Raw genomic sequence first — 72,089 nt, forward strand, 5'->3', positions numbered from 1 at the left:
GAGTATGACACCACATTCATAACCAATTGCTATAAATTCGGCATAATCCTTCTTATTCCTAATCAAGGTCAAACCTTTTGGGAAATCTATAGTTGGTTGGCAGTAGTAGAGCTTCTCACACGTTTCTCCACTTAACCTTGCCATGAACGCATAACACTCATCCTTATCCATGCATGCGAAGTTGATTTCGACCAACCTCTCAGTAACCCCATCGATGTAGCGTATGGGGTATTTCACGAAGATTCCTTGGAAGTGAACATCCATAGCGATGTATATAGCAACCATGTTTGAGTTAGGAGGAGAGAAATTTTGAAATAAGGGTTTGCTAGAGGAGATGGAATGATGAACAATCTTCGTTGATAATCGTCTTCTTAAAGGCATGAGAAGCACACTACCTAACTGATGTGGCATTAGTAATTGAGGTGGCAATAAACGAAGGACATAGGTAGCTGGCATATTTTTCTTATTGAAGGAGGTGGCAAAAAAGTGACCGGGTTACCCCTACAAAGTTTAAAAAGTGACTTATTCGACCCGAAAAACGTAAGTTCCTTCCCTCATAAAGCCAAGAAAATAATTTAGGGCCTCAACGGGTCAACCCTAGAAAGTTCATAGGACATTTGTTGTACATTTTGAAATGAATTGATAGTGAATTTTAAATTCTAGACTACAACTTAACTTCATGATACAGAAGATAAACCACTGATCGTTGATAAGTTTACATAGTTCATGATTCACGTTGATTTCACCTCAGCGTGATTGAAACATTCCATTCTCTCCTTTAAACTTCTTCTCCATAAAACTTAATGATTCACTATGATATACCATACATTGATAAAAGTTTGAAACTCTATGCCGATGGTTAGTCTATGTACCATAGGCTATCACACACACCAATCCTTTCTTACCCTTAAATTCTTCTTAAATGCCTTATGATTTAGCGTAACATACCATATGCTGTTAAGAGCTTGAAATATATGTGTCGATGGTTAGGCTATTTACCATAGCTTATCACACGCGCCAATCCATTCTCTCCATACATTCTTCTTTAGAATTTTATGATTCAGCGTATGAAATTAGACACCGATGAGAATTTGAAAACTCTATGCTGATAGGTATATCACATTCCGTGATGTATTACACGCACCTACCCATTCTCTCCCAACAAATATTCTATTAAAGAAGTTGATGATTCACTATATCTACCATACACCGATAAAACTTCAACATTCTTTCCCGGTGGGCACATTTAACATCAAAAAGTATTAAATGCATCATAACATTGGCGAAGGTACCCGGATTAATGCAATCCTACGTTCCATATCCTCATTGGATTGCATTAATCTTGGTACGTACTGGAGAGGGTTACAATATCAACCATGGAATCTCCATACAACTTCCAGCTCTCTCATCAAAGATTATTAATGCCAACCCGATTGAAGAAGTTATGCATCTTACTCAGTGTATGGAGGATTGGATTGAAAATCCTTATGTAGTTGAATCCTCTAACTCTGATGAAGATGATGAAGACGAAGAGAATGGTGATGGAAAACATGAAGATGAAGTTGATGATGTTTGGTGATGAAGAAGATGAATATGATGTTGATATTAACTCATCAAATGCTTATATGGGAGAGGCCTCTGCTCAGGGAATAACGATTAATTCTCCCCCAAGATTAGACAAGGACATTCGTTTTTCTTCGCCCTATCCTTCATCAACTCCTTCTGAAGAAGCTATAACACAACATGGATTATCCCCACCTCAAATGGAAACCATTGATCCACTGATTCAAGCTGAAAATTCTCTAAGACCAGCATCTCCTCCTCCTCCTCAAGCTACAACTGTCCTTCCAATGCCAAATCCAATACAACCTACTGTTATCTTTCAGAAGGAGTTTAGTTCCATCTTCCAAACGATTGTGCTCTCCTAGCTCTCCTTATTGGTTCAAATGACTCAGTCACTTGGAGAAAGACTAACCAAAGTTGGGAGTGATGTGACTGACATCAAACACATAATGGCTTTGGTTGATGATGATGATGTGATGATTGAAGACACTCCCCCTAGGTCTCCAGATAATGATCAACCACCTCCACCACCACCACCACCATCTGGTAATAATCTACCTCAAACACCATCTGATAATAATCTTGTACCACCACCAACAAATCCACTTCCTTTCACTCCCTCTCCACCTAATAACCCCCCCCCCCCCCAAACTAATGATGCAAAAAGGGGGAGAATCAAGAACTGGTGATAACTGCAATTCCATTTCAGCATGAACGGTCTGAATCAGAAATGGAGGATAATCAAGGAAAAATGGTTATCTTTCAGTCTGAACCAATGAATGATGATCAACCTAATCTAGAAGTTGATGATGATCAGTATAAGACTGATCATGATGATTATGAAGGGTTTCTTAAGATGGACTTCATGGTACAGATTGTTATTCCTCTAAGTGTCATTTATCCTGATGCACATTCTAAGGGGGAGATTCATCAAGGAACTCACAGTGACATTGAGTCTGATGATGATCAAATCAATCCAAGAAAAATAAAGGCTTCTTTCTCAGGGGGAGAAAATGACTCTGAAGCTGGAAGTTCCTCGACTGCTAATAGTTCTTTATCCCCTCCTCATTCCAAGAAAAGCAATTTAGCAATTGATTTGGAAGACTCGGCTGAGAACTAGCAAATGACCATTGAGGAGGTTAGAGAAATCATGTTGGACCATAATGCTTCGGTTAGAAAAAGAAGAGATGGACGTTGATCTATCAAACTTTCTCAGATCCTTGCCTCAGCTGATGTTCAAAAGACAAATATTCAACGTTTCAATATCTATGTTGCTAAATGAAACAGTATCTCTAAGCTGAATGATCGAATCAACAGAAAGAAATTTGGAGATGTTCTGGCTCAAAGATATCAAACTGATCCTATCATCAAGGTTAGGTGCTCCAAACCTAATGATGAGTCGCTCAAAATTCATCTGGTTAGGAAGAAGGCAGAGTATGAATACACTAAAGTTGTTTTTGCTCGTGAGCTAGTTAAATACAACTACAATGAGTGGATCCAGACTCAGGAGATAATTTCAAAACATAAAGGTGTTCACGCTTAGGAGGTAAAATTGGCAATTCAACATTTGGTCAAAAAAGTTAAGAAGCTGAACTTAGTGTCTTCAGTTGGTCCATCTTAACCATCTACCTCAGAAAGAACAAGCAAGCCCAGAATGTCTAAGTATACTAAGTTCCTTCTTCCATATGACACCGTCTACATAAACAACAAGCTGCTAGTGTGTGTTGAGTCGGTTCAACACATGTTCATTTGGGAACCAGAACAAGCTATCTTTTGCCTTGATAGTCAAAATCAAATGTGCTTTCAATGCACTAAAACTCTTCCTGCTGCTCCCACTGAGCATTTGTTCACTCTTCGTTTGGAGGGCATGTGTCATAAAGAACTAGAATGAGGTTATCGTGTGTTGATATATCTTGAACTCAGTAAGCGTTTTGCTAATCTTCATCGTGACGACTTTAAGAGGTTGAAACCTGAGATCTTGACTAAAGATGAAAAATTCTCCAATGATGATTTTGATGACTCCCTTGAATATTAGTTTTGACATTGGATAGGGGGTGTTAGGTCAAAAATATGGTTTAACTTTACTTTTCTAGGAAAATGTATTTTTATGTCTAGGACCTTAAACAACTTGGTGTTTACGACTGTATATGTGTTTACGGCCATGAACCTGTTCACGGACCATGTCTCATATATATAAGGTGAGGAGTGCATGTTAGATGAGAGGACGATCGAGAGGAGCTTAAGTGTGTGAAATCCAAGGTGTGATAGAGAGAGAAGAACTAGTGTGTGTGTACTATGTGTATGGAGCATCATTCTGTTCATTGAATACATTATAGATTCACTTGTTCTTCTTCTTATTCTCTTCTATTTTGATCTGACATCATCCGATTGATTAGGATTCCGCACCATCAAACAGATCTGATTGATACACAAGCAGATTTGGGACTTACAATTGGTATCAGAGCTTGGATTGTATCAATTATTTTGGCCAGACCTGGAGCGTTTTTGATCTTATTTTTGAAGGATTTTTGCGTTTTTGGATAGATCTTTGAAAAATAGGGGTTTGTTCTTCGTGTTTTTGATAAAAACGAGTTTTTGAGCAAAAAGGGTGAAAAACGTCGTTTTTTTCGTATCTGTTGAAGGATTCTCGGCCACTGTTGAAGGGTTCTCTGCCTCGGAAGAAGCGTTCTCGGCCCCGAGTCCGAAGAAGCTTTCACGGCCCGAAGTTCGTTTACAACCGAGAACAGTTTGCGGCCTTCGGAGTTCACGGCCGGTCCTCGCACGTTCACGGTTCTTGATTCGTTCTCGGCCAGCAGGAGCCTTCGCAGGAGTGTGCTTCTATTAAAAAAAGGGGGATTTCGAGGTGGAGGAGGATCGAACCCGGGTCTCCTCCCTACTCAACCAACGCCTCTTCCAATTGATCTAGCAAGGAACTCGTTAATTAGCTTCCGCTTTTTAAATCTTAAGGCTTCGCTGCTTCTTCTCAATTTCGTAATATTAACACTTTCAGGCCAAAAATTAATTTTTTTAAAAAATTCTATTTTCAACCCAAAACTTTAGTTTTTATTTTTTTGACTTTCTAAATTGACTTTTGACTTAAATTTTTGAGTTTGACTTTAAAGTTGTACCTTTGACTTTAAACTTTGACTTTCTCATTTGACTTTCAAAATTTCAAATTTAGCTTTTCGGTTTGACTTTTAAGTTTAACTTTTAAGTTTGATTTTTAAATTTGACTTTTAAGGTTGAATTTTGAGTTTTCAAGTTAAGGGGAATTTTTGGTAAACAATGAGTTCTTCAAAAATCAATGTCAATGAAATTTCCTTGGAGAATTTACGTGTGCATTACGAATTACTACGTAGAGAGAACGAGGAACTAAAATACGAAGGGTACCAACTTAGGAAAGGCCAGAAACCTTTAAAAGAATAACTAGAGGCCAAAACTAAGGACTTCAGGAAGCTACAAGCAGAATACAGTGATAAGTGCGTTGATTTTAAATGTCTTGAAAAGGAACTTGCTGCTGGAACTGCTAAACTTGACACATTGAAGATTCATTTTCCAAATGCTGATTCCAACTTTAAGAAATTCGATGGTTCAAGTGAAAGAGTTGCAGCAATAATCGAACATCAAGTGAAATGGAAGGACCAGAAACAAGTGGGAATAGGCTATGAAAGTGTCCCTCCCCCATTCAATCACAATTATACTACTACTACATTGACTCAGGAGGTGATAGACTGAGAGCCATTTATGGTTTATGGTAAACCAGCTCCACAGGTGCCAGAAAGCAGTGCTAGGAAAATAGATACTAACGTTTCTACTTCCGATGCATATTCGTCTTTAAGTCAAGGAAAGCAAGAGGCTGGAGAAAAAGTGTCTGAACATAATGATGATTGTGTTTCAAATTCTAAATCTGATGTGTTGATTTCTGATGATTCTGTTAAGAGTGATGATGTATCTGACACAAGCACATCCACTCCATCTACACCTGTCACACAATCACACTCCTGCACTTGCACATGTGGGAACAACCAGAAATGAGGCAAGGGCATGCCACCAGGGGCAGGAAGAAACAACTACCCAGTGAAGAAAAAGAGTTGCCTTCACTGTGGAACACCTGGACACATTGCCAGAAATTGTCCAAATCGCACATATGTTCCCTAGTACACACAAGGCTGGCAAAACACACCAAGAGGGAGATACTTCAAAAGAAACCCTTCGAGGCCACATTCAAACAATGATAACTGGAATGCCAAGAAGGATAAGAATTCAAATCCCAAGGAAAAGAATCCAACTCCCAAGAACAAGAAGGGAATGCCATCCAAGAAGTCCAATCCAAGAGATGCCCCAACGAAACCGAGACCGGCTAGGTCAAAGTCATCTCAATGGCCGACTTCAAGTTCAAAATCAAATGCCAAGGCACCCATCGGATCGAACAAAAAATGGGTCAAACCCAACTACAAATGGCTACCAAAGGTTCAATCTCCCAAATCTTCTAATGATTCTAACATTTCTACATCTTGTGTTTGTGATAAGCAGGATATGTCATGGGAGAGAGTAGCTTGCACTGATCACAAAGGTCGAACCAGTTTCAAAATGGACTGGGTTCCAAAGACCAACTGATCCCGCTCTGTGTCGGAGCAGCTATGGAGGCATATCATCAGACTTTGGTTTGTTAGTAGTGGCTGTTCCAGGTACATGATAAGGGACATCTCTCAAATGTGCAACACTCAGAACTTTGTTTGAGAGTATGTGTCCTTTGCGGGAAAGGAAGAAAGGAAGGGATCACTCATGGGGTTTTGTGCTTAATGACGAGAAAATTTTCGGATCTGTTCTGAGATTATGCGTGTTGTTCTCAGACCTTCTGGATGCAAATTCAATCGGTGACTTACGGTTTGAGTTTTCTTCTCGATACTCCTGAGTTTTTGTTACATTGATTCATTTTGAAGACAATTATTTTCTTTCTTATATTTTTTCTTTAGTAGGTATTGTTCGGGAAGTGATATCAAGATAAATTGATAATGGGCAGTCTAAACCAGTGGAAGGTACTGAATCTGAACTGTCTAGACTCTGTGTTCAATGTGTTGGTAGGCATGAAGGATTTGACAGTGTGGATTTATATAGGATTGTTTGGACTGACCATACGACACTCGGGTAGTTTGAGCAGTGAGATAAACATGGAAACCCATGGGATACACTAAATAAATACGCATCTAGAACTGTGGCTTAACTTTTCCTTGATGTACGAACTTATGTCCTTAATTCTGGTTCTGATAGGGTAACTGGGGGTTCTAATAAAGTAGGTCTGTAGCAAATTATTTTCTTGCTTTCTATCTGTCAGTCATATGTTGCTTCCTTTGCGTGATTGGAAGAGATCCGACCTGGATTGCAACATATACAACTCTAATTCTACGCACCTCCTTATCTATGAAATTCTTTCTATCTGTTAGCCATATGTTGTCCCCTCTGCGTGATCGGAAGATCCGACCTGGGGCACAGCATATGAAACATTCTACCTCTCAATCCCTCTATCTCTGTTAGTCATATGTTGTCCCCTCTACGTGATTGAAAGAGATTCGACTTGGGACACAACATATGCACCTATCTCTAAATCTGAATTCCTCCTTAATAATTGTTTACTCACCTAAAGTAAGGAGTTCTTTGGAAGTTCTTGATAACCAGGGTATATCGGGAAGTGGGGAACACGTTCTAGTGCAACTAAAATTGAACCATTTAGAGGTTGTCTGTAGATCTCGCTGCTTAATATAAGTGGACAACAATACCCGTGGTCGTTGTCAACTGAATGGTATATTTGGAAAAAATCGTCAATATTCTTCGTGTTTAAGTGGACCACAATACCGACAATTGACCAGATTTATTCATGAAGGTGAAGGTACTGATAAACAAAGTTAAGATTGTCTCACAACTTTGATCCCAAATATTTTTGTTTTTGTTAAATTTGTTCATAGTTTTCCTCTATGCACAAATTTAAGGGGAGAATTAAAAAAAATTCAAAAATAAAACAAAAATTAGAAATTTAAAAATCCAAAAATAGTGTTATTTCCGTTTTATTTCTTGTTCAGAAAAATAAAAAATCCAAAAATATTGTGTGGAAACGTTGTTTTTAGTTTTGTTTTTATCTTTTAGTTTTGTTTTGTCTTGAAAAGTGAATTCAGATGTAGATGAGACTCATGGAGACTGTATCGAGATTTATGAGCCAAAGCTTCATCCGTGATCATCGAAGAATTCTCATTCGAAGGAACAAGAAATGAAGACTATTCTTTCAACATTCAATCTTTCAACCCCAGAAGCAAGGTGAAGCTGCAATTGAAGATTATATGATGGATTGCATTGAAGCCTCCTCAGTCAGTGTGCTGCTATCTATGAACCTGCTGAAGTGATCCAGAAGATTAGTTCTCTCTGACGATTCTCAAGCTGAAAGCACCATTTTTCAAGAATCTCTACAAGAAACCTCCTCACCCAATGTGTGTTCAATGTCAAATTCTGAAGAAAATCCCAACTGATCAAGATGAAGTCATTCATTGAAGATTCATCAAGTTCATCTTGAAGCTGTGAAGAAATCGAAGATAAACGCTGAAGCCAAGCTCTAAATGAAGATTAACAAGAAAGGCCAGCTACTTTTTTAGGGGAGATTGTTGGGTCAATTAGAAAAGAAAGCTATAAACCAAGGGGGAGATTATTGGGTCAAAAATATGTTTTATACTTTACTTTTCTAGGAAAATGTATTTTTGTGTCTAGGACCGTAAACAGCTAGGTCTTTACGACTGTATATGTGTTTACGGTTGTGTTTACGGCCGTGAACAGGTTTACGGCCGTGAACCTGTTCACGACCCATGTCTCATATATATAAGGTGAGGAGTGCATGTTAGATGAGAGGACGGTCGAGAGGAGCTTAAGTGTGTGAAATCCAAGGTGTGATAGAGAGAGAAGAACTAGTGTGTGTGTGTGTGTACTATGTGTATGGAGCATCATTCTATTCATTGAATACAACATAGATTCACTTGTTCTTGTTCTTGTTCTTGTTCTTCTCTTCTATTTTGATCTGACATTATCGATTGATTGGGATTTCGCACCATCAAACGGATCTGATTGATACACAACCAGATTTGGGACTTACAGGGGGAGATGGTAAGTTCACACCTTATGATCTGATGAGTCAAACACATAACACGCTGTCCACCAGCGCCAATGCCAACATCAACTTGATGATCTTAGTGATCGTTTGTATATTAGGTAGATATACTATGTATATATACAATATATATATCTAATCCGTAATCTTAGTGACTAGGATCAGGCCTTTATATAGATTAGTATACATCCCCAAAATAGTGGGATCTCTTTTTCTATAATCATATATGTAGTACTATTAGGGTTAAAACCTAATAGAGCTTTGTGCCTCGCTATGTGCGACTGTTCTCTTTGTGAGAACCTTTTCTTAGTGAAAGTATATTTGTGATCATCTTGTTCTTTTGTTCTCTGTTCGTTCTTCGTCATTCATACTTGAGTGTGTCCAATCGATACAAACCTTCACCTTTGTACATGTCGAGGAAGCATTTTCATTTGAATCCTTCTATGGATTCTACTTTCTAGTCTATCTCTGCCAAGGGATAACAACCTTTTGGGCATGCTTTGTTATGGTCGGTATAATTGATGCACATTCACCAGGAGCCATCGTGCTTATTCACTATGATGAGATTAGGTATCCATGAGGGGAAGATTGCTTATCGGAGGATGCCGGCCTTGGTAAGTTTTGATACCTCATTTTTGATTTCTTTGTTATGTTCTCCTACCTTCCCCCTCATTTTTTGTTTAAACATGAAGCTTCCTGGTGAAATGTTGAGGTTGTGTTCTACAATGTTCCTATCGACCCCCACCATGTCGGTTGGTTCCCAAACGAAAATGTGCTTGTACTTCTTTATTAGTGATATGGTCTTTGTTCTTGTTGTTTATTCCAAGGTGTTGCCAAGCATACTTTCTGCTCTAGAAAATTTTCATGTATTACTTCTTTCTCTCTAGGTTTTGCTTCCCTCGGGCATTTTCGTCCTTTAGTGATTTCTTCCGGCTTAAGGAGTTGGTTGAATTCAACTCACCTTGGTGTTTCTGCAATGATGGCGGCTATTCCTTCAACCATCGAGATTTCATTAGTTCTTGGATTGTGGACACAATTGCCCCATATTGTAGTATGGCCTTTCACCCGAATATGATATTATGTTCTAAAGGTTCCCTGACGACCATGAATTTTAAAGGATGGTTTTCTTTCTATCGTGTTGCATATCATTTATGGTGAGTGGGATGTGGAGGATACTGAGTGGCTAGACGTTGTTACCCGCGAATCCTATCAATCTTCTTGGTGTAGGCTTGAATTTCTCTCTCCAACTGTATGAGAGTTGTTGGAAACTATGTTCGAACATAATTTCTGCCGCGTTGCCATTGTCGATGTATAGCCTGTTTACTATCGTGTTGCTGATGTTGGCTTGGATTATTAGCGAGTTGTCTCCTTTCTACCCTGGCGATATGGGATCATTTTGGGACAAAAATAGCATGTCTACAACTGCCTTGTGGGTGGTTGTGTTTGCATGTCAGGGGTGTGATATCCGGATGGCTAGGATTTCTGCTGTGTGTCCCTTATCAGTTTGTTCCTATGTTTTTACCTTCAATGTTGGTGTCATTTCGATGTTGGTTCGGATACTTCTGGAGATTTCTGAGAGTTTTCCTTTTGCCATTTGTTCTTCTAGATCTTACTTTAGGACTGCACAGTCAGCGATGTGGTGTCCATGCTTTCAATGATATTCACAGTATTTGTTTTTGTTTGGGAATTGGTGTGTGCTTAACCTCTAGGCTTGTTTCTTGTCTGTTATTTGTCGTACGTCATGTCTTTTTTATCTTCTGTCATCACATATATACGTCCGGAAATATCACCCTGGTTTGTGTGCGTTGGCGTTGTTACCTTTCTGAGGTCTTTGGTACAATGGGCATGTTTCTCTCTGGATGTGTGTAGATCTTTCTACGTGGAGGTAAGATTCTTTGGTTGTTGTGCCTTCCTCATATCTCAGGTATCATTCGACCCTTTCCTTGAGTTCTTTTCTAGTTGTAGGCTTATTCCCCAAGAACTTCCATGATAATAGTCCTGGTAGTAGACCGTATCTTAATACCCCTGTGACTAGCTTGTCTTTTTGGTTGGGTATGTATAGTGTCGCTTTATTGAATCTTTTGATGTAGTCTCGAATGCTTTCTCCATCTCTTGGTTTTCATCCTAGGATTTCTTGAACGTCTCCCCGGTATTTCTGGAGCTGCATGAAGTTGGTGAGGAATAGTTCTTTGAGCTGGGTGAAGTTGTGGATGTTTTTTGTTGCAAGGATTTTGAACCATGTGCCTGCATTACCATCAAGCATAGTGGGGAAATGTGTGCTATAGAAACGTTCTTCGAGCTTAAGATATTTCATGTGCTACTCATAAGTATCGATATGACTGTCTAGATAGGTTGTGACGTGGTATACTTTGAGGTGGGGTAATCTTGATGTACTTGGGATATCATAGTTCCGCAATTCCGAGATGAAAGGTGAGGTGTTTTTTAGTTCTGAGAGGTGGTGATATGCATGCTTATGGGAAAATATATGTGGGTTTCTAGGATAAGGCCATGTTGTGGGGAAACATAGCATGTGCATTTATCGGAAAGGTGTTTTGGTATATAGGGATGTTACTGTGTATGCCGGAAAAAACTATTGGCTGTGTATGAGTGGTAGTGTATGGTGGCATTTGTTGGTTGATGCTCATCTATGCAAACATGTTTCTTGACTACTGGTACTGATGTTTCTAGTTGAGTCATTGGTACTTGTCCTCCGAACGGTGTTTCTTGAATCAGTAGGGGTTATGTTGCTTGGTTAACTATTAGTGTTGGATTGTTTGGAAAGAATGGTGAAAGATGGTAAGGGTTGGGTGTGACCATTTGACTGACCATTGAAAAAGGGTTTTGTGTTTGTGTTCCGCTGGATGGGCATAAGAGTTGGAAGGGTTGAGTGTTCACCAATATAGGTAGTTGTAACAAGGGTAGGTTATTTGGTATGAAAGGCGACGGTGGTGGTGCCACCATAGGTTTATTAGTTGGAGATGTATTGGTAGCGGAGACAAGCATTAACGATGACAGGGGCCTTATTGGACGTTGCTGACCAGAAGGACTAGGCATCGCTTCTCCTATCACCATTGTTTCCAGTGAGCACTTTGCACCTTTTTTTCGATCTTCACAACGACGGATGACACCAATGATGTGAAGTGGACTCCTGGGGGATGATTTGGTGGGTCTTCACTTAGAAATCGAGCCCTGGAAGACAAAGGAAGAGTTGTCAGCTGTTCTCAGGGAGGAGATCCCGGGAGGACGCTCCGACGGTCAAGTCAGTAGGGTATCGGGAAAGTATGGTGTAAGTTAAGGAAATGAGAACTTACCTCTCGGGGAGGTGATCGTTACCCTTATATAGTTAACCTGGACGGTGATCTTGTCTCTAAGGGGACAAGAGTGTTAGCCCTGATATGGGAAAAAGCATGTCATTGGGGGAGATGTCCTTTTCCCCATGCTTTAGGCTATGATTGGTTCAGACAGTGTGTTGATGGTGCGTGCACCACTAAAGTTGTCGGTTAATCTTGCTTTGTTGAAATAGGAGTATTCCCGTTGTGTGCGCGGTTGGAGAGATAGTTGGAAGGCTTTTCTCACAAGCATAGCCTTCTCGGCTGGGGAGCTAACTGGAAGGCTTCCCTTAAGGGCGTATCCTTCCAGGCTAGCGCGGGATTGCTCCCGCCCAGTCTCCAGTCATGGATTCCAAGGCGCCGCCGCCTGGCGTGACGCTATGTTCTGCTATCATGCAAAGTCTTCTTCTCCATTACCAGAGTATCCGTAACATACACCAAAAATCGAGAGCATCTTTGCTAAAGATATCTTGTAGCCCTCTCAGCTGAGCAAATAGTTGGTTCTCCCTGAGTGCCCTCGCCATGAATAACCAGTTCTCCCCCACTTGGGGTTCGAACTCTCATCAAATGACGTTCACAATCAATCATAGCCTATTCTGGCTCAACCAATCCATGCCCACAATAATCGCTGTCCCTCGCATAGGAATAAGAACCAAATCTATCAAATAGTTCTTGCAAAACAATTCGAGAACGCATCGCCGGTGGACTCTTAGAGCACTCACAATACGATCGTCATCAATCTCTACCTCTAATGGGTAATCCAACACTCATGGAGCGTTACCGAACTTCTTACTATACGTAAGAGATACAAAAGATCATGTAGAAATCGAAGTGAAAAGAACATGATCAGTCAAACCATTGACTAAAAAAATTCCATATTCACATTTAGATAAATCATAAGCATAAATAATGAAAGCAGGAAAATATATAAGAGAAATACATACCAACGACAACAGCTGGTGGACCTCGGGCCTCCTCAATCATCAACTGAAAATATCGGCTCTTTACTACAGGAGCCTCCACTTTGCGCTGGTGGCCATTTCTAATCCTCAAGGTAGCTAGGGCGAGTACCTTCACTATAACACCAGTAAGACTCGGACATTCAACCCTCCTACGACCGACCTAGTTGCAGTGAAAACAAATCAACGGCCTGCTGGAGCAATAACTGCTAATGTGCTCTGTCTGACTGCACTTGAAGCAACCAAGACTACCTGATCAACAAACCCCATCATGCGTCTTTCTACACTTGCCATAGCGACTTCGATCCTGCTAGCCTGTAGAACAGGAATCAAAAGTCTTGGGCTTCTTCGTTGGGCCCTCTTCTATCTTTACCTGAGATGGCTTCCATTAACTGAAGCTCCAAATGAATATCCCACTCCCTGGCTCTATTAATCATATCCTCCAAGATCCTGCAACCTGAAATGCTAATAAAATTATTGATGTCATCTCTCAACATGTCATTATATATTGTCTTCTTCATCTCCTTATCAACAACATACTGCAGAACCAACAAATCTGTCTCCCTGAACTTGGCGGTGATCTCCACGACAATCTTCTTCGTCTGACACAGGTCCTGAAACTCTCTTTCCAGCTGCTTCACCTCAATAGACGATGCAAACTCATATCTGAACCTGGTAACAAAATCTCCCCATGTCATGGCCTCCATGGCCTACGCTCTCAAAGCTTGACCAACCTCCTCCCACTAATCGCGAGCTTATCTATTTGAAGACAGGCTGCAAATCTCACATTTGACCCCTTCAGGTAGAAGCTCATCCGCTGAGCAGTCTCCATGTCAACAATCCATCGTCTACTGGCAATGGGGTCCTTCTTCCCGATAAACTTTGTGGTTTCACAAGCTTTGAGCTCCCGAAGGCAGGAGTTTGTGCCCCAAGATGACCAGCTGTAATCTCTACACGAAAGGCCCCTAGACGCTCATCTAGTAACTCCATAATCCCCTCCTTGAGAGTAACGAACATCAAATGGGTCGCATCCAAGATACCACGGATGATCTTAGATGTGATGAACTCGCATATCCTCTCATCAATTGGTTTAGCATTAGTGCCTGAACCAAAACCAGAATCGGAAACTCATGTTTTCACTACCATACTGAAATACAACAATACAAAAGATTAAAACATACCCGGAGAATTTCTCATTCTATAAGCTCCTTATAATTTCTGTGGATTTCTTTGATTCGTGTATGAATCTTGTGCTTCCAATAGTATGAGCCCAATACAACCTTCCACACCTATCCTTACTTTCCTCAAGAATCATCCCGAGTCCTCTAAGTCACTCCACTATGGGAACTCTCATAAGTCCAATGCTAAAAATCTTACATAACGTACTATAAAACTTCTTAGGCTCTCCTAAGTGATTCTACCATAATCCTACAACCAAACAAGGAGCAGGAAATAAGGATAAATCAATCATTCTAAGGCTATATATATAATCCTACTCGTATACAACTCTACAACGTACACTTAGCAATTAACATCATGAATCTAGACTTCAAGTAGCGCATAACAAACAATTCTCTAGTCTATAAGACATCACAAATGTCAGGCAATTCTATCAGACAATTTCTGAAGGGATCCTTAGCTTATCCACTAGCATACATGTAACTCCAATAATGACATACTAAAGCATAACATTCACGTATCAGTACTTTAGGAATTACTTACTTGAGCTTGGTTGATTTCATGCATCATACCCCTTTTTATTATAAAAATCTTTTTGGAAAATCATTTTTCTTTTGAAATATTTAATAAATTCCCCAGTTTGAGTTCATACACACCCGAGAGCATGCCCGAATCCCTCATACCAATGCTCTGATACCAATTTGTAACATCCCAAAATACAAGGTAAACTTTTCATTTTCAAATCAACCAATTCATTCATTCACTACTTCCAAAAGATAGTTATAGCATCGAAAGGTGTTTTCAAAATAACATTAGAGTAATAACAAAACCGTAAATGCAGAATCTCCAGCGGATGCGATGCAATCATGTCAGACCCTTCCCTTTGGAATCAGAAGTACTTGAAACATTTAAACATAAAATTATAAGAACAAAGCTTAGTGAGTTCCCCAAAATACCACATAACATACATAACAATTAAATGTTGTGGCCCTCCCATGGTCTTACAATCTCTTACTGCAATAATCATCTTGTAGTCTTCATTGCTATGGTCCTCCCATAGTCTTGTGTACGGCTGACATAGTCTTCTCATGGCCTTTAATACAGGGTCCATGGTCCTCCTATTGTCTTTCATATAAGTACCATGGTCCTCCCATGGTCATTCATGAAAAAGTTACAAAGACAGTCTACCAACCTACATAGTATAGTGAGAAGACTTACCTCACAAACATAGTTCACAGCTAACCAGCTCACATAGTCATAAAGTGGGTGCTACACACCACCTTCTAAAACTAGAAATTTGGCTAAAAGTAAACTAGGTCAAAAGTCAATGGTCAAAGTCAACTCTGGATGGCCTCCACGTCATGGCCAACCAATGGCCACGTCGTGGCCATTCTACTTGATCCAATCAAAATCTACTGCCACATTGTGGCAGACATGGTACCGCGACATGGCACAGTTCAGTCAAAACAGTCATGACCAAACCAGACTCCGTGACGTGGCAAGCAATTCGTCACGCCGTGGAAACCGTATAAAGACAAATTAATGGATTCAACTCTTAATTCCTTAAGCCCTCGACTCTAACTTTCCAGGATGCTTCTTGGGACCTTATTGGTCCAGAAAAATGCAAACTTTAGGGACATGCATGACTCATGCATGTCCTTCTCTAAACTAGGTCAAAATATGAGAAAATGATGCAAAACCACATACATGGCTCTAAAAAATCAACCAACTTTTAGATCTAGAATGATTTAAGCTCAATGGACCTTGATGAGTCATAAAGTTGCATACATTATCTCATCACATCATTCAAACTTCATTTATAGACCAAAACATGCTTAAAAGGCTAGATCGACAAGAAAGGAATCACCAAGATGCAAGCTTGAGGACTTACAAATGGTCCAAAGATTGATTCCAAGAATGGGGAGGAATTGCATGCTGGATCCTTGCACTAAAACCTTATTCTTCTTCCTTCAATATGCACGAAAAACACCAAAATGATTCAAAACTTGCAAGGAGGATAGGGTTTGCTCAATAACACTTTAGGAGGTGATGGAGGCTGAGGGTGGGAGAAACCTTAGCCATCACGTCTTTTAAATAGGGTCTTGCGTCCAAAAATTAGTGTTTTGCACATCCAGTGTTGCTACACCATGACCCTTGCATAACCACGTCATGGAATCTTAAATGAAACACACGTTTCATGCAAAAATGCCACATCGTGGTGATCTCTTCATCACGACATGGCCAAGCAATTTTTCTAAAAAAAAATAGTGATAATAATTTAAACTCAAACCTAAACCGTGCGTTACAAGTAATACATATAATATTCAATTTGCATATAAGGAAACCAATTAACATGGAATATATGAAACATGAAGTGTTATCAAACAAAATAGATTATAGTATGGATGTATGTTCTTGGTAACTCACCTCGAAATCTAGCTAAACAAACACTTCCCTTCCTTAAACATGTTCCTTAAAACTTCTACAAAATACCCATAGGGCCATAAAACGCCCAAAATAACTCTATTGTCATAAAACTCTCAAACTCTCAAAATGTTCATTATTAACCTATTTAGGAATTATGGAAGTGAAATTAGGTCAAACAAATAAGCCAACCTTTGGGAATTAAAAAAATCACATCATCACATTGGGTTTTATGCATCACGTTCTGCCATACACGTCATTTTCATTTGAAGAACATGTCATGCTCGATATAGCTTCCCGTTTTGGGCATCCTACTTTGCATAACACATCGTGTTCTTCTAGAAATGCGTTGCCTTTTGTACATTAGATTATCATTTCTAGTTTTCAATCCCATTTAGCCATTCTACATTACACATACACTTGTGTTTCCATATAGTAACCTTTTTTACAACAATTATGGGTACCCAAACTTATCTAGAAGGAATTTATACATGTTAAAGCACTTGACTTAATTCATTTAGTTCATCACCATAATTCCCTGGTTTTATTGATCATCAAACTCCATTTATGGAATTAAGTGCTCAAAATGCATATAAACTTACTAATGGATAATGCAGCCTTCCTAATCGTTATAAACGACATTTTGATCATAATAAATGTATTTCAACTATTTATAGTTCATAAAAATCTTTTTAAACTTAAAATCTAACTATGGAATCACCAATTTATTTTCTTAATTCCTATTTTACCCTTTATGACAAAACAATCCCTAGAACCACTTATAGATAGAGAGATCCATCATCTTTTGCATCCCAATCATTCCTAATCTATCAATTCATGATCTATATTATCATTCAGACAACTAGATGCTAAAAACCAAATGAAAACTCATCATTCCATAATTTCATCCATAATTTCAATTATTAAAACTTTAATTCTCCCATTCCTTGAGTTTTTGCATCCATAACAAATTTATTACTACAAAAAATCTCATTAATAACCATAAAATCTCATATAAAATAGTTTAACAACTTCATCATCACACCTTGAGATTCTATGCTTCATGGCTAGGTTTTACCCAAACATCAAATCCATCAATTGAATGATATATTTGAGCTTAGAACCATATAAACCACTCAAGGAGGGTTAGAAAACAACATCCTAACTATCAATTTAACCTAAAAACAATACTGGATTTTTATTCCTTTCATAAACTCTAAATTAAAGATGAAGTGTGAGAAATTATACCTTGCAAGCCCTAATTTCCTTCACTTCTTGCTTTAATTGATTAATACTCATTTGGATCAAACCCTAGATGATGAAAGAGCACAAAATCTCCATTAGGGAGATTTTCATGCTTCTAAAACCGTTCCTATAGAGGAATAGGTGAGATTATGCATCGTATTTGCCTAATTGTTTATACCCACCCTCAAGTTACACGTTCTTTCCAAAATAAACCCATTCAACATATTTGTTTCACTTAACTTGTAAAGATTTCACAATCAATCCCTCCCCTTCAATATTATGGATTTAATGCTCCAATTACCACTTAAGTGAGTCAACACTTAGTCAAACACACTTTCACTTTTTTGCCAGTTTTAACACTCTAACCTTGTTTGTTATAATTTCAATATTTAATAGTCCCAATTTTTAAATCTACTGATAATATAAGTTATATTTCAATATTTAATATTCCTAACTTTTAAATCTACTAATAATATAACAAACTTTTTTGTTAAATTATTTAATATTTATTTATTTATTAGCTACTTAGTTAATTTAAAATGAAAAATTCTAGCCCCAGATTTGGGATGTTATAGTTACCTCCCCCTTATAAAGATTTCGTCCCTGAAATCGTAGTGTATGAAAACAAGTGCAAATATCTTCTTTTCATTTTTGTTTATGTCTCCTATGTAAGATTTTATCTTGTTAAATGTTTGCATTTCACAAGCACCAAGTCAATCATCTTTCTCGTTATATATTTGGTTTTTTTGTCCTCGATGGCCTTCGATGCCTTAGTTAAACACTTGTTCTCATCAATCCAAATTTCCTCAATGGAAAGTAACTCAACTTTATCACCAAGCCATTTTCTTAAATAACACACATGAAAATAATTAAGTTTCCCTTCCAATTCCATTGGTAACTTTAACCAATAAACTTGATTCCCACTACCTTCCAACACAATTAATGATCTAATATACCGTGAGTTTAACTTCCTTCTTTTCCTTAAACAAATTAACCCCCTGCATGGTGACACTTTAAGAAAAACTTGATCACACACTTCAAATACCATTTCATAGTTCTTTAGATTTTCTTAACTCTTTTTTTTCGGTTTTGAGCTGCCAACATTCATTCACGTATTATTTATACTTTTCCTCTTGAAACCATCATGATGATGATCTACACTTCATTCCATACAAATCTTCATAAGGGGCCATCTTAATGAGATGTAAAATGACTATGTATATCCTATACAATGGAGATAGGAACTCCATGTCTTCTCACCAACTCTTTCACATATAGCTTAGCAAACTTGTAACACCCGCGTTTTTGGCTGAGCATTAATATTATGATGTAATAGTTAGGGTCGTATATTGTAACCTATTTTGAACTAATGAAGAGGAATTGTTTGAGTATTATGTGATTTATATGCAACATATGTGCTTATAACGATGTAACGAATAAAAAATAAAAATATGCATCAAAAATGAAATAATAGATAGACCCAATATATATGAATAAAGTTGTAGAAGTCGCAAAAAGAATTTCGGAGATATAAGGAACGCTGAAATCCGACATATAACGAAGAAGATATGACCCGTCGAAGTTTTGCGACAAAACCGACACAACGCTGTGTATCGTAAAAGTGAATTTTTGAAAAAAACTACTTTTTAGCCTTAGCAACGATATAAAGACAGTCGAAAACGGACGTCGATACCTACGTGTGCATATAAAGAACGGACGTCGGATGACAAAGTTATTAAATTTTAACGAAATTTAGGTGTGTAAGCCTGTTAAAATATAACTTTAAAAATAAAGTCAAAATTAGCTGACAGAATCTGAACAAAAGTTGTAGATCCCCTCGATACCTACGTGTGCATATAAAGAACGTCAAACACGGAGCTCGTATAGTAAAGTTATGGATTTTAGAAGATAATTAGTTTTTGGAGTGATCAGCGAGTGACACGTGGCGCGATCTGAGCCACTGCTTTTTCCCCATGCCTTGCCACCAGATGGTGACACTTGGCACCTCAACACAACATTTTGGGGCTTAGAAGAGACTGTGTTGGTCAGTTCCTAGCCTATAAATAGAGGCTCAAATCAGCCCATTTCTTCACACCTTTCTAACTCTTCTCTTCCAAATCCCCCCAAAGCCTCAAGGCTTTTCTATAGCCCTTATTAAGAGTTGGTAGCGAGTCTCGGAACGCTATAAGGCTCTAAGAAGAAGAGCTTTCAGCTTAGAAGTTCTGCCCGCGCAGAGCCCGATTCCTCGCTAAACCCCCTTGTAAGTGAGTTATGCTTACCCTTCTTTAAGTATAACGTATATTTAAGTTCATTGTCGTTATTATGAACCTATAACCAAAATTTACCCATGATTCAAAGTCGCTATACCGATTGAACTGCTTATGGGAGAGGTGTCTAGAATGGTCACGTTGGCTTTGGTTGTTGGATTTCAGAAAATCTATATGCCGAAATGGTCCTGCCTCCCAACTGTCCCGCCTGGCTGATCCTTACTTGATAAATCATGACGTAGACTCTGAGTTATTGATGAATCTAGACTAATAATTAGTCACAATAAACATTAGACTAAAATCTAGTAATAATTATACTAGGTTTCGACGAAGGAAGATAAAATTGTTAGAAGTGAAGCGTTGCCTGAATTACGAGTCGTCACTTTAACAAGTGAGTGCATAGTTACTTTCATCTTACACAAAGATATGAAGTATTTAATATAAATTACGTGCTATGTGTGCATATTATATGTGTTCTTGATATCGATGCTGGATGAACAAAATATACATGTTTTATTCGATTTAAACTATATATGTATTTTATACCTATAATTATGATGGGTAAAGATGGGTAGATGAGGAAATAAATGATGAGAGGCGTCGATGTTTAAGCAGATTCATTCATCTAGCAGAGTATAGATGACGACCATTGGCTATTCTAGACAATCCAGTGGAACGTTGACATGCTCACAACCTGTCGGTGTTTTTCAACTACGTGTTCACTAGGTGTACTCCATCCCCCTCATGGTTGCCTTTTTGACATATATTGCTGAGGAATACCCTAAGCAGTGTTATCCATCTCGATGATAATCCTTAGGCTAGGTCCCTTGAATTAGATGCTTTATGGACAGAAAGTGAGGATAACGGGAACAGGTAATCGGTTTGAATGATTTGATGAAATTGATGAACTTAATTATTGTGGGTTGAAAAACCCTATGTGCTCACCAGACTGCCAAGCCTGAACCACTCAGTTTCTTGTATTACAGGTAGTGGAAATAGAGCGCATGAGTGATGATCTGATGAGAGATCAATGGATTATAGACCATTAGAATAATAGATGTTGTAAGGCCTGTACTATTTATGTTTATGCTTATGTACTGTATTGACAATGACATCCCATCGTTTTTAATATAATGAAAACACAGTTCTTTGGAAATTATTTGATAATTTACTTATCATATTTTTGGGAACAAATTCCACAACATTTTTCTTCAAAATGATACTCTGATTTTTAAAGAAAGCATAAACAAATCGGTCTTTTCTGGTTGTGAAATTGTGGATGTCACAGCTGGTATCAGAGCATTAGTTTAAGCGAACTAGGAATTTTTAGGATTTCTAGACTTAAACTTAGAATGCGAAGTGATGATTGTGAGATTAGTGTCTGCTATATTTTAGACACAAGCATTAGCTTATTTAGGAAAGATGCCTAAATTGCTTTTATATGCTAAATGATTTATGATACTTTATATGTTATTATTTGATTGGATCTATGGTCTACTGCCGACCAGATCTGGAAACTTTATGTATTCAGATTTCTAAACGTTCGACTACGATATTAGAACTGACATGTAAATTTTCGGCTAGAGAAGGAGAATTTAAAGATCTATCGTAAATAAAAATCTAAATTCGCCTACTTTGGGGTATAGAACAACATGGCAAGAACCCGAAGTGGATTCGGAAACGCTAATGGAAATCCTAATGCTAAGCAGCGACCTGTGATTGAGCCTGCACTAGAGGTAGCAGCTGCACCCGAACCAATCACGATTGCAGGAGTCCAAGAAATGATTCGGGCTATGATGGCTGAACAAAGAGAGGATATGAGACAAATGTTGCATGATAACAGGGATGAACCTACTATACCTATTATACAACCTGATATGAACATTGAACAATCAGAAGAAGGAAACTACAATCGTATTGTGAGTCAAGTTGAACCCGAGTGGTAAGGAGGAACGACCCGGATAGGGGGATTGACAGGGATGGGCGTATGTATAAGAACTTCTTGGGTGCCAAGCTGCCTAGTATTTTTGGAAGCCCAAATATAGTGGAGATTATGGACTGGATCCCCAAAATGGAAATGGTATTTGAAAGCTGCAACTACAGTGAGAATCATAAAATCATCTTTGCAGTCAGACAACTAAAGACCAGAGTTTTAAGCTGGTGGAAGTTATTGGCAGATACAATACCACGGGAAGAATACCTGAGGATGTCTTGGGAAGCATTCATGGAGTAGTTTGAAAATGCAGTACTGCTCGGAAGTAGATCTGATAGACCTAAACAACGAGTTTCAGAACCTGAAGAAAGGGAAGATGAGTGTTGATGACTATGCCACTGCATTCACCGAGAGGATGAAGTTATTTCCCTACTTGGTGCCTACTGAACTCGCCAAGATAGAGAAGTTTTCTAACGGATTTCCATCAGACTTTGGCTCAACAATCAAAAAGGTAACCACTTTGAGGACAACCGTTAGAGCAACTAAGAATCTTAAGACCCAATTAAGGAGAAAGCTGAGGTAGGAGAGAAAATGAAGTTTGAAGGATCTTCAAGGTCCAAAAAGAAGAGAAAATTCTCGAAGCATGGTTATAAAAACGTTGGAGGAGGAGGAGGTGAAGCAAGATGGTGCGAGAAGTGCAAAAATAAGCACTTGGAAAATGTGACGGGGAGGTGATTTGTTACAAGTGAGGGAAGACTGGGCATTTTGCCAATGAGTGTACATCCAGCAAGAGGGTGTGTTATGGATTTAACGAAGAAGGGAATAGCTCAAAGGACTACCCGAAGAAGGAAGAGGCAGCAAGGCCTAATGTTCCGACGAGGCTAAAGGCAAGATCATTCTAGATGACCCTAGAAGCAGCAAAGAATGCATCAGATGTCGCTTTAGGTACCTTTCTTGTAAATGGATTGCCCGCCAATATATTGTTTGACTCTGGAGCAAATTACTCCTTTATATCGCACCAATTTGGTGGAAGACTAGCATTGCCTGTAGATAAACTTGATAATGCTCAAGTTGTAGAAGTTGCCAGTGGAAAATTCATACCTGTTAGTGATTGCATTAAAACATCGTCATCGATTTGAACGGGAATAAATTCCACGAGGAGCTGTTGCCCATTGAGTTGAATGGTTTCGACATCGTACTGGGAATGGATTGGCTTAGTACGAACGATGAAAAGATGGTGAGAGTAAACCCACCTGGAAAAGAGTCGTTTATGGTGTACAGGGACAAACGTAGAGTGAATTCTAGAATCATTTCTCTGATGAAAGCCAGAAAATGTTTGTCAAAAGGATGCACATCATACTTGGAATTTTTGATCGATGCAAAGAAGGAGAAGAAAGAGATAAAAAGATTACCAGTGGTGTGTGACTATCAGGAAGTCTTTCCCGAAGATCTTCCTGGATTTCCCCTGATAGATAAGTAGAGTTTCGAATAGACTTGTTGCCAGGATCGAGACCAATAGCGAAAGAACCATACCGATTAGCACCGACAAAGATGACGGAGCTTATGACGCAACTTCAGGAGTTGTTGGAAAATGGTTTTATTAGTCCTAGTTCATCATCCTGGGGAGCTCCGATGTTATTCATGAAGAAGAAGGATGGAAGCATGAGGATGTGAATAGACTATAGAGAGTTGAACAAGGCAACAATGAAAAACAAGTATACATTAGCAAGGATTGATGACTTGTTCAATCAGCTGCAAGGTTCAAGCTATTTCTCAAAGATTGATCTTAGGTCAAGATATCATCAGCCGAAGGTGAGAGAGCAAGATATTGAGAAGACCGTATTCAGAATGAGATACGGAAACTAAGAGTTCTTGGTTATGTCATTTGGACCAACCAACTCTCCAGCAACATTTATGGATTTGATGAACACGGTTTGTACACCATTCCTTGCTAAATCTGTGATGGTGTTCATAGATGACATTCTGATTTACTCAAAGAGCCAGCAGGAGCATGGAAATAACTTACGAGAAGTATTAGAAGTTTTGAAGAAGGAGAAGCTATATACAAAGTTCTCCAAATATGATTTTTGGATTCGAGAAGTCCAATTCTTGGGTCATGTGGTTAACCAATAGGGAATAATGGTTGACCCAGCAATGATTGAAGGTGTGATGAAATGGGAACGACTAAAAAGTCCCACTGAGATTAGAAACTTTCTAGGATTAGCCGTATATTACCGAAGGTTTATCCAAGGCTTTTCTTCGATAGCTGCTCCATTGACGGCTTTGAACCATAAGGGAGCTACATATACATGGGGTGAAAAACATGAAGAAACATTCGAGAAACTAAAGAAGAAGTTGTGTGAAGCACTGATTCTTTCTTTACCTGACGGAGTTGAAGACTTCGTAGTCTATAGCGATGCATCTGGAGTTGGGTTAGGTTGTGTTCTGACCCAGAGAGATAAATTGATAGCATATGCATCTCGACAATTGATAGAGAACGAGAAGAACTACCCCACTCATGATCTGGAGTTGGCAGCGGTAGTATTCACATTAAAGATATGGAAGCACTATCTTTATGGCACAAAGTGCAAACTCTTCACTGATCATAAAAGTCTCTAGTATCTCTTTGATCAAAAGGAATTGAATATGAGACAACGACGCTAGCTAGAGTTACTCAAGGATTACGACAGTAAGACACTTTACCACCCTATTAAAGCAAATGTCGTAGCTGATGCTCTAAGTCGAAAAGTAAACCTGGAAAGAAAAAGGCCAAGAGCGTTATGAATAAAATTTGTCTCGAAAATTGTGGAAAGCATTAAGAAAGCTCAGGAAGAAGCTTTGGAGAAAAATGACTGAAAATAAGAACGTTTAGGTAAAAGATTGGTATTTGGTACATATAGTCAAGGATTGAAGGTATTCCAAGATAGGATTTGGGTGCCTAAGATGGGAGGAATAAGAGATCTTCTGATGGAAGAAGCTCACAAGACCATGTACTCGATTCATCCCGGAAGCACTAAGATGTATAGGGATCTGAAACCTTACTACTGGTGGCCGACGATGAAGCCCGATGTTGCAAAGTATGTGGGAGATTGTGTAACATGTGCGAGAGTTAAAGCACAACATCAGAAACCGTTAGGGAGTTTAGAACCTTTACCTGTACCCATAGGTAAATGGGAAGACATCACCATGGATTTTGTGGCTAAACTACCCAAGACGAAGAACGGTCACAACATGATTTGGGAAGTCGTGAATCGGTTCACAAAGAGTGCACACTTCATAGCAGGCAATGAGAGATAGTCTATGGTTAAGCTTGCAAATGCTTACGTGAAAGAGATAGTAAGACTTCACCGTGTTCCATTAACGATTATATCGGATCGTGACAATCGTTTCACATCAAGATTTTGGAAAAGTCTACAAGAGGAAATCGGTACAAAGTTGTGTTTAAGTACAACCAACCATCCGTAGACTGATGTTCAGAGTGAAAGAACAATTCAAACATTGGAAGATATGTTAAGAGCATGTACCCTAGAATTTCAAAGTAACTGGGATGAGCATTTACCCCTGATAGAGTTTTCCTACAACAATAGTTACCATTCGAGCATTAAGATGGCACCTTATCAAGCCTTGTACGGACATAATTGTTGTACGTCCTCTTGTTGGCTGGAGGTCAGAGAAAAGCAGTTTATGGGCCTCGGAATTGTCCGCCAGACTACTAAAAGTTAAAAGTAATTAGAGAAAGGATGTTGGCAGCTCAGGATCGCCAAAATAGCTATGCTGAAAAGAAACGACCAATGAAATTAGAAGTTGGAGATTCGGTATTGCTCAAAGTCTCACCATGGAAGGGACTTATAAGATTTGGAAAGAGAGGAAAGTTGAGTCCAAGATTTATTGGACCATTAAAGGTTCTTCAGAGGATTGGGAACCAAGCTTACAAGCTGGAATTACCAGAAGAACTGGATGGTATTCATAACACTTTCCATGTGTCTTATTTGAGGAAGTTCACGGGAGAAATTCCCGATATAATTCCACTTTCGGAGTTAAGGATGGATGAAAATAAGAGGTTAATTGAACATCCTGAAGCAATTTTTGACCGTAAGACAAAGAAGTTGCGACGTAAGATGGTCGAATTAGTGCTTGTGTGATGGAAACATATGAATACGCCGAACCTCACCTCGGAAACAGAGAATGACATGATGAGTCGCTATCCGCATCTGTTTGTTGATGCATGAACCCAAGACGGAATCATCCTAAGGAGGAGAGAATTGTAACGCCCACGTTTCTGGCTAAGCATTAATATTATGATGTAATAGTTAGGGTCGACAATTGTAACCTATTTTGAAGTAATGAAGAGGAATTATTTGAGTATTATATGATTTATGTGCAACATATGTGCTTATAACGATTTAATAAAATCATAATAAAAATATGCGTCAAAAATAAAATAATAGATAGACCGAATATATATGAAGAAAGTTGAAGTAGTCGCATGAAGGATTTCGGGGATACAATGAACGCTGAAATCCGACATATAACGAAGAAGTTATGACCCGTCAAAGTTTTGCGACAAAACCTACACAACACTGTGTATCATAAAAAGTGAATTTTTGATAAAAAAAACTACTTTTTAGCCTTAGCAATCTAAACGAAAGTCGTAGTATCGTTAAACCGAGAGCGTGCACATAAAGAACATCCCAATCTGACTTCGTTAGAGGAAGTTATGATTTTTTTAAGATTTGGCATAGCAGTATGCATCCCGGGAATCTAATTTTAGATCGATCTATTTTTAGCCGACACAACCTAAACGAGAATTGAATATCTCATTAATAGGATCGCAACGATATAAAGACAGTCGAAAACGGACGTCGGATGACAAAGTTATTAAATTTTAACGAACTTTAGGTGTGTAAGCCTGTTAAAATATAAGTTTAAAAATAAATTCAAAATTCGCCGACGGAGTTTGAACGAAAGTTCTAGATCCAGTTGATACCTACATGTGGATATAAAGAACGTCAAAAACGGAGTTCGTATGTGAAAGTTATGGATTTTAGAAGATAATTAGTTTTTGGAGTGACCAACGAGTGACACGTGGCGCGATCTGAGCCATTGCTTCTTCCCCACACCTTGCCACCAGATGGTGACACTTGGTACCTCAACACGACGTGTTGGGGCTCAGAACACGCCTTGTTGGTCAGTTCCCAGCCTATAAATAGAGGTGCAAATCACCCCATTTCTTCACACCTTTCTAACTCTTCTCTCTCAAATCCCCCCAAAGCCTCAAGGCTTTTCTATAGCCCTTATTAAGAGTTGGTAGCGAGTCTTAGAGCGCTATAAGGCTCTAAGAAGAAGAGCTTTTAGCTTAGAAGTTATGCCCGCGCAGAGCCCGATTCCTCGCTAAACTCCCTTGTAAGTGAGTTATGCTTACCCTTCTTTAAGTATAACGTATATTTAAGTTCATTGTCGTTATTATGAATCTATAACCAAAATTTATCCATGATTCAAAGTCGCTATACCGATTGAACTACTTATGGGAGAGGTGTCTAGAATGGTCACGTTGGCTTTGGTTGTTGGATTTCAGAAAATATATATGCCGAAATGGTCCTGCCTCCCAACTGTCCCGCCTGGCTGATCCTTACTTGATAAATCATGACGTAGACTCTGAGTTATTGATGAATCTAGACTACAAATTAGTCACAATAAACATTAGACTAAAATCTAGTAATAATTATACTAGGTTTCGACGAAGGAAGATAAAATTGTTAGAAGCGAAGCGCTGCCTGAATTACGAGTCGTCACTTTAACAAGTGAGTGCATAGTTACTTTCATCTTGCACACAGATATGAAGTATTTAATATAACTTACGTGCTATGTGTGCATATTATCTGTTTTCTTGATATCGATGCTGGATGAACAAAATATACATGTTTTATTTGATTTAAACTATATATGTATTTTATACCTATAATTATTAGGAGTTAGTAGCGAGTCCCGGAGTGCCAGAAGGCTCCGAGAAGAAGAGATTTCGGCTCAGAAGTTCTACCCGCACAGAGCCCTGTTCCTCGCTAAACCCCCTTGTAAGTGAGTTATGTCTACCCTTCTTTAAGTATAGCGTATGTTTAAGTTCATTATCGTTATTTTGAACCCATAAACAAGATTTATCATTGATTCAAATTCGTTATAATGATTGCACTACTTACGGAAGAGGTGTCTAGAATGGTCACGTTGGGTTTGGTTGTTGGATTTCAGAAAAGCTATATGTTGAAATGGTCCTGCCTCCCAACTGTCCTGCCTGGCTTATCCTTACTTGATAGATCATGACGCAGACTCTGAGTTAATGATGAATCTAGACTAATAATTAGTCACAATAAATATTAGACTAAAATCTAGTAATAATGATACTAGGTTTCGACGAAGGAAATTAAATTTGTTAGAAGCGAAGCGTTGCCCAAATTACGAGTCGTCACTTTAACAAGTGAGTGCATAGTTACTTTCATCTTACACATAGATATGAAGTATTTAATATAAATTACGTGCCATGTGTGCATATCTGTGTTCTTGATATCTATGTTGGATGAACAAAATATACATGTTTTATTCGATTTAAATTGTATATGTATTTTATACCTATAATTATGATGGGTAAAGGTGGGTAGACGATATAGATGAGGAAATAAATGATGAGACGCCTCGATGTTTAAACTAATTCAATCATCTAGTGGAGAATAGATGTCGACAACGAGTTATTCTAGACAGTTCAATGGAATGCTGACATGCTCGCAACCTGTAGGTGTTTTTGAACTTCGTGTTCACCAGGTGTACACCATCCCCCTCATGGTTGACTTTTTGACATATATTGATGAGGAATCCCATATGTAGTGTTGTCCATCCCGATGATAATCCTTAGGGACAGAAAGTAAGGAGAACGAGAACGGGTAATCGGGTTGAATGATTTAAATGAAATTAATGAACTTAATTATCATGGGTTGAAAACCCTATGTGCTCACCAGGCTCCCAATCCTGACACACTCAGTTTCTTGTATTACAGGTAGTGGCAATAGAGCATGGGAGTGATGATTTGATGAGAGATCAATGGATTATAGGCCATTAGAATAATAGATGTTGTAAGGCCTGTACTATTTTTGTTTATGCTTATGTACTGTATTGACAATGACATCCCAACATTTTTAATATAATGAAAACACATTTCTTCAGAAATGATTTGATAATTTACTTATCATATTTTTGGGAACAAATTCCGCAACACTATTCTTCAAAAGGATACTCTGATTTTCAAATAAAACATAAACAAATCGGTCTTTTATGGCCGTGAAATTGAGGATGTCACAAAACTTCTCCATTAGCCATGTTTCTTTAACTTCAATACATAAACCACTATTTTTCGAATCGATTCACGATTACCCATATCATATTATGTCCCATTTTGGTCTTTGGTAATATAGCCACAAAATCCATTGTTATTTTCTTCCATTTCTACTCAGGTACATCTAAGGGTTCTAAACTTCCATAGGGTCTTTTATGCTCAATTTTTACCAAAGAACAACTCAAGCATACACTAATGTACTTTACTATGTCCATTTTCATGGTTGGCTACCAGTACAACTATTTCAAATCCAAGTATAATGTGGTGCATCTTGGGTATACGAAAAACTTATACTTTTGCAATTCATCTAATAACACCTTCCTATCTATAACGCCTGAATAATAACATAAACTACACCTATTTTTTCACTTTTTATATAAAAAATGACTAGGTGTACTTTTATATAAAATAATAGCATAAAAGTTGTTATCAAAATATACAGTTCCAAAAATTACATCCAAGGATCGATCTCGATATTACAAATGTTTTATAGCAAAATGCAAAACTATACATACACTAACACGTCCTTTATCCCTCAACTACATTATTACCCCTATCAATTTTACTTGGTCCTAAAAAGCAACACAACAAAATAGAGGGTAAGCTTTATTTACTTATAAGCATATCACATAATAGAAACAATAACAACATATAATAATAATAATCTACAAGAACCGAACACATTATATTCAACTTTTCAGTTTCAACATCAAGTACTTAACTATATTAGTTATATTCAACTATACTTGATTACCGTTATTTACTTATAACTTCTAGCTATCAACAACTTTATTACTTGTTTTCGGCTATTGATTAAATTTACTCTATCATTGCTTTCATATATAAACAACTTTATTAGTTATATTGAACTATAACTATTTAGATTTACTCAATCACTGCTTTTCTACTATAACTAGTTATACCATTTATATACAACTATAATGGGTTAGCTACACTCAATCACTGCTCTTCCACTATGAATAGTTAATATAGTTAAGTTATTATCAGATAACATGCTAGCATAATATTTATGCCTTATCAAGGATGTATAAGATTACCCACACTGAAATTCTTAGATACTTAAAAATCTAATACCTGTAATCTCGTCCTTGACCTTGCTTCTAAAGTTGCCAATTTAATACATCATAATAAGCATCAAAACCCAAGATATAACTCATTGAGAATAGTCCAAATCCAACATTTTCATGTTTATAGAACTAAACTTCATGATTAAAATTTAGTTATACTCCATAATTACCTAATTCCCATGTCTTAACTTATTAAGACGCCATCATAGTTTTACAATACTAATCCATTCGTCAATTCAGGTGACATAATTTCAAGTACAAGTCATTTATGCATGGCTTAATCTCATGCCTTAATCCGTTCATTCAAAATTGATTCAACTCCATGTATAAACCATTTTAAGTCTTAATTTACCAAAATACGAGTTCAATTTCACTTATATCATAACTTACCTAACCTAGGGTTTGAGATCATCTTCAATAGTTTAGTTATCTAGGCATGATTTCATCATAGTAAGCTTTAAAACATATTGTCCAACCCTTTATTCTTCCTTATTCATTAAAATTTCTAACATACATGATCATATAACAATTGGGGTTCATGATCTCCCTTTCAATTCAACCATCAACGATGAAATTAGCAAGAGATAAAAGAAACTTACCCTTAGTCCAAGAGGGTGATGATCAATCATTGTATTTATTCATTGATTTCTTTTCTCCAAGTTTTGAGGTCAGGACCTCATTTTTTTTGTTCTCCCTTATCTCTGACGTCCCAAAATTTAACTTTTACGCGGCGCCTTCTCACCACCTGCCTATTTCAACACTATACTTTTGGAAGCGACATGTTATCTCTGTATTACACATTGCATATCTATCACCTTTAATATATCAACGTATATTATAATTTTATGTAAAGACATGTCTTAATTAAGTATTACGCATTGTGTAAATCTATAATTACACATCACGTAACTATGTATGTAGCACTAACACTTAACTGTAACATCCCGGTGATGAGGTATTTGTTGGATTTGGTGTCTAATCCCATAACTGTAAATGGGATGTACTTGACCTGATTGTAGCATGGTCCTTTTGGGTTGCCTTCATCGGTGCAATTTGATAGGATGGACTTTTGAGAATAAGGTTATTTATGATTTATTAATATATTATAATTATAATATATTAATTAAGAAATCATATTATTTAATTAGTATTGATCAAGAATTAATTTGGAATTAATTTTGTGATCAAAAGAGACTAATTAAATATATGGGGATTGATTATGTAAATCAATGATTCTTATAGTGTGGGCCAATGATCCATGATTGTTTAAATGGGCTAAACCAATGAGATAATCCGTGGATAGTCCATGGAGGTTAACCCATGGAACATAAGAATGTGAAAGGTCATGGAGCATTAGGGTTTGCATGAATGTAACCCTAAGCTTAGTCCCAAAATCGGCCACCCATTCATTCTAAGAGAGTGAAGTTGATTTTGTGCTAAGTAACTTATTCTCTCAAGCCTCCTCTTGCATTTGGTGTTTGTGAACCATTAGAGGCATCAGACTTGAGGTGCTCAAGATTTCAAAGGCCAAGAACTATAAGTCCTACTAAGAGGTAAGTTATCTAACTAGTTGTATTGTTCAATTGTTCAATTGTATGCTAGTTAGGGAGAATGCTTTGGAAAATTCAAAATGCATGTATAATTAGAGAAAACATAGATCCAAAGCATTTAGGGTTGCATGTGCACCATAGGAGTGTTATAGTGCTCAAAACCCAATAGTATTTCCAAATTTAACCCTTAAGTATGAAATTTTATGGTATTTGGCCCTTGTGTATGAGAAAGCTTGCAAAATGGCCTATAGTGGCATTTTTGTAATTTTGGGTCGAGATTTAGTACGCTGGGCGTACGCTTCGTACGTAGGGCATACATGAGAGGACTTAGTATGTTGGGCGTACATCACGTATGCAGGGCATACGCGCGAGGGTTTCAAACCCTAAAATTTAGGGTTTGGACCCTATTTAAGCATCGTTATGTCTTCCAACCTCATCTCTCATCGTCCTCCAACATCTCCATTCGAGTTTATCAAACCCTAGCCACTTGTTGAGCATTCTTGACCTTATGTGTGTCTTTTGTTGGTCTTGAAGGAGCTTGAAGGAAGTAGAACCACCTTGGAAACTTGAAGAAGCTTTGGATCTGGGATCTCACCTCTCTAGCAACCTCCAAGACGTATAAAGTTTCAAAATGGGATTGTATTTCATTAGATCTTGATAATTCCTCGATTCATGATCATTTTGTCCCAAGTCTTGACCTTTTTGGAGTAGGGCATGCTCTAGTCCATTCTAGCCATCCTTTCAGATGTTTTGGGGGGTTTAGAAGCATAAAAATAGGGTTTTGGCTCTTAATCCTTCTCCATGCATGCGTTTGATTGTCTTAATGGGTTAAGAGGATGGACTTTCTGATGGGTTTTGAGCATTCTAACACTTCCTAAGTGTACATGCAACCCTAATAACCTTGGATCTATGTTTGTCTAATTATCATGCAAAGTTGAATTCCAAGGTTATATTCCTATCTAGCATACATGGGGAACAAATTTTAACTTGCATGAAAGATAGAATAACTTACCTTGTTGTTGCTTATGATCCTTGAAACCTTGTGAGCCTAGCACCCCAAGTGTGATGCCTCAAATGCTTCACACAACACCAAATGCTTTTGGAGTAAACTTTTGAGAGAATATTACACTTGCAAAATCGGCTCTAGCCCTCTTGATTCTTGTGTGCAACCGATTTTGGTGGAGCATGGGTTCTTTATATAGTGCTGACACATCTAGGGTTACACCATGTAAACCATAATGTGTCATGACTCTTCATTTCCATGACCCATGGGTTTGTAACTCCCATGGAGCATCCTATGGGTTTAACCCAACTTGATAATCCATGGAGCCTCTTAGCCCACTATACAAGTTATGCATAATTTACATAATCAACCCATATATTTAATTAGTTATCTTTTGATCATTTAATTAATTCTAAATTAATTCTTGATCAAACTAATTAAATAATACTATTAATATATTAGAACTTATAATATATTAATAATCCACAAGTGTTATTTCTCTCATTTAGTCTATCCAATTGCATGGTGCCATGCAACCCAAATGGACCATGTCGGGTCGGGTCAAGTACATACCAGAAATAGTTATGGACTTAGACACCTTATCCAACAGTCTCCCACTTGGATAAGTCTAATAACTATAACCGCAATACTTCAGGAACCGATCGGCAATCGTAGCTCTTTCAAGGTCTCTCGGAACTGAGAAGATGATGATACGCCATTTAAGATAAATGATCATATAATCCTCTGTTCGAGATATCAGCCGGACAAATACATGGAACAATGTCTTACTTATTGTCCAGCAGTTTGTTTCCCGATTTCCGATTTGTTTGACAAAGAACTTAATTAAACACATCAACTTAGTTCTGACCGGGCCCGGTACATAGGTCAAAACAAAATCATCGAGGGGCCCAGATATCAGCTTCTAATCCAAGAAGGAACAGATAAACTTCGACTCATATGTTTGTTCTACCACTCATTGAATTATACACAAGAGCACGTTTTATAACATCGAGTTACCAATGCGTTAACGTACAATCAATGCATAACCAACTCATAAGTAACAAATCATATCTCTAGGTTTGAAGACTTATATGATATTACCGTCTCACGATCACTCGAGATAAATTCCATGAAGTGATTCCAGTGAGCGCTCATGAGTGTTGTAGCCATGTCCAACAACTTAGACCTCTGCAACCAATCATGACAGTCTTGATTTATACCTACTTCCGACATATGACCGACTGTGGAGGTTCGAATAATATGATATACCAAACATAATTATTCTGGAAGTCAAAACATGCAAAAGAAATATAGTAAACGATCGACAAGAGATAGCAACACTTTACTCATAAATAAAACACCTTTTATTCATCATCTAATGTCAATTACACTTTACAAATTTCAAGATTATCTAACTACTAAATCTAATATCATCCTTCAGCCCTATGCTCCAAGCATGCTGGAGATGCTTAACCCGAGTCAGTCCCTTCGTGAGGGGATCTGCTGGATTCTCATCCGATGATACCCTCTTTGCCACGAGGAGTCCTTCTTCTATTCGATGTCTGATGAAATGGTATTTTCTGTCGATGTGTCTGGATCTCCCGTGATCCCTTGGTTCCTTGGCTAAGGCAACTGCACTTTCACTATCACAGAAAATTTCCATTGGCTCTTTAATAGCTGGTACAACTCCAAGGTCTCCAATGAAGTTCTTCAGCCATATCGCCTCCTTTGCTGCCTCGCTAGCTGCTATATACTCTGATTCGCAAGTTGAATCAGCCACTGTCTCTTGCTTGGAACTCTTCCAAGAAATTGCTCCTCCGTTTAAGGTAAAGACCCAGCCTGACTGAGAGCGGAAATTATCCCTATCAGTCTGAAAGCTAGCATCACTATACCCTACAACTCTCAAGTCTTCACTCCCACCGAGGGTAAGGACCCAGTCCTTAGTCCTCCGTAGGTACTTGAGGATATTCTTTACCGCAGTCCAGTGTGCCTTGCCAGGGTTCCCCTGATACCTGCTAACCATGCTCAAAGCAAAGGCTACATCAGGTCGAGTACACGTCATAGCATACATGATCGATCCTACAGCCGAAGCATAAGGTATTCGACTCATTTCTGCTATCTCAGCCTCAGTACTAGGGCTTTGTGTCTTACTCAATCTGGCGTTACTCTGGATGGGTAACTCTCCTTTCTTGGAGTCCTGCATGCCAAATCTCTTCAACACCTTATCCAAGTAGCTACTCTGACTAAGTCCAATTAGTCTTTTACTCCGGTCTCTCAAGATCCTTATCCCTAGAATATAGGCAGCTTCTCCTAGGTCCTTCATAGAGAAACATTTCCCAAGCCAGGACTTAACTTCCTGTAGAGTTGGGATGTCATTTGCTATGAGTAGTATGTCATCCACATACAATACCAAAAAACTAACTATACTCCCACTAGCCTTGACATATACACAAGATTCATCTTCACTCCTAGAAAAGCCAAATTCTTTGACTTTCTCATCAAAGCAAAGATTCCATCTGCGAGGTGCTTGCTTTAACCCATAAATGGATTTCTCAAGCTTACACACTCTATTAGGGTACTCTGTATTGACAAAATCCTCTGGCTGACTCATGTAAACATCCTCAGCCAACTTTCCATTAAGGAAAGCGGTTTTGACATCCATTTGCCATATTTCATAGTCATGAAATGCAGCTATGGCTAACAGAACCCTAATAGACTTAATCTTGGCCACTGGAGAAAAGGTCTCATCATAATCAACTCCCGGAGTTTGTGAGAAACCCTTTGCAACCAGTCGTGCCTTATAAGTGTGTACATTACCATCCATGTCGGTCTTCTTCTTGAAGATCCATTTGCACCCTACAGTCTTACGACCCGGTACATTCTCAACCAAGTTCCAAACTTGATTGTCATACATGGACTGTATCTCGCTGTCCATTGCCTCTTTCCACTTGGCTGACTCAGGGCCTGCCATGGCTTCCGCGTAACTGTTAGGTTCATCCAGACCTATCAGTGTCTCATCACTGATAAGTGTATCACCTTCCGCAGTAATATGGAATCCATAGTAATGCTCAGGTGCATTCCTAACCCTTGTGGAACGCCTTAGAGGTACAAACTTGTCAATTGGCTCAACAGGAGTTTCCTCCTCAAGTTGAGTGCTAGGGTTTGAAGTTCCTTCACCACTTGACTCTTGAATTTCTTCAAGGTCAACTTGCCTCCCACTGTCTCCTTGGCTTATGAACTCTCTCTCTCTCGAAAGACAGCCCTCCTAGCTACAAAGACCACACTCTCACTAGGTCTGTAGAAGAGGTAACCAAAGGATTTCTGTGGGTAGCCGATGAAAATACACCTCTCACTTCGAGGTTCGAGCTTATCATGAGTCTCGCGTCTCACGAAAGCCTCGCAACCCCAAATCTTAATGTGGTCTAGTTTGGGTACTTTACCAGTCCACATCTCATGAGGAGTTTTGGCAACTTTCTTTGTGGGAACTAGATTAAGGATATGGGCGGCAGTCTCTATGGCATACCCCCAAAATGAGATTGGTAGCGAAGCTCGACTCATCATGGAATGAACCATATCCAACAAGGTTCGATTACGCCTCTCAGCTACACCATTCAACTGCGGTGTCCTGGGGGGTGTCAATTGTGAGACAATCCCACATTCCCTAAGATAGTCGAGGAACTCTGAACTAAGATACTCACCACCTCGATCGGATCGAAGCATCTTAATGTTCCTGTCCAATTGATTCTCGACTTCCTGTTTAAACTCTTTAAACCTCTCAAAAGTCTCTGACTTATGCTTAATTAAGTAGACATATCCATATCTACTGTAATCATCAGTAAAAGTCAAATAATAACGATTAGCATCCCTTGTGGCATGTTTGAAGGGCCCACACACATCCGTGTGTATAAGATCCAACAAACCTTCACCCCTCTCACAAGAACCTGTGAAGGGTGACTTTGTCATTTTTCCAAGTAAGCATGATTCGCAACTATCATCTGACTTTAGGTCAAATGACTCCAATACTCCATTCTTTTGGAGTTGGCCTATGCGTTTCTTGCTTATATGTCCAAGACGACAATGCCATAATGATGCTTTATCCAAGTTATTATCATAAACAGAATCAATACACAATACATTATTTCCTAAGTTATCAACCACATATACAGTTTCATACACACCATCACAAGGTAATGCTTTAAAATAAAGAACATTATTAAAGAAAGCATTAATAGAACCAACTTCATTATCAAATGAGAAGGTGAAACCTTGTTTATACAATGCATGAAAGGAAATAATATTTCTTGCCATTTCTGGCGAATAACAACATTTATTCAAATCTAAACTAAACCCACTACTTAGCGATAAAGTATAAACTCCAATCTTGGTGACAGGTAAAGCTTTCCTATTCCCCATGATTAAGTTTATTCTTCCATGCTCCACATTCTCACTTCTTCTTAGTCCCTGCAAATCAGAACAGATATGAATACCACAACCGGTATCAAGGACCCAAGAGTTAGAATGGGGTGAGTTATTAGATAAGATAGTGTAAATACCTACATGGTTGGGTTTAACTTTCCCATCCTTCACATCTTGCTGGTACTTTGGGCAGTTCCGCTTCCAATGTGATTTTTCATGGCAATAGAAGCATTCAGCCTCTTTAGGGTCAGAAGAAGGAGTGACGAAACCTTTCTTGGTTCCACTTGAAGAAGAGCCATCAAGGGTCCTAGCCTTGGTACCCTTCGAAGAGCTCTTCCTCTTCTTCCCTCGACCTTTCCCGATTGCCAAAACCGGGGCGGAGTTTCGAGTAGGAGTGTTAACAACCGACTTACCCTTAAGACCTGTTTCTGCGGTCTTGAGGAGTCCCTGAAGTTTGCTGAGTGTGACCTCTTCCTTATTCATGTGATATGTCATGCGAAATTGATCATAGCACGATGGTAAGGAGTGCAAAATGATATATATTGCAAACTCCTTAGGGAAGTTCACATTAAGCTTCAGCAACCGATCCACATACCTTTGCATTTTCTGCATGTGGCTCGTGACAGATTCCCCGTCCTTCATCATGGTTGTTATGATAGAGCATATGATTTCATACCTCTCTTTTCGTGCACTTTGATGGTATCTTTCCATCAGATCTTGGTGCATTTCAAAAGGGTAGAAGTCCTCATAGGACTTTTGGAGTTCCGCTGTCATGGTGGCCAACATGATGCATGCCACTTTTGTAGCATCCCTTTCATGTGCCCGGAAGTCAGCGATCTCCTGGGGAGTTGAAGTGGTCTCATCAATCTCCTTAAGCTCCTTGTCAAGGACATATTCTTTGTCCTCGTAGCGGGTAATCATCCTGATGTTTCTGATCCATTCATTGAAGTTGGATCCATCAAAAATGACTTTCCCACACAAGTTCATAAGGGTAAAGGAGCCATTAGGATTAGAGCCAGAAGCAACATTGTTTGAAGACATCTGAAAGAAGAGAACAAGATGAGTTTAGATATTAAGAGAGTCCTTAATAAAACACCCAAATGTAATATTAAGGCTAGGATCCAATCACAATATATTATAACTTAGAAGAGGTATGTCGTAATCCAAGCTATAACATATTTGAAAGGTAGGTGAATGACGATTCACCAATTTCCACCATGAAAAACGAAATATAGATATTAGGTTTTTAATTGGTTCTTAGAAATTCCTAGATTCTTTTGAGATTCAATGAATTTTTTTTTCAAAGGCATGTTTCAATCTCGAGTGTGCCCTCCAAGTTTTGTGACTGGGATACCGAGGATCACAAAACGAGGTGTGAAGTAACCATGCAAATCACTTGGTACCCTTAAAGTTTATCACTCAATCGATGTGCCGGTAAACCACACACGCTCCACTGATACTATGATAAACCTTAAGTCACCCTTTACCTACCTTGTTAAGTCCAAGTTAGTGTGCCGGTTAACCACACACGCTCCACCAACGACTTAAACAAAGTGTAAAGTGTAATTTCATGGATTAGCACCTTATTCACATTTTTCCTAAAGTAACTAAAATTTGGAATTTAATAAAAGCATTTAGTTACTTTATAATATTCATCATACTTTTAATGAGAATTTATAAGTCCTTGTCCTACCCGATCGGCTAACGACCCTCCACCGATCAAGGAAGCGGTGGGTGAGAGTGGACACCCATTAAGTTGCCATTTTATAGGCAACAACCTTATACCCCCCTTATAGACCGGCTTCGTGAATGAGGCGTACTAGCGGTAAGACGACTTGATCTTATACATATATATATATTAGTAACTTATAATATTATAAAGTATAAGGGTTGAATTTTAACTTTTAAAATTCTAAGGGTTGGAACTAAAGTTTTAATCAAGACTTTACTTGTTCCAAAACTTGAGGGCAAGTTTTGTAAACTTCAAAAACTTTTCATTTCTTATAACTTATGAATTAATTGAATAATAAAAATGAAGACTCTTCATTTTTATAACTCTTGTGTTCTTTTAATGGCTTTAATAAAAGTGAGACTTTTGGTTTTCCATAACTTGAGAACAAGTTATGGACTCCATTAAAACACATTATGATCATGAATTAAACTACCATGAAGGTTACAAACAATTCCTATGATCATCTAATCTTCATAAGTTCAAGAACATGAATATGAACACTTTCAAGAATCAAAAATTACACTTAAAAAAAACTTGTAATTTTGATAATTGCCATTGTAAATGGATTAGCATAAACATTACACCATCTAAAACAAGTTTTAAAACATCAAAACAGTTTAGGGTAATGTTTCTAGTCCATTTCCAGCAACAAATGTGCAAACTTTCATACGAGCAGAAAACAGAAAAACAATTTTTTTCAAGCAGTTTGCACAAAAAAAAAACAACAAACAAACCTAGGCTCTGATACCACTGATGGGTTTTGAGCATTCTAACACTTCCTAAGTGTACATGCAACCCTAATAACCTTGGATCTATGTTTGTCTAATTATCATGCAAAGTTGAATTCCAAGGTTATATTCCTATCTAGCATACATGGGGAACAAATTTTAACTTGCATGAAAGATAGAATAACTTACCTTGTTGTTGCTTATGATCCTTGAAACCTTGTGAGCCTAGCACCCCAAGTGTGATGCCTCAAATGCTTCACACAACACCAAATGCTTTTGGAGTAAACTTTTGAGAGAATATTACACTTGCAAAATCGGCTCTAGCCCTCTTGATTCTTGTGTGCAACCGATTTTGGTGGAGCATGGGTTCTTTATATAGTGTTGACACATCTAGGGTTACACCATGTAAACCCTAATGTGTCATGACTCTTCATTTCCATGACCCATGGGTTTGTAACTCACATGGAGCATCCTATGGGTTTAACCCAACTTGATAATCCATGGAGCCTCTTAGCCCACTATACAAGTTATGCATAATTTACATAATCAACCCATATATTTAATTAGTTATCTTTTGATCATTTAATTAATTCTTGATCAAACTAATTAAATAATATTATTAATATATTAGAACTTATAATATATTAATAATCCACAAGTGTTATTTCTCTTATTTAGTCTATCCAATTGCATGGTGTCATGCAACCCAAATGGACCATGCCGGGTCGGGTCAAGTACATACAAGAAATAGTTATGGACTTAGACACCTTATCCAACACTTTCAAGCATTTAGCACTTATTGGCAATCCAAGACCATAAAGTAGGAAACTTTATAATCAATGATATGTGCATATCTGTACACATAATTACACATCATATCTTAATATTTTAATTACTTTTATGCCCTTTATTGAACAAAAGGTACTTAAATTGTTATAAATTGTGTTGTAGGGACAAAAGATATGCTTGGAGCAAAAAGGAAGCTGGAAGCCGGAAGCTGGATGCTAGAAGCTAGGAGTTTGGAGCAATGTTTAAAAATGAAGAAAAATACGCCCAACACGTCGTGGTGACCCTACCATGACATGGCGTTTTGAAGCTTCCCGATGGGTTTCGAAGACTTGTGGAATACAGGATAAACACGAAGACCACGACGTGGTGGCCTCACCACGTCGTGGTGCCCTAATGTCGGGAAAAGTATAAATATAACTCATTCTTTCTACGAATGCCATACTTTTTGGCTGAAGTTTCTGACAAATTTCGAAGACCAAAGTGCATAACTAAGGTTTGGGAGCGAGGATTCCATTTGGAGCTTGGAAATTGAAGGAATTAAGGCAATAAAAACTTCTCATTACGATTTTCTCTTTAGTTTAATCATGAGTATTGTGACAACCCGAAAAATCTTTGTCTCGTAAAACTCAGCCATTCAATTCAACCAAGTGTGAGCCTTGTTTTTTTTGCTATCTTTTAACGCGGCTTTGGGTCTATATGAGTGCTCTAGAAGTACTATAACCTAGGTATGAGTCTAAGGATGGGTTACAAAGTGTGTAGCATCAAGAAATCGGGCGACACACACCAAAGGAGGTGTGTGCGCCCGTACACCCGCGTGTGCGGCCAGCCAGCCGCACACACCCTCCAGCCTCACACTCGACCCTATATATTGGACCCTAAGCCAACCTTACACCCTTTTTCCCACTCTCTCAAGTCTGGAACATTCTCTCTCAAGAATCCTTCGTGTTTTCATCTCCAATCAGCTAAACAAGTAAGCATTCATCCTTAGATCATTGATACAACACCTTTTCATGCTTCCCTCTTGATTTAGATCCAAGAATTCATCATTTTGAATGATGTTCATGTGTGTACGGCCACACACGCTATGTGTGACCGCACACACATCTTTTTGCCTCCAGTTAATCATAATCCTTAATCCAAGCAAAGAAATGGCCAAAACACCACCCTAGGATCATCACCAAGCCTTGGAAAATCGATTTGGACACTTTTCTCGGGAGTGTACGGCCGCACACAGGCCTGGCTGCACACTCCTGGCCGCACACGTGTCCTGACCGCACACACAACCGCACACAGGGCCGCACACTCACAAAACTTCATGTTTTGTGGCCTTACACTCATCCTAAGGGTCCTACACTCATTTGGGGACTTCATATGTGTTAGTAACACTTGATTCTAAGTGTTCTTATGTCCCTAGAGTGTTTTCCTATGTCTGTTAGTGTGTTATATGCTAATGGTATTCCTACATGTGTAATTACATGTTAACTAGGATTCGTTGTGCTCACAACTCCATTCGACACCCGACGATCCTATATCGATCTTTCATCCGAGTCATTCACGTCAGGTGAGTTCATACCCCTTAATCAACCTTTGAAATGATTTTAAATGCTTTTATGGGGGGGAATACAAGTTGAACTATTAAGTTATTATATCAATCACATGTGATTAATAACTGCCAAGCAAATAGATTTTTGCATGTTAAATTGTTTTATTCAGCTAAAGGTTTTCAATTATTGTCTTCAAATCTCTTTTAAAATACTAAAATCTCTTTTTAAATTACTAAGCTTTTATCAAAGTCTTTTAAACTTATATTCTTGTTAGATTCATGTCTATATAGATATAGTTATATAAGTAGGGTTTGAAGGACTTAGGACTGATAACCCGCTTTATTTCCTGTTCCTTGTTTGGTTGTGGACTTAGAGCATCCGGTTATTTGTCCGAGTGTCGTTGAAGTCCTATTTATATATTATGTATATCTGGTTAGATATTAAAACTCATATTCCAGTTCAACACCTTTGGGTAGCAAAGGCACCTAGATAACCTCTCAAGTAAACTATAATAGGTATAGTTTAGAAACCAACCATAACTTTCATGAAGGAGAACTTAGTTATATCTATATTCTAAAAACTTGTACTTTTAGTAAAAAGAAAGGTTTATAGAAATCAAAACACGAGATACATCCTCATGACGCGGATTCCACCGTTGTCAAGTTGGTAACCAGAGTCTCCTGGAGGGAGAGCAGGCATTGTGTGTATAGATCTATACGGGACAGACCATCCCACATCCTGACTGCTAGCTACAGTCCCGGCCGACCAAGCCAAGGGGTGACAAATGTCACATTCATTTCGACGCCAGCAGGTCGTCGTGTTTACATCCGTCAATCAGTATGGTTACGAGTATCTTTACATTTACCTTATAATTCATGGCTTTAAGGTAATAAGTGTTATCACGGTATTTTCCACATATAAAACCCTCATAATATATTTTCCTAGTTATACACTAGGCCACATGTTAAACCTTTAAACTAACCTACTTAGGATTAAAGGCTATTTTAGACTCTCCGAGGTGTATTGTTCATTTAATACTACCTGGAGTCAGCATTTCATTCATTTAGACTCTCCGAGGTGTATTGTTTATTTAATACTACCTGGAGTCTGTATATTATTTCTTTATAAACAACAACGTCATTGCTGGAGTAAAGCATTATTTTCCCTATTACTTTTGCCTGTGATATTCTCACATATTCCTTAAAGTATAAACTATATTTTGATAATAATAGTTACCTTTGGGGGAAAATACTCCTTAAACATATAACAACTGGGTCTTGGTAAAAGACTGCTTTTAGTAGAAAAACTCATTTGCTTAAACATAAAACAGTCGGATTTTCGTAGAAAACTACTTTTATTAGAAAATATAGGATTTTCTGGGAGAAATTCTAATACTCTGTAAATTCTAATCATCATTATTTATGAGATCATTTTGATGAATAACATGTATTTATATCAATTTCATTAAAATACTTATGAACTCACCAGCATTAAAATGCTGATACTCTCTTTCAAAATAACTAGTATTCTCAGGTCGTCAGTAGACAGGTACACTCTGGGAGCTTTTGTGAAGACAGCCTTGTACCGAGCTGCATCTTATGTTATTTTCTCTATCTACTTTGATGTTGTTGTTAAATGTAACCTATGTAAAATTATTACTATTAATGCAATGGTTGTTGTACTTTGATTACTATACTGCATATGTTGTGATACTTGACATGACGTCCTCCACCCCAGAACGTTTCCGCCGTTCCGGTTTTGGGGTGTGACAGATTGGTATCAGAGCATTGTTTATAGTGAGCTCAGTATATCAAATCATAAAAGATATACAACCTATAAATACAATGGGATAAAAACACTCTGACCAAGAGTTATAGTTTAAAATATAACCATATTTTACAAAAGTATAAGTACATCCAGATATATATACCAGAATAAGTATCACAAGAAGAACAAGAATAAAAGTCTTTGGATGTTGAGCATTACCGTCAAACCTGGACAGTTATGTAATCGTAAGCTGGAATAAATATAACCTGATCAACTATATTTATTCGAGATGCGACCAATGTGTGTTTGGGAGTGATGGTGGTGTTGCAATGAATCGGAAACTTACCATATAGGAATGCTAGAGCCAAACATAAGGTTTAAAATACTATAGGAGTATTTTATGATACTAAAAGACTAAAAATAAACCCAAAAGCATGTTCAGAAGCTTTAGAATCAAACATATAATTAAAATACTATAGGGGTATTTTAGGAACCATAAATAACCTTGCGTGAAAACTAAAAAGAACCTTATTGATAGACCTATGATTACAAAGTGTATACTCCCAAGGTTATATATAGTGAGGATCTCATAGGCTAAGAATGTGTGGTTTTGCTCTACTTCCTTTTCCTTGTTTGGATGTGGATATAGGGTAGCATCACATATTCGAAGGACTATTAGATCTAAGTTGTATATGATTTGTGTACACTATGTAATTGTAGCAAGACTCGATATGGATCATCCAGTAAATGTTTTAATAATCTCTTAAGATTCTTTAGACATTCCCATTCTCGCACAAACCCCTTTAGGAAGCCTTACCCACTCCAGTAACCAGCAGAGGAGTCGATAAAGACCCAGAAGAGGTTCATTGAGAAAGATTTTCAAGTAGGAAATAAACGATCAGTGATGAGACTATTGAAATCACCATATGCATATACCTTTTAGGGACATCGGTGGGAAATTCGCCTGAACTTCTGAGATTCCAGTCATCCATTATGAAGTGATGACACTCAGAGTCAAAATCAGAAGTAAGGCGGAGCAGAAATTCAATATGTCTACGAGAGCAGAGAACCCTATATAGATATCCGAAGGAGACCAATGCTTGTTCCAGTCAGAGATAAGAGGTGGACAGAGGGAGCCAATGCATGGAACCCGAGAAGTGTTTCTACCTCTTTAACGTCACGCTAATAATCCGTAAAATAATACAATTTAGTAAGTTAGTGATTACACTACTCACACTATGTGCTAGGCAAATCGTCTTTCCCGTCGCGATTAATATAAATAGATCGGATCCTAAAACCTCGATTGAGAGTGTTTAGCCATAAGTTTTCATGAGCCTTTTCTTCAGTGGTCTTCGTTCCGAACTTCTCTCAAATCTTTTCAAAGCCGGAGAGTGAACCTCTCCAATAGAAAGATAACTTAGTACGAACGACACCCATTTTATGGCTTTCCGATACACTTACTCTTACCCCGTTACCCAGACTGCATCATAGGGATGTAGGTCGACGCTCAGATAACCATAAATCAGAGCGCGGGAAAATTTATGCCTATCATAGTAAAGAAAGATACGTCTAGGGCTAACCATCATTTCTCATCAACTTGTGTTCCTTTTCGTGTAGGAAAAACCATGCCTCCAAAGAAACGTAACCAACCCGCTGGTAAGACACCGATTCTTCAAATCGATGAAGCTACGTTTCAAGCTGCAGTTTCAGCAGCCGTAGCAGCTGTCATGGCTCACCTGAATGCTAACAACGCCAATGTTAGCAAGAGCACTATCGGAAATCCGATCATAGCAATGGACAACAGCAACCAGCACCGGTGTGTAAAGCCACCCAAGAAACTCAACCTAACCCACTGAAAAGGAAGTTTGACAATGAGGATGGGAGTACCTCGACTCAAGGACCTTCCGAAGGACAACGAGCTGAAGTGGTCAATGCCTCTGTCAACCCTTCTGCCTCGACCCCTGGAAGACCCTACCTAGGAAACCTCCCCCGCTGCAACAAGTGTAACTACCATCATCATGGGTATCTGTCGAGAACTCTTTTATGTTAGGTGCAACATGAAGGGGCATACCGCTCGCATCTGCAGAACCCCGGTTGAGTTCATTACATCAACCACCAATGTTGGGACCAGTCCAGTATGCCACTTTTGTGGTGAAATTGGGCACTTAAAGAGGGACTGCCCAACTGAAAGAAATAACAAGGGCGCAGGAGGAGCTTAACCCTAATGCCTAGGGGAAGCATCAAAGAACCCGATAGAATTTTGGTACGTTTCTCAATCCTAAGTAGCTAACCGAAACTTTAAATAATCAATTCTAATTATGATTACTCCCTCGTTAAGGCAAAAGTCGCAGCACTGTTGTAAAACTTAAAAACCCATCAGGTAAAGCTATGATGGCTTAGTATATACGTTAAGGCCATTTATAATTAAGATTGATAGACCTCGAGTGAGTGATGCTGCCTCATCTCCTGTTCCTTGTTTGGTTGTGGATTTAGGGCGGAGTCGCTCAGTCAACAGTCCTTTTAATCTTAATTGTACATGACTAGTGTATACTAGGCGGTTATAGAGAGGCCTCGTGATAAATCCATTCATGAAAAGTACATTATTCCAAAACATCAGGACCCCTAGAGTTCAGCGCCAATCATGCCGGTCCAAGTATCCACGATAGTGATACCATGGACGGAACCCGAGACGCTAAGAACTTGTGTGCCCTGTTCAGCACATGGTCCTATCGATCTTCATTCCATATCATGTCGATGGTTGTAAATTTCGACACTACCGTCATTCATGGCTCGACTTGGTTCAACCATGCGAGAATTCCAAGTGTTGTGTAAAGAGAACTTTCACCTTATCCTAAGCATAGAATAAAGGTTCTTTCGAACCTAATAAGAAAACCTAATACGAACCATCAATCGTCTCTCCTATCCAACCTTCAGAAGTACCCAGGAGAGGGGTACCACGCGCTGTTAACCAACCCCATTAGACATTAAAACCTAAAGCGAATGGCACTGCAGGTATTCCGGAAGACAATAACCGCCTGAGGCCTACTCATTAGATCCTCCAGAAAGACCATTTGCACCGCATGAGCTAGTTCGTGTATCAAGAGAAAAGAACTCATGGGATTAACTTACTACTACTGAGTATATGCATTAGAGTGGTATATAATTTAGATTAATGAAATTTAAGATGTGTGCTTCCTCCCTACTCCCTGTTCCTTGTTTGGTTGTGGGTTTTGGGTGGGGCCGCACATCTGAACATCCTGTCAATCTCAATTATATATGACTTGCATACACCGAGTAATAGTGATTGAACCAAGTATGAGGTCTACCACGAACCTTATAATAAGACCCTTCATCCTATCCCATAGAAAAGAAGTTGGAGTCAAGAGAACCACTGTGGGTTGAGCTACTGAAATGACCACAAATTCGAAATTTGTTGTCATCCCGGTTAAGCCAACAAGGTAGTTAACACCCTCAGTTAGGAAAAGTAACTCAAGTCATAAGAGTCAAAAAAATTGACTACGACCATCCATTCACGCTTAATCCCACAAATTAAGCATCTCAGCAGTGGGCCCAGAAACCTGAAAGCCGTGACAGGTTAAACTCTGAGAAGAGTGGATAAGGAAATTAGAGGTTCTGAGTGACGGAACCCTATGCTATCTAGATTTAATCTAGATAAAGAAAACTCAGTAACACCGGAAGGGTAGTTGCAAGGGATAATCGCACTACTCAGGCACTTCGTCCATCCAGATACAGACGAGTAGTGCCTAGGACACAATGCCTCCTCATGCGAGAAAGGTCATCGTCGCCCTATAGACGATAGACTGTATTCTCCAAAGTTAATACTGGGATGCCCAGAACCACATGACTACCTACGCAACCAAGGATACTTGAATAAAGTAGATGGTAAATTGCGTTAAGCTTTATAACCCAGCTCATAAAGAGATTGTAGACTCGACACCAGTCTAGGTGTTAGTCGATGGGGTATACAAAAATACGCGCTTCCTACAAACTGGAGGGGGCAGACGCGATGGAAAATGGAGCAAGTCTTAGAGATTGGTTAGACTACTAGGTGTTCCAAAGAATACTATCCCTAAAGAGATAGTAGAACCACCTCCAGAGATAGTCAAGCACTTCAGAAAATCTCTAAGGGCGAAACTAGCCCTGATCAGAGACTGTTATCCATGAAACAGCGGACCGAATGAGAGAACGATTCCTTCCGATTAGGGATCATACTTTGAAAGCATCTATTAGACGGTGATGAAAATTGGAGTTATCTAAGCATCATTTGGTAAAACCCTCTATCATCCTGACGCTGAGATATTCAGTTAGGAACACCTCATGAGTCGAAAGTGCAGGTCCTTTCTGCACTGGGCAGAGGTAGATGCCACACAACCAATAGATGCCAGCATATAGTCAACGCCTTCAATGATCCAGAAAACCCCCGATAGCCAACCAGTAGAAAATACGAATCCGAATAAGACCTGAGACTACTAGGAACCAATCATGAGGACTACACCTCCAGTAAGGGAAACTTTTGGAACCTCAGAATGGTGATCACGCCAAGTGATGATCTCACCATGGAAATACATTATGTTTTGGGTACATAAACGTTCCATTTTCCAAAGAACTGAGGACCATCAGAGATTCTTGATAAAATTGGTCCAGCATCCGTCAGACCCCAACTACTTTAGGGATTCCATAAATTCCACCCTAACCTGTCCACGTCTCAGCAAATGAACCAGTAGTACCCGACAAAACTCTCATCATTTTCTCGACTAGATCCATAAATACCAGAGTCACTCTCGTTAAAGGAAAGGGGAGAAATCTAGAAAAGGGAGACCGATGAAACCTTATCCCGCATGGCCCAGAGATCAGAGGAGAAGCCATACCTCGTAGTGAAAATTCGATAGAGCTCAGTATAGACTTAATTCCTCTAAGGAATGGGTGGATCAACTAGGACTTGAAATATCTGCATCTTTCACATATATCCTTGAGTTTCGTAAGATTCTAATTTCGGGACGAAATTCCCTCTAACGGGGGGATGATGTGACAACCCGAAAAATCTTTGTCTCGTAAAACTCAGCCATTCAATTCAGCCAAGTGTGAGCCTCGTTTTTTTTTTGCTATCTTTTAACGCGGCTTTGGGTAAATATGAGTGCTCTACACTTAGTATAACCTAGGTATGAGTCTAAGGATGGGTTACAAAGTGTGTAGCATCAAGAAATCGGGCCAAACACACCAAAGGAGGTGTGTGCGGCCGCACACCCGCGTGTGCGGCCAGCCAGCCGCACACCTAGTCGCACACACCCTCCAGCCTCACACTCGACCCTATATATTGGACCCTAAGCCAACCTTACACCCTTTTTCCCACTCTCTCAAGTCTGGAACATTCTCTTTCAGGAATCCTTCGTGTTTTCATCTCCAATCAGCTAAACAAGTAAGCATTCATCCTTAGATCATTGATACAACACCTTTTCATGCTTCCCTCTTGATCTAGATCCAAGAATTCGTCATTTTGAATGATGTTCATGTGTGTACGGCCACACACGCTATGTCTGACCGCACACACATCTTTTGGCCTCCAGCTGATCATAATCCTTAATCCAAGCAAAGAAATGGCCAAAACACCACCCTAGGATCATCACCAAGCCTTGGAAAATCGATTTGGACACTTTTCTCGGGAGTGTACGGCCGCACACAGGCCGGGCCGCACACTCCTGGCCGTACACGTGTCCTGACCGCACACACAACCACACACAGGGCCGCACACTCACAAAACTTCATGTTTTGTGGCCTTACACTCATCCTAAGGGTCCTACACTCATTTGGGGACTTCATATGTGTTAGTAACACTTGATTCTAAGTGTTCTTATGTCCCTAGAGTGTTTTCCTATGTCTGTTAGTGTGTTATATGCTAATGGTATTCCTACATATGTAATTACATGTTAACTAGGATTCGTTGTGCTCACAACTCCATTCGACACCTGACGATCCTATATCGATCTTTCATCCGAGTCATTCACGTCAGGTGAGTTCATACCCCTTAATCAACCTTTGAAATGATTTTAAATGCTTTTATGGGGGGGGGGAATACAAGTTGAGCTATTAGGTTATTATATCAATCGCATGTGATTAATAACTGCCAAGCAAATAGATTTTTGCATGTTAAACTGTTTTATTCAGCTAAAGGTTTTCAATTATTGTCTTCAAATCTCTTTTAAAATACTAAAATCTCTTTTTAAATTACTAAGATTTTATCAAAGTCTTTTAAACTTATATTCTTGTTAGATTCATGTCTATATAGATATAGTTATATAAGTAGGGTTTGAAGGACTTAGGACTGATTACCCGCTTTATTTCCTGTTTCTTGTTTGGTTGTGGACATAGAGCATCCGGTTATTTGTCTGAGTGTCGTTGAAGTCCTAGTTATATATTATGTATATCTGGCTAGATATTAAGACTCTTATTCCAGTTCAACACCTTTGGGTAGCAAAGGCACCTATATAACCTCTCAAGTAAACTATAATAGGTATAGTTTAGAAACCAACCATAACTTTCATGAAGGAGAACTTAGTTATATCTATATTCTAAAAACTTGTACTTTTAGTAAAAAGAAAGGTTTATAGAAATCAAAACACGAGATACATCCTCATGACGCGGATTCCACCGTTGTCAAGTTGGTAACCAGAGTCTCCTGGAGGGAGAGCGGGCATTGTGTGTATAGATCTATACGGGACAGACCATCCCACATCCTGACTGCTAGCTACAGTTCCGGTCGACCAAGCCAAGAGGTGACAAATGTCACATTCATTTCGACGCCAGCAGGTCGTCGTGTTTACATCCGTCAATCAGTATGGTTACGAGTATCTTTACATTTACCTTATAATTCATGGCTTTAAGGTAATAAGTGTTATCACGGTATTTTCCACATATAAAACCCTCATAATATATTTTCCTAGTTATACACTAGGCCACATGTTAAACCTTTAAACTAACCTACTTAGGATTAAAGGCTATTTTAGACTCTCCGAGGTGTATTGTTCATTTAATACTACCTGGAGTCAGCATTTCATTCATTTAGACTCTCCGAGGTGTATTGTTCATTTAATACTACCTGGAGTCTGTATATTATTTCTTTATAAACAGCAACGTCATTGCTGGAGTAAAGCATTATTTTCCCTATTACTTTGCCTGTGATATTCTCACATATTCCTTAAAGTATAAACTATATTTTGATAATAATAGTTACCTTTGGGGGAAAGTACTCCTTAAACATATAACAGTTGGGTCTTGGTAAAAGACTGCTTTTAGTAGAAAAACTCATTTGCTTAAACATAAAACAGTCGGGTTTTGGTAGAAAACTACTTTTATTAGAAAATATAGGATTTTCTGGGAGAAATTCTAATACTCTGTAAATTCTAATCATCATTATTTATGAGATCATTTTGATGAATAACATGTATTTATATCAATGTCATTAAAATACTTATGAACTCACCAGCATTAAAATGCTGATACTCTCTTTCAAAATAACTTGTATTCTTAGGTCGTCAGTAGACAGGTACACTCTGGGAGCTTTTGTGAAGACAGCCTTGTACCGAGCTGCATCTTATGTTATTTTCTATATCTACTTTGATGTTGTTGTTAAATGTAACCTATGTAAAATTATTACTATTAATGCAATGGTTGTTGTACTTTGATTACTATACTGCATATGTTGTGATACTTGACATGACGTCCTCCACCCCAGAACGTTTCCGCCGTTCCGGTTTTGGGGTGTGACAAGTATGCTATTGAATTTCATTTTTATATTTTTAGTTGCTGAAATCATGAGCTAAATCTCATGACTTTCGTTTAGCCTAGGATTATTTTCTAAATTATGAGTTGATTTATGGATTGGATTTAGTTTTTTATTGGTTATTTGTGTATCTAGCTTATTAAAGAACCTCACATACTTTTCATAATTGCTTTTCTCTACTTATTGTTGAATTCAATTAAGTTTGTATAACCATCTTTCTTAGTTAAATTTGAACCTTATAATCTTGTGACCAACAAAATTGTAGGACTAGAGTTTTGAACGAAACCTAGGGTTAAGTTCGAAAGTGGGTAAAAAGTGTAGGAGCTAATATATGACGACAAATCATATATAGAATTGATTCAAACGACCAATTTCATCAACTAATTATAAGTCTAGTTAACTCGAACCGAACACTAGTAAATTTGTTAATTTATCCGCCTGATCACCATATGAATGAGCCTGTTTGCTAAAAGATTAAAGGAGTGAACGCGAATTTGGTCATTATAGAAATCGGTAACCAATTAAACTATAATTCATTGCACTTCCATGAATCGACCATAATAACAAATAATTCTGAAGCTAAACGAAAGTACTTTAATTACCTTGGTTAATTAATATTCATGTTGCATGCTTAGTTTTAGTGTTAGTTTAATTAGTTAATATTTAGTTAAATTGGTAAATCATGTTTCTAGTCTTGCAAAACTAAAGAAAAAACCCCTTTACCATTTTATTAGTAATTAATTAGTAGTAGATAAAAAATTAGCTAAAACACCGTTCTCTGTGTTCGATACCTGTCTAGTGTGCTATACTATCTTCAACAAGGTACACTACCTTAGGAAATAATTAGTCATGTTAGTAGGATTAACTAGTGCTTATTAATTTTCGCATCAATCAAGGATGATATTTTGGACTTGGATATGCATTTTGGCCTTTATAGCTTAAGTATTAAGCACTTAACTCGTTAAAAAGAAGTCCAACTGCGTATGATGGGCATACTAATTGGCACGCTGCACATACGCAGTTCAAGCCCCGACTCCTCGGACAGTAAGTACGCCCCGCATATGAGGTTTGGGTCGACTCGACTACGTTGACTCAGTTGGGTTGAATCAGCTGATTTTGATGATTTTAACCAATTTTGACCAAAGGTATTTTGGGAAATTGATATTAATTTAGAATGGGAAATGTCTTGATTATTAGGAGTCGGGTAGAGTCGGTTTTCGGAGTAGAGATTCATTCAACCTGTATTTAGACTGAGAGTTGAGTTTTCCTCAATGTACTTATGGGTCGAAGGCACCAAGGTCGGCCCATTGGATTAGATATCATGTTTTGTTGTATGTTGTTATGTGGAGTTATGTGGTACTGGCTATGTGATTAAACTGGTAGATGTGTAGGATATGTTATGGTTTACTGGGTTGAGGCGGACTAGTTGAGGCGGACTAGTTGATACTGAAGGCCAATATACCTAGGACGGTCCAGATAGAATGAAGCGGAACAATCATTATGAAGGCCCATAGAGCGGTCCAAATAGGCTGAAGGCCCGGTGAGGCGATCCAGTCATGCTGAAGGCTCTGTACGTATGTTGTTGTTTGTTATGTTATGTGGTGGTACTTTGGGGAAACGCACTAAGAGTTGGCTTACAATTTTAGTTTTGTTTTAGGTACTCCTAAGGATCGTGGCAAGGCGAAGGCGTAATCATGCACATCCTTCGATTTTATGTTATCTGGATTTTTGGGACACTCTGATTATTGAAAAACACTTTTGAAACAATGGTTTTGTAAACATTATGGATTGAATGGTTGTTTTTGAAAAGTTAAAATTTGTTGTAATTTTTGAGATGTTACAAGTTGGTATCAGCCTTGGTTTGAGCGAATTATAGGAGCATTCATGTAAATCCAGACTCAAACTAAGGAACTACAAAAGTTTTAAACTGGTTTTTAAAAAAATTGTTTTCAAAAGTGACCAAGGAAGGATGTGATGTGTACGATCAGCCGGAGCCAGAAAAGTATACCCCAAATTACCACACTGTTATTTGATGTGATGTTTATGACATAACAACATGCTAGTGATAGGCTAGGGATCTTCAGGAATTGCATGATAGAATTGTTTGATGTATGATGCCTGGTAGCCTAGGGTTACTTCTTGTATGGAATTGACATCATTACTGTAGTTGCTTAGTGTATGCATCACAATTATACATAACTAAGATTTTATAGCCTGAGAATATTTGGTTTGGCCTTATTTCTTGTTTCTTCTTTGGTTGTGGGCTTAGGGTAGCGTATTCGACTATCTATACGATTCGATGTTATGTATGATTGTCATACGCGAGTGCTACAGGGTTGATGGAAGTTTCATGGGTGAGTATTTGCATGAGCATCCAGTTAGAGCAAAAATGTTTAGCCACCATTGAGAGGGCGAGGATACGATGTATGTGTATCCTAGTTATTGTATCTGTTTGGGCAGTTGTAATGATCGTTGAGACAAATACGGGTAGGTGTGGAAGGTAGTATGGGCTCGTACTACTGAAAGCACATGATTCGTACGCATCACAAGGAAGTCAGAAACCCCGAGGGTTCGTCTGTCTGGAATAGTTGTGATTATATGAATTGTGGAATTCTGATATACTCTGGTTTATTTTCAATATGGTGTTTACGTGGGGATCAGGTTCTGGATCTAGAGCGAGCGGCCAGGATTGGCCGGGGATGACTAATGACCAGATTCAGGAGGTCATCGCCACTGAGGTGGCTGCTGCTGTCCGGAGACATTTGGGTCTATCAAGACTGCTATGATCAAGCCTTTTGATGAGTGATACACTGCTCTTACTGAGGCTTCCGTTGTTGCAGCTATTGCAGTTGTCGCTGTTGTGGGGATTGATGGGGGGATAGCCTTCCAGTATCGGGACTTTGACAATTCGAAGCCCACGGTGTTTGATGGATTCTAGGATCTGATTGTTGCGATGAGATGGTTATCTGATGTGGATGGCTGTCTCTTCACATGCTCTTGTCCTGCTGACCAGAAGGCCAAGTGCTCCCTAAACCTTCTTCGGTCCGGTGTAAAGGATTGGTGGAGGTTAGTGATGGGGTCGTACACTTATGAGTAGAGGGCTATTGTGACCTATGAGCAGTTCTCTGAGTTGTTTTTCTCGAGGTATGTACCTATGGTGGAGAGCGAGAGACTGGCCCAAGAGTACTTGGATCTGAAGTAGCGGACTGAGATGGTGACACAGATCACCAAGATGTTTACTGATAGGGCTCTTTCTGTTGGATTAGTGTCTAAGTCCATAACTATAATTGGTATGTACTTGACCCGAGAGTAGCATGGTGCATTTGGCTTGCATATCATCAGAACAATTTGATAGGATAGACTTTTGAGAAGAGGTTATTTATGGTTTATTAATATATTATAAGTTCTAATATATTAATATGAAATCATATTATTTTATTAGTATTGATGAAGAATTAATTCTATGATCAAAAGAGACTAGTTAAATATATGGGGATTGATTATGTAAATCATTCATTCTTATAATGTGGGCTTATGAGCCATAGTTCTTTATGTTGGGCTAAACCCATGTGGTGACCCATGGATGATCCATGGAGGTTTAAACCCATGGACAATGAGGAATATGGAAGGTCATGCACATTAGGGTTTGCATGGTGTAACCCTAATTAAGCCACACTATATAAGAAGCCCCTAGCTCATGAAATCGGTTACACACATGTGTTCTTTGGAAGGTCTAGCCGAATTTGAGTACAAGACACCTTCTCTCAAGTTATCCTTTGTCCTAGGTGTGTTGTGATTCCATTTGAGGCATTCACATTATTAGTGCTAAGTTCTTAAAGGTCCAAGATTTCCAGGTACAACAAAAGGTATGCCATCTAACTAGAATTTTGTAGTAAAGATACTCCATTGTATGCTAGATAGGATGATGCTTTGGAAAAACAAACTTTGCATGTATATTAGAGAAAACATAGATCTAAAGCATCTAGGGTTGCATGTACACCATAGGAGTATTAAAATGCTAAAAACCCATCACTTTTCTGTATTGGGTTTGCTGCTTCTAAGCAAGCTTAGATGACCCAGTACTTGAGCATGCTCAAGACGGATATCCGCCATTTTGTGTCCACTCAACGGTATGGTTTGCTTGAGGAGCTTTAGGAGGCCACAAAGAGGTGGGAGATCGAGATGGAGCTCCAGTCTAGGGAGCTAAGGTAGGCCCCTGCCTAGTTACATCTTGCAGCGAAGCGGTTCAGACCCGATGATTCAAGATATGGGAGCTAGAGGGGTCGCACTTGTGGCAAGTGCAGCAAGGTTCACGAGGGTACTTGCCGATCATCTGCTAGATTCCACAAATGTGGCAAGGAGGGGCACTTTTCAAGGGATATTCACCAGCCGACCCTAGTACCGAGCGCCAGGATTTGGTACCATTGTGATCAGGTTGACCATGTGAAGATCAACTGTACGTTGCTTGCCGCGAAGCCGGCGCAGACTCCAACATCAGCCACTCTGAGGATCACCTATGGGTATCAGGGTAGGGCGAAACCCCCAAGGACTCGAGGTCGTGCTTTCCAGCTCACTTTAGAGGAGGCCAGAGCGGCACCATACATCGTTACTGGTAGGTTTCTATTTATATTATGCCGAGTTATGTTATTTTATGCTTATGTTTATGATTCTGTTAGGTACCTTCTTGGTGAACTCTTTGTATGCTCTTATGCTATTTGACTCAGGTGCGAGTCGATCTTTTATATCCCAAACGTTCTGTAGGAGATTTTATATGCCTATTGGGGGGTTAGAGTCTCCGTTGTGGGTTTCTATCACCAACGAGCACGAAGTGTCTGCATCCAGGGTTTATCAAGGTTGTGTTATGGAGATTTTGGGGCACCTTATCCGATTGATTCGGTTCCTATTCCCATGAGGGATTTGCGTGTGTGTGTGATAGTGGGGATGGATTAGGTGACCAGGTTTGGTGTTATGATATACTACGAGGGTCAGTGGGTGGTGGTTCGAATGCCAAGTGGGGGAGAACTTGTTATCTATGGAGAGGGTACCATGATTGGTTCAGTTTTTTTCTGTTTCCAGGGCTCGATAGTATATTCAGCATGGTTGTATGGGTTATCTTGCATACGTGATTGATACTTGGGTTAGGAAGCAGGCTTAAGGTTTAGATGTGTCGGTTGTTAGAGAGTTTACTAATGTGTTTCTAGAAGAGTTACCCGGTGTTCCTCCCGAGAGGCAGGTTGAGTTCAGGATTGATTTAGTTCAAGGTGAGGATCTGATTGTCAAAGCACCGTACCGATTGGCACCGTCTAAGATGCAAAAGTTGTCCTCTCATCTTCAGGAGCTGCTAGGCAAGTAGTTCATTAGACCTAGTAGTTCTTCGTGGGGAACACCGATATCATTTGTCAAGAAGAAGGATGGTTCACACCGGATGTGCATTGATTACCGGGAGTTGAACAAGTTGACGGTGAAGAACCGCTATCCCCTTCTGCGGATTGATGACCTCTTTGATCAGTTTGGTTCTCCAAGATTGATTAGAGGTCAGGTTATCATCAGGTGAGGGTCAGAGAGGAGGACGTGGAGAAGACTACATTCGGACTCGTTATGGTCATTACGAGTTCATGGTGATGCCATTTGGGCTAACCAATGCTCCTATGAAATTTATGGATTTGATGAATCGGGTGTACAGGACGACGCTCGATCGATAATTTATTGTTTTCATTGATGATATCTTGGTGTATTCCAAGACTAGGGAGCAGCATGAGGAGCACCTTCAAGAACTTCTAGGGGTTTTGAGGCGAGAACGGTTGTATGCCAAGTTCTCGAAGTGCGAGTTTTAGTTTCAAGAGGTCCAGTTCTTGGGACACCTTGTTAATCAGGATGGGATTTTGGTCGATCTGGCCAAAATCGAGGCGGTTATGCAGTGGGAGGTCCTAAAGTCTCCTTATGAGATCAGGACTTTCTTTGGATTGGCATGGTATTATAGGATATTTATTCAAGACTTCTCCAAGATTGCAGTCCCCCTCACTCGTTTGATGAGGAAGGGTGTGGATTTCAATTGGGGGCCTGAGCAGTAGGCTACATTTGAGACACTGAGGCAGAAGTTGTGTGAGGCGCTACTGTTGACCCTCCTTGAGGGTGTTGAGGACTTTGTGGTGTTTTGTGATGCATCCATCACCGGTCTGGGAGCGGTGCTTATGAAGTGTGGGAGGGCTATTGCTTATGTTTCTCGTCCGTTCAAGCCACATGAGGTCCATTATCCAACTCATTATTTGGAGTTGGGAGAAGTGGTGTTTGGTCTCAAGATTTGGCGGCATTATTTGTATGGGGTCAGGTGTATTATTTACACGGATCACAAGAGTTTGAGATTTCTTATGGATCAGCCGAATCTGAATATGAGACATTGTATGGGGCTTGACGTGGTCAAGGATTATGATTTCGAAATTCTATACCAGAGGACCCATGGAAAGTTGTAGTCATTGGAGGTTCCCATGTGGAAATGGGAACATGTTACTATGGATTTCTTCACTAAGTTACCTCGTACGGCTAAGGGTTTCGACGTGATATGGGTTATTGTGGACCGTCTGACCAAGAGCGCTCACTTTCTAGCCATTCAAGAGATTTCTTCGGCCGAGAAATTGGCCGACTTGTACGTGCGTGAGATTGTTGCTCGACATGGTATTCCAGTCTCCATTGTATCTGATTGAGATGTTCGGTTCACATCTCGTTTTCGGCAGAAGTTCCATGAGGAACTGGGTATGAGGTTGCATCTTAGCACTGGTTATCATCCGCAGACTGACAGTCAGAGTGAGGGCACCATTCAGACACTCGAGGATATGTTGAGAGCATATGCTATAGGCTTCGGTGGGAGTTAGGACTCCTACCTTCCCTTAGTTAAGTTTTCTTACAACAACATCTATCACTCCAGTATTTTCACGCCGCCATTCGAGCTTCTCTATGGGAGGAAGTGTCATACCCTGGTTTTTTAGGGAGAGATTGGTCATAGAGTCATGGGAATGTCTGAGGTAGTCCTTTAGACGACAGAGCTTAGTAAACAGATCAGACAGAGATTGCAGACAAATCATAGTCGGTAGAAGAGTTATGTTGAAAAACGTCGATCTGAGTTGGAGTTTTAGGTCGGTGACATGGTTTTGCTGAAGGTATCACCCTGGAAGGGTGTAATACGCTTCAGAAAGAGGGGAAAATTGGGGCCTCGGTATATCGGGCCATTTCAGCTGATTGCCAGGGTTGGAAAGGTAGCTTATAGGTTGGATTCGTTGAGGAGCTCAATCAGATTCACATCAACTTCCATGCTTCACAGCTATGGAAGTGTATGATTGATGATTCAGCAGTTATTCCATTGGATGATGTTCGGGTTGATGATCACCTAAATTACATTGAGAGACCAGTGGCAATTTTAGACCAGTAGACATAAAACTTGTGCAAAAAGGTGGTATCTTTGGTCAAGGTCCGGTGGCATCATCGGAAGTGTTCTGAATGGACATAGGAACCCAATTTTAACATGCAGGAGCATTACTTGGAGTTGTACGCATCATCAGACTTCAAGGACGAAGTCTAGTCCAAGTGGGGGAGAATTGTAACATCCCGAAGATGAGGTATTTCCAAATTTAACCCTTAAGTATGAAGGTTTATGGTATTTAGCCCATGTGTATTTAGTCCATTTATAATTTTGGGTCGAGATCTAGTACGTTGGGCGTACGCTTCGTACACAGGGCGTACGTGCGAGGGCTTAGTATGTTGGGCGTACATCGCGTACGCAAGGCGGGCATGCGAGGGTTTCAAACCCTAAACTTTAGGGTTTGGACCCTATTTATGCATCTTTATGGCCTCCAACCTCATCTCTCATCAGCCTCCAACATCTCCATTCGAGTTTAGCCAACCCTAGCCACTTGTTGAGCATTCTTGACCTTGTGTGTATGTATTTTGGTGATCTAGAAGGAGAAGGAAGGAAGTAGAACCACCTTGGAAACTTGAAGAAGCTTTGGATCTAGGATCTCACCACTCTAGCAACCTCCAAGAGGTATACAGTTTCAAACTTGGATTGTATTTCATTAGATCTTGCTAAGTCCTTGATTCATGAGCATTTTGTCCCAAGTCTTGACCTTTTTGGAGTATGGCATGCTCTAGTCCATTCTAGTTGTCCTTTCAGATGTTTTGAGGGGTTTAGAAGCATAAAAATAGGGTTTGGGCTCTTAATACTTCTCCATGCATGTGTTTAATTGTCTTAATGGGTTAAGAGGATGGAGTTTCATGCATTTAGCACTTATTATCCATGCAAGACCATAAAGTTGGAAACATTATATTAAAGGATGATATTTTAGACTTGGATATGCATTTTGGCCTTTATAACTTAAGTATTGAGCACTTAACTCGTTAAGAAGATGTCCAGCTACGTACGTTGGATGTACCAATTGGTACGCTGCACGTACGCAATTCAAGCCCCGACTCCTCGGACAGTGAGTACGCCCCATGTACATCCGAAGTACGCCCGCGTACGAGGTTTGGGTCGAATCGGTTGGGTTGACTCGGCTTATTTTCATGATTTTGACCAAGGGTACTTTAGGGAATTGTTGTTAATTTAGAATGGGAAATGTTTTGATTTTTAGGAGTCGTTTAGAGCAGGTTTACAGAGCAGAGATTCATTTAGACTGTATTCGGAATGAGAGATGAGTTTTCCTCACCGTACTTATGGGTCGAAGGCACCAAGGCCGGCCAATTGGATTTTATATCCTGTTTTGTTGTATGCTGTTATACGGAGTTATATGGTACTGGCTAGGTGATTAGAGTGATAGATTTGTAGGACTACCTGTGTTTGGTTTTATTGACTGATAATTCTATGTATGGATATGTTATGGTTTACTGGGTTGAAGCAGACCAACTGATACTGCAAGCCAAGATACCTATGGTGGTTCGGATAGACTGAAGGCCTGCGAGGCAGTCCTGTCAGGTCAAAGGCCTAGAGAGCGGTCCAGATAGGCTGAAGGCCCGGTGAGGCGGTCCCATCATTCTGAAGGCTTTGTATGCATGTTGTTGTTTGTTATGTTATGCGGTGGTACTTTGAGGAAACTCACTAAGAGTTAGCTTACAGTTTTAGTTTTGTTTCAAGTACTTCTGAGGATCGTGACAAGGCGAAGGCGTGATCATGCACATCCTTCGGTTTTATATTATCTGGATTTTTGGGACACTTTGATTAGTGAAAAACGCTTTTGAAACAATGGTTTTTTAAACATTATGGATTGAATGGTTATTTTTGAAAAATTAAAATTTGTTGTGATTTTTGAGATGTTACATTAACCAAATTTCCAATTTTACCCTTTTACTCAACACTACATTATTAAGTGATTTGAACTAAATTCCAAAGATCATAGTAATATGTATCAACATAATCACAAGATAAAATTTTAAAGTTTCATAATATTCTTAAAAATCACCAAAATAACCTTATGGACAAAATAACCTTCTAACATAGATAATAGAGTTTACAACCCACTTAACTTACAATAGTATTACACCTTATAATGTATTATTACTTACAAAACATAGGCTACACTCACCTTCCCAAAAAGTGATACATATACATGTCCTCGAAATGCATCCAAACCATCATCATTCTTTTCCAATATAATTGACCTTCCTAACTTCTCATTCTTTAAATTCAAACTCCTTTTTGCATTTAGTTGAGATTCATTTAATAACTCTACTATAGATAATACTAATTCTATTCTTAACACTCTTGCTCTTTTCTTGTCTTTCGTTTCTTTCCTACTTAAGGCATTTGCCACCAAATTTTCTTTCCCGGTATGATAAGAAATATCATAATCATATGTTCAACTCCTTTTGAATAAACAAGTATTGCAAGATTATATGATCAATGTAGAGTTTTCACTTGGTTTCGTACAAGTCCTGCCTCCAAATCCTCAAAGAATGAATAAAGCCACAAGTTCCAAATCATGGGTTTGGTAACTTATCTCGTTCACCTTCAATTATATTGATGCATATGTTATTACTTTGCCTCTTTGGGTAAAAACACACTTAATACCCATCCCTGAAGCATCACTATACTCTTATTTAGTTCCTCAAATGCTTCTTTTTTTATTTTCTATCCACTCATACTTCACATCATTGCGAGTCGAAGCAGTCAAAGGACCTAAAATTCTTTAAAAGTTCTTTATGAAACGTCGGTAGTAACCTGCCAGACATAGAAAACATCAGTAGAGAAGGACAAAATTAAGTTAATATGGTAGAAGATTTTGATGATGCCTTTATTTTTTACATAGCGAGTCTGATCAAATAATGTGTAATAGATTCAGTTGCTTTATTCCAAGCGAATCGTTGCGAAGACATAATGGAGCATGTTAAGCATTACAATGGCAAACTTCAACTCACAAATAACAAGATCTTGGACATCATCGAAGTTGGTGATGTTGTCCCCAAGATAACTTTGGTTTCGAATTGGACGTTAAAAATGTCAAGTATATTTTGGGATTGGAGAGGATGTTAATATCGGCGAGGATATTGGATAACGAAAGACATTATTTCGACTTCATAAATCACCAATGGAAAGTAACAAAGGTCAACCTTGTAGTTGCTCGGGTCAGAAGCGAGGAACATTGTATGTGGATGACGCTTCGACAGATGGAGTAAAATTAGTAGTTTAAGATATCAAAGCCACACATTATGGAACTGAAGGTTTGTCAACATGAGTAAGAAGGGAATGAAGACATTGGCTTCTAAAGGCATGACACTTGAGTTAAAAAAGGTGGAACCAAGGAATTTTGCAAACCTTATGTACTATAAATCAGGAAAAGGTTACATTCACCAAAATTAGGCAAATTACAAAGGATGAGAAGATAGATCTTTTCCATTCGGATGTTTGCGGACCAACTTCAATATCTTTAATAGGATGGTCTCGGTATTACGTTACTTTTTTATATGATTCCAAAAGGAAGGTATGGGTTAATTTTCTGAAGGATAAACTTGAAGACTTGACCACCTTCAAGAAGTGAAAGGATACTATAGAATATAGGAGGAATCTCAAAGTCAAGTGCCTAAAGTGTTATAATCAGGTTGAATACAATAGCCGAGAGTTTTGTGATTACTGCGCTAAACATGGAATCTGAATGTCGAAAACGGTTCTTGGGAAACCTCAATAGAATAGCGTAGCAGAGAAAATAGATTTCTTATTAGAGTTAAGCTTGAATCAAGAATATTGTTTTCCTGCATTATGATAACCAAAGTGCAGCACCTCGTGTTCTATTTTTCTCGTCCTTTTTTCTCGCATTTTCTTTCTTGGGAGTGCTCGAGGATACTACGTACACCATGCCCTAGGTAGGATGGCCACAAGACCATATGGAGGTGGAGGTACAGTGGTGTGGGGGTATGGGCAAACCATGCCCTATAGCATTGTAAAAGATATGATTAAATATTATAGTTAGTATTAGAATTTTATACCCCTTTTCTGTCACACACATGCACACATGCACACATGCACGCACACACGCATATAAGCCAATGCTTTTGATTGTATATTCACTTGAATGTATCGTACAACAGGGAGGCATACATAGCCAAAGATCATAACCTAATCTAGAGATAAACTAGGAACATATACAGGAGCAGGTACAACAACTATGACTAAGTAAATATATTTAATATGTAACACGTGTGGAATATATTCAGCTAATACGCCCCCGAAAGATGGAGGATCCATCGGATACGCCAATCTTGGAACGTAACCTCTGAAATGGACCACGAGAGAGAGGTTTGGTGAGAGCATCCGCGAGTTGGTCAAAGGAGTTGACATGTCGAACAACAAGAGAGCCATCTTGAACTTTTTCCCGAACAAAGTGGTAGTCAAGTGCCACATGTTTCATTCGTGAATGGTAAGCCGGATTGGCACACGAGTAAGTCACCCCCGTGTTGTCACAGTAGAGTGTTGGTGCTGAAGGTAATTTGATGCCCAGTTCAAGGAGAAGGTTTTGAACCCACATAACTTCTGAGGCTGCATTGGCCAAGGCTTTGTATTCTGCCTCCGTGGAGGACCTTGATACTGATTTCTGTCTCGCAGATCGCCATGATACAATTTTTGAGCCAAGAAACAACAAGTAGGAAGTGGTGGAGCGACCCCCACATGCGATTCCTCCCCAGTCGGAATCCGAGAAGGCGGTAAGCTTGATAGAGGATTTCCTGTGCAAGTGAAGACCATGATGAATAGTACCTTTGAGATAGCGAAGCACTTGTTTTAAGGACTGCCAGTGAGTTTCTGAAGGCGCATGCATAAACTGAGACAGCTTGTTGACTGCAAAGGAGATATCGGGCCTAGTGAAGGCTAAGTACTGGAGAGAGCCCACTAGTTTCCGATAGGGTGTTGGATCTGTGCTCGCGGATCCGTCATGCAAGGTGAGAGAGACTGAGGAGTTCAACGGAGTTGTGACATCTTTAGCACTGTCCATGTGGAAGTGTTCGAGTAAGTCATGAATATGATGATGTTGGGATAAAAACAGTCCGGTGGAGACATAAATAACCTCAACACCGAGGAAATGATGGAGAGGACCAAGGTCCTTCATTGAGAAGCGTTTGGGTAGATAGGAGACAAAAAGGTCTAGAAAGGACTTGTTGTTTCCTGTGAGGACAAAATCGTCAACATATACTAAGAGATAGTTGATGACGCCATTAGAGTTGTAGATGAATAAAGATGGATCAGCTCTAGACTTACGATAACCGATAGAGAAAAGAAATGAGGTGAGTTCAAGGTACCACGCACGTGGGGCTTGTTTTAGCCCATAGAGAGATTTTTTTTAGTTTGCAAACATGAGTTGGGAAGTCAGGGTGATGGAAAATCAGGAGGCTAAGACATGAATACCTCTTCATGGAGAGTACCATGAAGGAAGGTGTTGTTGACATCTAATTGACAAAGTGGCCAATTATGGGAGAGGGCTATAGATAAGACTGTACGGATGGTTACGGGTTTGGTGACTTGTCACACCCCGAAACAGAAGGCGGAAACGTTCCGGGGTGGAGGACGTCATGCGTAGTATCACAACAGTTGTATCATAGTAAGCATAGTAAACATAACCATTACACTATAATAAGAATATTTACATTGTTCAAAAACATGGTTTTTACATATCAGTGTATATAGCAAAAGTAAAATATGTTGCTTCAGAATGTTCCATCTTCTCCAAAAGTTGGCAGGAGTACCTGTCTAATGATGCCCTGAGAATACAAGCAGTTTTAAAATATCAGCATAAAGCTGGTGAGTTCATAAGCATTTAGTTTTAGAGACAATGTTCTTTGATTCTTTTGAAAAGTGTTCCTCAAGAAATTTTATATTTTCTAATGAAAGGTAGTGTTGAAAGAGTATCTAGCGGTAGAGAGTAAACCATCAATTTTTAAAATTCTAGTGTTATTCTGGGAAATTCCTATATTTCCCCTAAAAACAGGTTATCTGTTCTAGAGGTAGAGATGCCAGTTTAGAGATCCTTGATTGCTATCAGCATATATAAAAATAGTTTTATTAATCAAAATAAAACAAATGAAGAGTAGAGTCTGTAAACAAGGTTAGTTTATACTTATTTGCGAGTCGTATAACCATACTTGATATGACCTAGAGACCTTTATAATGTTCTTTAGGCGTTAAGCTAAATGACATTTGTTCACCCCAGGCGTGCCCGCCTAACTGTAGCTAGCAGTTCAGGTGTGGAATTGTCAGTCCCGAATAGAATCTGTCACACCCCGAAACCGAAGGCGGAAACGTTCCGGGGTGGAGGACGTCATGCGTAGTATCACAACAGTTGTATCATAGTAAGCATAGTAAACACAACCATTACACTATAATAAGAATATTTACATTGTTCAAAAACATGGTTTATACATATCAGTACATATAGCAAAAGTAAAAGTTGTGGCTTCAGAATGTTCCATCTTCTCCAAAAGTTGGCAGGAGTACCTGTCTAATGATGCCCTGAGAATACAAGCAGTTTTAAAATATCATCATAAAGCTGGTGAGTTCATAAGCATTTAGTTTTAGAGACAATATTCTTTGATTCTTTTGAAAAGTGTTCCTCAAGAAATTTTATATTTTCTTATGAAAGGTAGTGTTAAAAGAGTATCTAGCCGTAGAGAGTAAACCATCAATTTTTGAAATGCTAGTGTTATTCTGGGAAATTCCTATATTTTCCCTAAAAACAGGTTATCTGTTCTAGAGGTAGAGATGCCAGTTTAGAGATCCTTGATTGCTATCAGCATATATAAAAGTAGTTTTATTAATCAAAATAAAACAAGTGAAGAGTAGAGTCTGTAAACAAGGTTAGTTTATACTTATATGCGAGTCGTATAACCATACTTGATATGACCTAGAGACCTTTATAACGTTCTTCAGGCGTTAAGCTAAATGACATTTGTTCACCCCAGGCGTGCCCGCCTAACTGTAGCTAGCAGTTCAGGTGTGGGATTGTCAGTCTTGAATAGATCTATTCACAAATCTCACGCTCTCCCTTCAGGAGACTCTGGTTATACTAAAAGGATTTATCACTATACACCCAAGGGTACAGTATTGAAGTAGCGCCTCACAATCCTGTATAATCTAGTTTACTAGCGAGAAATCAGTATAAAACAGTAATTATCCTTGAATAAATGTATTTTATACTTCTGAGAAAACATATAACATAAACTAAATCTGCCATAGTTTATTAAGTAGAGACTGCCTAGAGAGTTATCCCAAACTATACCCATTATAGTTTATTAGAGTTGATATGGAAAATGCTTTGTAAAAACCTTTCTGAAAGCTATGAAGTTGGATTTCCAAAATAGAGGTTTCCCTTATGTTCAACATATTACAAAAAGAGATAATATACTCGAATATGTTATCAAACGTGGAAATCGTTGGACTTCATTAATAAGTTTAAAACTTAACAAAATACTTAGCGTTTGGCTTGTATTCCCCCCCCCCCCCTTGAAAACATTAAAAACACGGAAAATGTAGGGGTATGAACTCACTATTTATCGTAGGATCCGAAAGCAAAATTAGTTACGAGTGTTGAGTGTCAACCGATGTTTCGCACGCGAGTGGATCCTATTAACATGTGATAACACATATACGCATTAGAATTAGAGTGTTTCATGACTAAACATGACGGGAAACCACCCTAAAGACTTGGAAATGCGTGTCGGGACCCTATATGATCAAATAAGGGATGTGTACGGCCACTTGAGTGAGTGTGCGGCCAGGCCCTCTGCCTCCTCGCGTCCCATCGTCAGTACTCTCCCTGTGCCTCCAGCTATTGTTGCCTTGGGGCAGTTTCTCTTGTAGTGCCCGACTTCTCCACATCCATAGCAGGCGTGGGTGGCACCCGCTCCAGGAGTCGGATTGGTTGGTTGGGCTGGTGTTCTGCAGTATCGGGTCGTGTGTCCCTTCCTTCCACAGTTGTTTCAGGTACGTTCCTCCTCGACAACTCTTATGCATGTAGTCTTTTCGATTCTGGTGCTGAAAGAATTTTTGTTAGTCATGCATTCAAGCACTTTCTAAAACGTAAACCTCAACCCTTAACCGAAACATTTACCGTCGATATGGCTAACGGTGAGAAGGAGAGTGCTAATGATATAATCTGCGGTTGTACTCTTACCCTGGACGATCATTCTTTTCCCATCGACCTTATGCCAGTTTCCATAAAAAGCTTTGATGTCATTATCAGCATGGATTGGTTGAGCTCCAATCATGCTGATATCCTTTGTTACGAAAAAGCTATCCGCCTCAATCTCTCCTCTGATGAAACTCTCATGATTTACGGCGATAAACTCAGTTCGAACCTCCGTATCATTTCGTGCATCAAAGCCCAGAAACTCATGCGAAAGGAGTGTTATGCATTCCTAGCCCACGATATTAACGAGAAGCAGGAAGTTAAGGACCTCGAGAGCATCCCCGAAGTCTGCAACTTTCCCGATGTTTTTCCCGAAGATCTCCCAGGAATCCCTCCCGAACGCCAAGTCGAGTTTCGTATCGACTTAATCCCTGGGGCTACTCCTGTAGCTAAATCTCCATATCGTCAAGCACCAGCAGAAATGCAGGAGCTATCAAGTCAGCTCAATGAGCTGCTCAGCAAAGGGTTCATCAGACCGAGTTCCTCACCCTGGGGAGCCCCGATCTTGTTCGTGAAAAAGAAGGATGGATCCTTTCGGATGTGCATTGACTATCGAGAGCTGAACAAGCTCACTGTCAAAAACCGTTATCCTCTTCCTCGAATCGATGATCTCTTCGACCAACTTCAGGAAGCCAGCTACTTCTCGAAAATAGATCTAAGATCAGGGTACCATCAGCTGCGAGTCCATGAGAGTGATGTTCCTAAGACAGCATTTCGGACTCGATATGGTCACTACGAGTTCGTAGTAATGCCCTTCGGTCTAACTAACGCACCGGCAGTGTTCATGGACCTGATGAACCGGGTGTGCCGTCCTTTCCTCGACAAGTTCGTCATCGTGTTCATCGACGATATACTTGTCTATTCCAGAAGCGAGGAGGATCACAAACAACACTTAAGATTGGTGCTGGAAACTCTAAGGGCGGAGAAACTTTACGCAAAATTCTCCAAGTGCGAATTCTGGATTCGAAAAGTAACCTTCCTAGGTCATGTGGTAAGCGAGGAAGGCATACAAGTGGACCCCTCCAAAATCAAAGCGATAGAGAATTGGTCAGCACCGAAGACGCCCACAGAAATCCGTCAATTCTTGGGCCTCGCTGGCTACTATCGCAGATTTATCCAGAATTTCTCCAGAATTGCCAAACCCTTAACCACTCTGACTCAGAAAGGCGTACCCTTTTGTTGGAGTGAAAAGCAAGACACTGCGTTCCAAACGTTGAAGCGGGCCCTATGCAGCGCACCTATCTTGTCTCTGCCCGAAGGGACGGAGGACTTTGTTGTCTACTGTGATGCATCCAATCAGGGCCTAGGATGTGTACTCATGCAACGGGGAAAAGTTATTGCTTACGCCTCGAGACAGCTGAATGTACACGAAGTTAACTATACAACGCATGACCTAGAATTGGGAGCAGTGGTCTTCGCACTGAAGATATGGAGACATTATCTCTATGGAACCAAGTGCACTATCTTCACTGAGCATAAAAGCCTACATCATATCTTCAACTAGAAGGAGCTGAACATGCGACAATGACGTTGGGTCGAGCTACTCAGCGATTACGAGTGCGAAATCCGCTACCATCCCGGCAAGGCCAATGTGGTGGCAGATGCCCTCAGCCGAAAAGAGTATTCAGGTCGCAAAGTGAAGGCACTGACTATGACTATCCATTCCCATTTATCCGCGCAAATCAAGGAGGCTCAGCTGGAAGCCTTAAAACCAGGGAACATGTCGGGTGAAGCCTTGAGGGGAATGGAAAAGAAACTAGAGATCAAGGGAGACGGAGTCTATTATTTCGTGGACCGGATCTGGACCCCAAAGTTCGGTGGTTACAGAGAGGTTGTAATGAACGAAGCTCACAAGACCAGATACTCCGTTCACCCAGGTTCGGACAAGATGTACCTCGATCTCAAGAAGTTATATTGGTAGCCAAACATGAAAGCGGAGATCGCTACATTCGTGGGCAAGTGTCTGACTTGCGCCAAAGTGAAGATCGAATATCAGAAACCCTCAGGTCTACTCCAACAGCCATAAATTCCCAAATGGAAGTGGGAGAGGATTACTATGGATTTCATCACCAAACTACCCAAATCTCCGAGTGGGTACGACGCCATTTGGGTGATAGTCGATCGACTGAATAAATCCGCTCACTTCCTGCCAATCAAAGAAACCTTCAAAATGGAGAGACTGACACGAATCTACATCCAAGAGATAGTCCGACTGCACGGTGTACCTATGTCCATTATCTCCGACCGAGATAGCAGGTTCACTTCGAGATTCTGGCAATCCCTACAGAAGGCTCTTGGAACTAAGCTGGACATGAGTACAGCTTATCATCCTCAAACAGATGGACAGAGTGAGAGAACCATACAAACCTTGGAAGACATGTTGAGAGCATGTGTCATCGATTTCGGTAAGTCGTGGGACATCCATTTACCCTTGGTCGAGTTCTCCTATAACAATAGCTACCATACCAGCATCAAGGCTGCGCCTTTCGAAGCCCTCTATGGCCGCAAGTGCAGATCCCCTCTGTGCTGGGCTGAGGTGGGCGACACACAGTTAGAAAAGGGGAAAGTCCCAGATAACACTCTCACTGGTCCAGAAATCATTCGAGAAACCACATAAAAGATCGTCCAAATCCGAGAACGACTGAAAGCCTCTCGAGATAGACAAAAGAGCTACGCCGACATACGACGAAAACCCTTGGAATTCCAGGTTGGAGACCGTGTTCTGTTGAAGGTCTTGCCCTGGAAAGGCATGATACGCTTTGAGAAGCGTGGAAAGCTAAATCCAAGATACATAGGACCATTCGAGATCCTCGCTAGGATCGGTCCTGTAGCCTACAAACTCCGATTACCTCAAGAGCTTAGTAACATTCATCCCGTCTTCCACGTCTCGAACCTTAAAAAGTGCTTATCCAACGAGACTCTTGCTATTCCTCTCGATGAGATTGAAATCAACAAGAATCTAAACTTTGTGGAAGAACCAATCGAAATCATGGATCGAGAGATCAAACGACCGAAATAAAGTCGCATCCCGATAGTGAAGGTTCGCTGGAATGCCAAGCGGGGACCGGAATTCACTTGGGAGCGCGAAGATCAGATGAAACTGAAGTATCCGCATCTCTTTTCTAATCCATGATTTGTATTCTATATTCGAATTTCGGGACGAAATTCCCTCTAACGGGGGGATAATGTGACAACCCGAAACTTTTATCCTGTACAATTGATCTTATATCTATATTAAATTCGATTTTCGTCACCATTTTACACTATTTAAGGGTCCGTTTGAATGTTCTAAGCTTGAGTTCAGTTGGGAATGAGATTGGGAATGAGTCAACAAATCGTTTGGAAATAAATCGGGCCATACACCCTCTCGGGAGGGGTGTACGGCCGTACACATGGGTGTGCGGCCGCACACCCACCCTCCAGCCGCACTCACCCTTATGTATATATAAGAGGACCCCTTCACTCATTCCTTTCCTTTGGCTTTCTCTCACTACTTTCCCTCTCTAAAAACTACACCCAAGAACACTCTAAAGGCCTCAAAAACGTGAACCACTTCATCTTTCAGCTTGTTATAGTGGTAAGGCACTTGAATCTAAGCCTAAAACTCATAGTGTTCTTCGTGTTCTTCATCCTTTGAATGTGTACGGCCGCACACCTTCATAAGGTGGCCGCACACACCTTAAAGCTCTCCAAAGTGAAGAGTTTGGCCCCCCATTTGCTAGTTGGACTTGGTATTGGCACTAGAACACCTCAAAACACCTCAAAATCGACATTTCGGGCACAAATGAGGAGTGTACGGCCGCACACTCCTGTGTACGGCCGCACACACCCTCTGTACGTCCGCACACTCCTGTGTGCAACCGCACACACACCCTGGCCACACACCCTGGCCGCACACTCACTCAAGTGGCCGTACACATCCCTTATTTGATCATATAAGGTCCCGACAAGCATTTCCAAGTCTTTAGGGTGGTTTCCCGTCATGTTTAGTCATGAAACACTCTAATTCTAATGCGTATATGTGTTATCACATGTTAATAGGATCCACTCGCGTGCGAAACATCGGTTGACACTTAACACTCGTAACTAATTTTGCTTTCGGATCCTACGATAAACAGTAAGTTCATACCCCTACATTTTCCGTGTTTTTAATGTTTTCACGGGGGGAATACAAGCCAAACGCTAAGTATTTTGTTAAGTTTTAAACTTATTAATGAAGTCCAACGATTTCCACGTTTGATAACATATTCGGGTATATTATCTCTTTTTGTAATATGTTGAACATAAGGGAAACCTCTATTTTGGAAATCCAACTTCATAGCTTTCAGAAAGGTTTTTACAAAGCATTTTCCATATCAACTCTAATAAACTATAATGGGTATAGTTTGGGATAACTCTCTAGGCAGTCTCTACTTAATAAACTATGGCAGATTTAGTTTATGTTATATGTTTTCTCAGAAGTATAAAATACATTTATTCAAGGATAATTACTGTTTTATACTGATTTCTCGCTAGTAAACTAGATTATACAGGATTGTGAGGCGCTACTTCAATACTGTACCCTTGGGTGTATAGTGATAAATCCTTTTAGTATAAC

The sequence above is a fragment of the Lactuca virosa genome, chromosome 8 (assembly GCF_052849685.1).
Source record: "Lactuca virosa cultivar CGN04683 chromosome 8, Lactuca_virosa_CGN04683_v6, whole genome shotgun sequence".
Taxonomy (NCBI): domain Eukaryota; kingdom Viridiplantae; phylum Streptophyta; class Magnoliopsida; order Asterales; family Asteraceae; genus Lactuca; species Lactuca virosa.